Here is a 72089-nt window from a genome sequence, read left to right on the forward strand (position 1 = left end):
TGTGGGAGCATAAATGTTGAGGATTCCTATTTTGGATCCCTCCAATTCCAGGCCTACCCAAAGGGCCCGGCCTGGGATCTCAATGTGCCATGACCGAAACCTCCCTGGGCTAACTACTCGCACACGGAGGTACAGACACCCCCACTCCTCCCCTGTGCGCCGATCGAGGGCTCCCAATAAGTGTGGGAACGTCCAGGGAGAACCTTCCCGCAGCTACGGGAATGAGCCGCAGAAAGCTTGTGCTCCTGGAGCAGAAGTACATCCAAACAACCAATCACTGCTGGCTGAAGTTCCTGTCGCAAAATGAGCTTCCTGGGACCACGGGTGCCAGAAGAGTGAAACCCGTTCACATTCCAGGATACGAGGTGTAGGCTCATGGAGAGGGATGGGAGGCTGCGAACAACTGTCTGCTCGCGGTCGAAGTCGATGAAGAAGCAGACATATCGGAATGGAGGCGCTGCCGCTTATGAGAAGGTTTGGAGGGGGAGACGGGGTCGTCCTGCCCGTTCTTCAACACCTTCAGCAAAGGCGAGAGGCCTTTGGTGCCATGAGCAAATGCTTTCTCGAGCCAGCTCGAGATCTCTGAAGTAGTCATCCCGTAGAAGGCTCGGAGTTTCTGAGGGGACCAAGCTCTGACATCCTGGGGGAGGGGCCATGACAGGGGAGGCCTGAGGATCACAATCAGTCGGAAGCGTTTGGCGGCGCAACGCCACCGCAGGCGCATATCGCCCTCGGACCACTGAGACTCGAGAAGCTGCCCACCGGACGCGGGCTTAGCAAACCTGGGCGTGTGTCTGCTCTCTGAGAGCCTCCCAAACCGAGTCGTTTGTCCAGGTCTCGGTGCCGTCGCTGAGGAACGTGAAAGCGAAGCTAGGGCCATCCCTAGGGGCCAAGGCGGTAATCTTCCCATCCGCCCCTTTGCGGAGCAGGAAGATACTGATGTCGATACAAGCCGGGAAGGTCCCAAGGTCGGCCACATCCAAGTAGTCCCAGGGGCCAGATCTGTAAAAGTCTCGAGGAAGCTCTCTCTCCTGAAGCTGAGACCCATCAGAGTCTGCCACTGAGGGGCTAGCGGACAGGGAAGCCTGCTCCAGTGGTGGTGTAGACTCCGGGTGTCCTGCCAGCGGAGGGGGAGGGGGAGGAGGCTGGGGGGTAGGCGACTCAGACTCCACGGAGGCGACTAGCGGAGGAGGTGGAGGAGGAGGAGCGGGGGCTGCCCTCGGCTGGGAAGCCGACGGTGCAGCTAACTCTGTAGGAGAGTCGAGAGAGACCGGGGGGGGGATGGGGATGCATCTGGAACTGGGGCTGAGAGGGAGGAGGAGGAGACTGAGGAAGAAGAGGCGGGGGCTGAAGCTGCGGGTCGGGAGAAGGGGGATGAAACTGGGGAAGGGGCTGGGACTGAGTGGAAAGGGGCGGGGGAGCGGGAGAGAGGGGGATCTGAGGCTGTGAAGGGCGGGCTACCGTCGAAGAAGAAGCTCTCCCAGGTCCCTGGGGCGGCTGCCTGTCAGGTCTCTGGGGTGCTGCTGTAGAAAGGATAACCTCTGCCTCCTTGCCTTTATCCGAAATCTTCTTGTTCTTTCCTCTTTTCCTTCTAACCTCGGTCCAACCGCCCACTAACTCTGGACCGGACTCCGGCTGCCTCGGCTCCTCCTGACGTGGCTGTCCGGGGGGGGCGGGGGCGGGGACGGGGGGGGGCGGGGGCGGGGACGGGGGGGGCGAGAAGAGCTGGCGAAGCGTGGACAAGCAGCCGCCAAGTGCCCAAAGCCGTGGCACCTCAGGCACTGACCTGGCTGTCCGGTGACTATCATGCTCTGGGTGATACTGCCGGCATCTGTCACGATCTCGATCACTGCAGGGAGAGTCGCAGGATCTGCCACAGCCACACAGACTCGCGGGGCTCCTGCCGTAGTCATCGCGTCGGCGAAAGTGTCGTGCATAACCCAACCAAAGTGGGAGCCCAAGTCCCTGACAATCGGCCGCAGCTCAGCAGCAAGACCTGGAAAAACTAGCATCACTGGGTGGCGAGGTATACGGAACCGAACATCAAAATCCGCTGCGCTGAATCCACGGTACCACGGGACTATCATGATAATCTTTCCATCCACCGATGTGGGGGAACCGGCAATCAGGTTGCTCGCAGCTTTCTCATTGGAGAGTTTGAGCCAGAAGATGCCCCTTCCCATAAGGGCCACCTCCTCAATATGGCCATCCTCTAGCATGAGAGTGGACTGGAGCCAGTCCCTGATGGAGGGAGAGTGTCCAATGACTCTGCCGTAAACAGAGGTACGGGCAAAGTCATTGGCAACCTCCTGAACACGAGATGATTGTTGCTCTGTCAGGATAACGCGGTAGGCATCTGGAGAGGGAGGGTCCGATTGGGCCTCCGGATCCGAGCAGGGAGCCGCCATACCGCCAAGACTAACTGCAAGCTTCCGATGAGGAAAAGGCTGCCACCCAAAAAAGGGGGTCGAAGCGGGAGGGTGGAGCCTGAGTGTGGAGAGGACGGTTGCGGAGGCGGAAGGTGGAGAGAATGGAGGGCGGAGGACGGAGGGGCGAAGCGGAAGGCCGGGAGGCGGGGGTGACGCGGGGGGGTTGGGGGAGTGGGGACGGAGAGTTGGTGAAGTGAGGAGGCGGCGGGAGCGAGGTGAGGCGGGGCGGGGCGGAAGGGTGGGGGTGGTGGGGTGGAGGAGTGGAGCGGAAGGGCGGGGCGAGGCGGAGTGAGGGGGCGGGGGGTTGGGGGCAGGGGGGCGGGGTGAAGGGTGCGGGGTGCGGGGAAGACGGGGGACGGAAGGGCGGGGGGGGCGGGGGGGAGGGGGGGTTGGTGTGGCGAGAGGGCGGAGAGGTGAAGCGGGGGGCGGGAAGAGCGGAATGGAGGCAGGGGGGGCGGGTGAAGCGAGGGGGGACGGGAGGGTGAGGCTGAGCGGCGAGAGGGGGGGTGAGGTGAAGCGAGGGGGGGGTTGCGTGAGTCGAGGTGAGGCGGAGGGGGGCGGGGTGGAAGGGAGCGGAGAGGCGAGGGGGCGGCTGAGACGAGGGGGGGGGTGAGAGCGGAGGCGAGGGGCGGCGAGGGAGAGGGGAGCGGAGAGACGAGGTGGAGGGGAGCGGAGAGGCGAGAGGGCAGCGAGGGGGGGTGAGAGCGGAGGCGAGGGGCGCAGCGAGGTGGGCGGCGGGTGAGGGGGAGGGGGGGCGGGGGGCGAGGGCGGAGGGGCAGGGGGTGGGGGTGGTCGAGGCGAGGGGAGGAGCTAGGGGGGGGAGGTAGAGCTAGCGGTGGGGGGGGAGGGGAAGCTCGCAGGAGCGGTTGTCCTGGGATAGAGTACTTGGCCAAGCATTCTAAATTTTCCCAAAAATATTTTCTGTGAACAGTGTGTGGGAGCAACCCCTCACATGGGAGAACGAATTGGAGTTGCGCTTTCCCAAGAAGAAAGTCCTCTGCAATAGCGACGGATGGGATTGATCTTCTTCTTGGAAAGTGCGCTTAAATCCTGCTCGTCGTCGGATCGAAGACGGAGTTGCCACCTTTCCAGTTGTTTCTTGTCATGCACAAGCATCCGTCAATCGCATCCTTTGGAGTATGGCATCAGGCCCTCGATCGTCTGCAGCCACCGGGTATCCAGGAGCAATCCACTTTCTTTTCCTCCCTCCTGCGATCCTGTGGGACTGCTAAAGCTGCCTCGGATGGAAAGCGCGTCCATAATCTCATTGTACGGAGTGGACACGACCAAAACGTCTTTCTAGGGACCCTTCTAGTCGAGATGTATGCCAAGTGCGAAGCCTTGGAGGACGCCTTCGTATTGTTTGCCAATCTGCGCGAACGGAATGTCTTCGAATCGAATATTATCATCAGAGCATTTGCCCGACAAGGACACTCCCGGGATGCCCTTAAAATATTCTGGCGAATGCAGGAGGAAGGCATATTGCCTGACAGAGTTACGTTCGTATGCCTTCTTTCCGTATGTGCAAACGAACTTGTCCAACTTGAAGGCAAGCACATACATGCCCGGATCGTGATCAGCAGCTTTACGTCGGATATTGTGATAGCGACTGCTCTTGTCAACATGTATGGAAGGTCTGGCAGTCTGAAAGATGCCAAGAAGACATTCAACGAAATTCGTGTGCGGGATGTGATTTCATGGAATGTCATAATGGCACTGTATGTGCAGCATGGACAGGGTAGGGAAGCGCTAAAAAGTTTCGAGCAAATGCAACAGGAGGGGATACTACCAGATAAGGTAACGTTCATCACTATCTTTAAAGCATGTGCCTATGATAGAACGTTAGCTGAAGGTGAGCAGATGCATGCCCGCATTTTTGACAGCTCGTTTGTGTCAGATGTTGTAGGGAATGCTATAATCAACATGTACAGTGACTGTGGCAGATTGCAGGAGGCGCACAGGATGTTTAGGAAGATGGATGAGCGGACTGTGGTTTCTTGGAATCACATGATTATCGCGTATGCTAAACATGGGCAATGCAAGGAGGCACTTGACTTCTACAATAAAATGCAGATGGAAGGCGTGATGCCGGACAAGGTCACCTTCGTAAGCATTCTCTCTGCATTTACCAGAAATACAGAACTTCTTGAGGGAAAGAAGATTCACCTCCACATCTTAAGCAGCCGAGTACCATCAGATGTCGTTATGGGGACTGCCCTCGTGAACATGTATGGCAAGTGTGACAGTGTGAAGGACGCGCAAACATTGTTTCACAAATTGTTGGAATCGGATTTGATTTTGTGGACTACGATGATTGCAGTGTATGCTCAGCATGGACAGGGAAGTGAGGCCCTCCAACTTTTTGACCAGATGCAGCAGGAAGGAGCTATCCCAGGTATGGTTACCTTTGTCAATGCGCTTGCTGGATGTTCCAGCCCGGCAACATTAGCTGAAGTTAAGCGGATACATGTCCGCATTATGGACAGAGCATTCGACTCAGATCTTGTTGTGGGAGGTGCTCTTGTCAGTAGCTATGGAAAATGTGGAGACCCAAAGCAGGCATTAGATGTCTTTGACAAGATGCCTTCACGAGATGTGGTTGCATGGAATGCTATGATTACAGTGTGCGCTCATCATAGACTCGGTGAGAAAGCCCTTCAACTTCTGCATCAAATGCAGCAAAATAAAGTCATGCCAAACAAGGTAACCTTTGTGAGTATTTTTGACGTGTGTGCTAACCAGGCAATGCTCTTGGAAGGTGAGCAAATCCATGCCCACATGTTGAACACCAGAGTTGAGGCTGATGTGGTGGTTGGGAATGCCCTTGTCAACATGTATGGCAAATGTGGCAACCTGGGGAAATCACAAAAAGTATTCGTCGAAATGCCTGAAAGGAATTTAGTTTCATGGAATTCGATAATTGCAGTGTATGTCCGACACGGAGTGGTCAAAGAGTCCCTGCAACTCTTTGATCAAATGTTGCTAGAAGGAATTATCCCTGACAAAATCACATTGACTACTATTTTTTCTGCGTGTTCTACTCTGGCGACCTTAGCGGAAGGCAAGCGAATGTATAGCCGTATGCTGGGTTGTAAATTCCAGCCTGACATTGTAGTGGAAACTGCCCTGGTTAATTTGTATGGCAGACGAGGCAGTCTAAAGGAAGCACAGATGATTCTTGACCAAATGCCTGAAAAGAATGTTACTGCATGGACTGCCATGATTGCAGCTTGTGCCCAGGACAGTCAGGGCAAAGAGGCTCCCCAAATCTTTGGTCAAATGCAAAGGGAAGGAGTAATGCCAGATAGGATCACCTTTGTCACCCTTCTTTCTGTGTGTGCCAGTCAGGCACTGCTAGCTTTGGGCAAGCAGATACATGTATATGTCTCTGATCGAGGGTTTGATTCATCTGTTATCATTGGCACCGCCCTCATCACCATGTATGGAAAATGTGGCAATCTGAAGGATGCGAGGGTGATATTTGACAAAATGCCCATGCGAAGAGTGATTTCGTGGAATGCTATGCTCACAGCATATGCTCAGCATGGGCTTGGCAATGAGGCCCTTAATCTCTTTGGTCACATGCAACAGGAAGATGTAACGCCAGACAGTGTCACTTATGTTAGTATCCTGTCAGCATGTAGCCATACTGGTCTGGTTGATGAGGGCGTTTTTTTCTTTGTATCTATGGTTGATGCTCATAGGATCCCACCTGATACAGACCATTATGTGTGTGTAACTGACTTGCTTGCAAGAGCTGGGCAATTAGATGAGGCAGAGTACATGATCAGCAATAGGGTGTTTCAACCTACAATTGAATCATTACAGGCATTGCTGAGTGCATGCAGACGTGGGTTTGATCTGGAACGAGTAGAACGTATTATGAAGCATGCTATCCAATTGGAAACAGATCAAGTAGGATCATATGTACTTCTAGCCTACATCTATGCTGCATCAGCCAGCAGTGGCATGAGTAGATATCTGGAACAGTGAACACATGTCCAAAGCACTCATTTAGATGCCAATGGTAAAGTGTTAAGTATGTTCTCTAACAGAAATCAATTGCCCTTTGCAGAAGGGGAGATGTGCAGACTTCTGCAAGACCACTTGGTATTAACCTCCAAGCCAATTGGCAAGCCAAAAGTACTAACAAAGTGTTGATCAAGATTGTCACTAAGAAAACTGGTTCAGACACAGAGAGCTGGAAAAGAAATTGCCGGCAGCCTTGTAATCTTACAATCCAATGTACAAGAAAGGGGCTAAATACTCCCCTTGCAATGAATGTTAGTGTATTCTACCTACTGACTGTGGCAGCACACATTAGGAGAAATGACTTGGGTGGAGCAGTGGCTCCATTTCCTAGGAACTTGAGATAAGCATCCAGTGCAAGCTAATTCAAGATAGGCGGTTAAAGATATTAGAAAATGAAATACCACCATAGGGTATTCCGCAGCGGAAGACTGATAGATGAGCCCAGGAATTACACACGGAAGTGGAATCAAGCTTCATAAACAAATCTGTACTTCACAACCATTCATGTGTGTGCAAGCCTGCAACTAGACTGTGCATCAAGACAACCGTCCGTCCACAAACTGGACACAATACAATAACAAAATGTTCTACTACTAAATGCCTAGCACCTCTAGGTCTCTGAGCCTGCGTGCTCCACTGAGCTTATGTAGACTCTGTCTAAAGATCCCTTACACCTTGCCGTCCAGAAAGCCAGCCTAGCTAGGCTGCCACTCTAGCTCAGTCTGGAGCTTCTTCTGGGTCACCTTCTCCTCCTGAATATAGACCCAAGATAGGTCCTTCTGCTGCTCCTGTCTGCTGTCTGAGGGCTACTCCAAGTGATGGGGAATGGAGGCCCAAATGCCCTCTTTTGTAGGGTTCAAGGCCTTGCCAGAATGGCCGACTTATACAGATTGTACCAGAGACTCAGCCTGCCCCTACAGCTGACCGGACGGAGGGGGCTATAAATGCCCCCTTGGGTCTTCTCTCTCAAGCTTTTGCTGCCCTTCCTGGCCATGTGGCTTCCAGCCACTGGCCCAGGCAGTTTGCAGCCTTGTATACCTGTCCAAAGGCTGCCATAAGCCTTCCAAACCCTGCTGAATCTGTGCGCCTTCTTCATGCCTTTGTTTTGTATCATTGCAGCCTTGTTCTGGGCCCCGGATTGCCTCTAGACAGTTTGTATACATGCTGGCATCAGCGCTTTGTTCACCCAGTCATAACTTGCTGGGAACCCTGCCCAGATCTGTCCTTTCCACCTGTGGACAGCATCTGGAGATCTGCCCTCCATGGAGGCTCTCCTCTACTAGGGATCTGCCTTCTCTTTATGTTGCCCACATGGCAGCCCATGTGCTGCCCCCCCATGCCTACTCCTATCAATCTATGGTCCACCCCCTTGATGCACTTCTCATATGGGGGCTCACATGTGGGGAGGTGACAAACCCAATTCCAACACCCCCTCATTGACCCACATTGGCCATATCCAACTCCGTCCATGAAGATGCTCCAATAGCTCATGTGGTAGCCCTCTGAAGCAATCTGGCGTCACTCCTCCGCCAGGTCCGGTTTCGCTTTCGCACACCAATCTGGTACACAGGTTCATCCTTGGCAATACCTGATTACACCACCACCTTTAGTCACAAACCCGCCTCTGGACTAAAGCACACCAGGTATCAGCATCCTCCAATTGTCCCCCTCATGATGGGTGAACAGTTTGAAGTCTTTCAGGCACTGAGCTCTTAGGGTCTGTTTCAACCCGTCCTCCGACTGGCTAGTTTTGCAATCAAATAACATACCCAAGACATTATTTCCTAGGCATAAATCCAAATTACCTGGCAAATGACGGTTCGGAACCACTTAGTGTTAAGGGAGTCGTAGCCGATTGTGACGGAGACAGAGCTATTTCCTCATGACACCATGAGCACCCGAGCCACATCCACGATAGCAACGGTGGTGAGGCCAGCGGACCCTCTATTATTGAGGTGATTTGGGATGCGGAAGCCTTGGCAATCATTGTGGGTACGATAGTAGATATAGTGCTCCCTCACATACAGATGGCGAGCTCTTCTCTTGAGGCTTGGAAAACATTGAGAAATATGTATGAGCTCAACAAAGAGGCGAGAATCTTGGACCTCGAGATGGAGCTGTATAGCATGACGATGGATGAAGGGGCATCAATACAAGAACACATCACCAAGATGAAGGTGATGCGAGATCAGCAAGTGGCAATTTGTCAAAGGACGAGCTCGACCAGGATAGCAAGGCTGTTGCTCGGAATGCTCCCTCAGAGCTATAGTAGTTTTGTGACTATGATGACTACGGGATAGAGGGCGGCACTGGTGACTTTGGAGGAGCTAGTTCCATTGCTACTACTGCAAGAAGCTCGAGAAAAGAAGTACGGCAGTACAATTAAGCATGTCAAGTCCCTAATAGCTTAGGATAGGAGCAAAGGCAAGGGCAAGGGTAAGCCTGGCAAAGTCAAGCCCAAATCTAATGAAGGAGCAGAGTCTTCAAGTGAAGAGAAGAAGAAGAAGCCTATCTCCAAATTTGGAATATGATATTTGTTGGCCATGATAATGAACTGAAAGACGTAAAGAGTTTAGAGTTTCATACACTTGTTTGAACTTGAGCCTCCTACCTGGGTCCAATCCTTCAAACGCTTGCTTAAACCTGAGCCTCTCGCCTGGGTACAATCCTTTAGACACGGAAGCTAATTTCTTTGAGCAATGAGTCAAGGTCCTCCTTCACCAAGGTCCTTGCCTTTAAGCTCCACTTCCTAAGAACTTCTGTCAGGGCTCTGATACCATATTAAAAAACGAAATCCCACCAGATGGTATCCCACACGAAAGACTGATAAACGAGCCTAGGAATTACACGCGATAGTGTTTTACTATAGGAGCTTCATAAACAAGTGTATACTTCACAACCATTCATGTGTGTGCAAGGTAGCAAATAGATTGTGCATCAAGACAAATATAGAAGCAACACTTATATATTTTTGTCCATCCACCACAAACTGGACATAATAGAATACGAAAATGTTATCCTATTATATGCATGGCACCTCTAGATCTCTAAGCCCGCATGCTCACGAAGCTTATGTAGACTCTCAATCCAAATCTCCCTTCCACCTTGCTGTCCGGAAAGCCAGCCTAGGTGGGCTGCCACTCTAGCTTGGTCTGCAACTTCTTATGGGTCATCTTCTCCTCCTGAATATAGGCCCAAGGTAGGTCCTGCTGCTGCTCTTGCTTGCTATCTGAGGGCTGCTCCAAGTGATGGGGAATGGAGGACCAAATGCTCCCTTTTGTAGGGCTCAAGGCCTTGCTAAAATGGTCGACTTATACAAACCGTACCACTCGACTCAGTGTGCCCCTACAATCGACTAGAGGGTGGCGGTTATACATGTCCCCCTAGTCCCTCTCTCTGAGGCTTTTGCTGCCCCGCCTAGGTAGGTAGCTTCTAGCCACTACTAACCCAGGCAGTTGCAGCCTTGTGTAACAATCAAAAGGCTACCCATAAGCCCTTCCAAACCCATTGAACCTGTGCGCCTTGTTCTTGTTTTGTATCATTCTAGCCTTGTTCTAGGTCCCACTTCACCTCCAAACAGTCCGTAGACACTCTAGCATCAACGCCTATTCCACGCAGTCATATCTTGTTGGAAAGCCTGCCTTGATCTGCCTTTTCCACCTGTGGACAGCCTCTAGAAATGCATCTCCCAGATCTGCCCTCCATGGAGGCACTCCTCTTCCAAGGATCTCCCTTCTCTCTCTGTTGCCCATATGGATGCCCATGTATTAGCCCCCCAGGCTTAGTCGTATGAATCTATGGTCTACCCGCCGATGCACTCCTCATATGGGGGCTCATATGTGGGGAGGTGACAAATCCTATTCCAACACCCCCTCTCATCGATCCACATTGGCCGTATCCAACTTTGTCGATGAGATGCTCTAGTAGCTCCTGTGTCGTAGCCCTCTGGAACACTCGTGTCCTCATGGTCTTTTTCTAGATTTTCAACCAGTGGCTCTTGCTCCTCCATGTCCGGTTCCGCTTTCGCACACTAGTCTAGTACACAAGTCCATCCTTGGCAGCATCTAATGACACCACCACCTTCAATCATGAACTTGCGTCTGGACTCGAGCACTCTAGGTACAAACATCCTCTAATTGTCCCCCTCATGATGGATGAATAGCGTGAAGTCCTTCAGGCACCAAGCTCTGAGGGTCTGTTTCAACCCATCTTTTGTTTAGCTAGGTATGAACCAAACAACATACCCAAGCCATTATACCCCAAGCATAAATCCAAATTACCTGGATCGTTAATCTCTAACTGTGGTTTTGTGTTGTCCCCTTCCTCCGTTTGGCCCTGAGTCCTCAGGTCCTACGAAGAATCTCCCTCTACTTCGGTAACACTGGCCTAGCGCCCAGATAACTCCAAGCACTCATCACTATCCATCGCCTTTACAAACTTTTATGACTCCTATTCTGACCAATCCTCAATGTCGGACATTCTGATAGTAACGCTTGAAGGCCCTATTAGATAATTCGGGAAAATCCCAATTCCCAGCTTGGCAGTATTTTGATAAATTGTAGCCTTCCTCCATGAAAAACTAGAGAAATAGGAGAAAGCAACTACATTATCATTCACAAAATCATGAAATTTTAACTATGCTCTCCCTTGATAATTGCATCGTAACACAAACCATGCAATATTGTGCTAAAAAACTTGAACAAACATCATTAAATTCTCACTTTGTAGTATTTATGGGGAGAATCAAATTCCTCCATAATTGTTTGCACGGAGAATGGTTCTGAAGTCATAGTCTTTAAAATAGCTTGGAATCTATGGAGTGAGCATCATCTCATGAATCTTTGTGGTGTTCATAAACACCTTTAATCATAGCTCTTACATCCTAATCATGCAAAAAATAAACTATCCTAATAAAAAAAGCCTACATCCTAATCAAAAAATGAACTATCCTAATAAAGATGTACTATGTCAAGGTATATACTTAACAGGAAGAATCCAACCGCTGCCATTCCTCGATAATTCTATGCTAAGGAGAATGGTACTAGGTATATATTTGTTTAGTCTACAAACACAAGCCAAATGAATAGAAGGAGTTAGAATCATCTCATGAACGAGAGCGTTTAATATTCACAAAGTGTTAATATGAACTATCTCCTTTAGTGCTAGCCTTTGTGATGGCTGAGTTTGCCCTTCACCTCCAGAGTGCCAACAGAAACTCAGTACAAAGACTTTGTATAAATGGATGCTCAAGTATGTGTGGGTGTGTGGATTCGTATGTGTGAAAGCATACTTTCATACTATGGTCTACACCCACTGTTGGGCGCTGATGACGTCAGTGGGGATGTCATAGTAGCTAGTCCTTGCTATGCGTGATGGAGTTTATGGTTTTCAATCTTATGAGTGACTCTCGTGAGATTGAAATTGCACTATGTTGTGTTTTTAGAGGATGAGTTTGGGAATGTTCCTGGATTCATCTAGGTATATATGTATCATTGCCTTAACTATGTTGACACATTATGTAAACAAGAGGCACACATGCCTAGAGCATTGTCCCCAAGAGGCTGAGTATAATTGCTATTACTCCACTTTCAAAGGGCATAAAGAATAGAAAGTTTGTAGTAGCTAGAGCTCTTCCCCTAACAGGGTAGTGCTAACAAAAGCCATACAGAAAAGTTAAGACCCAAAGTCCACAACTTGTAACTTAAAGAAAAAAATGAATTGGCTAGTATTAAATGTTCAAATGAGTACATATCATGTATCAAAAATCATAGATCGCAAGTAGCTCCTCTCCTGCACATATATCGTCTATGGTTTCAACACAAATGTATCCATATTATTCAACATCTGTTCTCCTCCTAGAGATGGACCAAGGTGGTAAATAAGGGAAAAATACATAACAAACATTTGGCTTTGAATATTTCTTCAGCTGTTGATAAACTCGGCCACATTGCCATGCCGAACATCGCCAACAATGTACACCATATCCTCCATAGAAACATAAGGGTCCTCTTGGATAGAGTACTTCTTTAGCCTTGGTCTAACCTCACACAATTCTTTCCAATCTTGATACAATATTTGTCATCTGCGTAATGGAGAATAGTAGTCCCTCTCTTAATAGAATCATGCACAAATAAGTCGTGGCAAATGCCTGTAATAGTTGACTCATGCACCTCAAAATCCACATTTTTAATCCGAAATACTTCCTTAATGGGGATAGGAAACTTTGGCATTCCAAGTGGATCATGTTTTGGTACGTATGTACTTAGACAATATTTTAAATTATACATGTTTGCATGGCAAACGACAACCCAATTAGCCCAAAAAACATTATAGTAACTTGAGACAAAATCAGTCGAAAATTTGGCATATGTACCTTCATGGAAAATATGCATTTAGAAGTCTCTTTAGAAAGGCCTTAGCAATGTGCTTCTTGATATAGCGACCTTTGTACCCTAGTTTTATAGCCATATTAGAAGCTTGCATAGCACTCATACTATTGATGGGTGGAGCAGTCCTTAGCATATTTATTTGTGACATGTTAAGTTGAGGAAAGAATCCACCACCACCATGACTTGGCATATGGAATGCGCCCTCTAATTCTCTCTTATTACATCTAACCCTTGCCCTTAGTTGGTCTGCAGGAGGAAGCTTTCCTGTATTATATTCTATTATTGACCATTAATGATTTTGATCACTCCATTCTTCAAGAACTTCTTGGATGAGATTGAAATCTTTATGGCCCTCCACCACCAGTAATTGCCCATACTGATTACTCTCAATCACGACACACACATCATTGGCCGCTTCAAGTTGTAGCAAGTAAGGCATCAACTCACCTAGTAGAATGTTATCTTCATTGTCTTGCACATTAAACGTAAGGGAAAATATGCAATTTGATGGAGGATTGATACAAGCCTTGTATGGAGAGTCATCAATAAGTATTGTCCTCCTAGCATCACATCCAAATGCCTTCGATATTTTTGCTAAGGGTTTGAACATAGCCTCAACGCCAACCTTGTTGCGCCTATTTATCCTCCTCTTAGTATAAGAGTAGCATCCCTGTTAAGCCCATATCACGAAGAAAGGGAGGTTTTCCTTTGCATATATTTGAAGATTCTCTACCATTTCAATGACATTATGCTCCATTGTTGTTGACCAAATACCTACATTAAATTTTTGTAACAAGATCCTTAGAAATTCAATGCACTCGGGTCGAAAAACCATATAACTATTATGGCCATAGATAATAGACGTGTGTATTAGTGACTTGAACAAGCAACGTGTTAATAGTAAGCCATTCAAGTCCAATATCACAGTCATCCTTGGCTTACAGGACGATAGAATTGGATGGATGACATCTGGACTGTCTGCAAAGTTGCTACACCTTGAGTCCTCCAAGCTCCCTTGTGCACTATGTTCAGTTATGTTTGGCACATCATGAAGATGGGATTTTACCTCATATTCGCTAGCTCTTGACACCACTTCCAAAATTGCATTACCATTGAGGTTGCTTGTAGTTGTCCACAATTCTAATACCATGTTTTTTTGTCTAGTAGTTGTCTCCGTTTTCTTCAAAGCATCACTGATTCCAACATCACTAAGATCTAAGGTGACCTTACACTTGCTAGCTCTTGACACATTTTCCAAAAATATATTGCCAATGAGGTTGCTTGTAGTTGTCCCCATTTCCAGTGGCATGTTCTCTTGCATATTAATTATCTCTCTCTCCTTCCTTGCATCATTCATTCCAACATCCTTGTTGACCTCAAAGTTTCTCTCTCTTGATACCACTTCCAACAATGTGCACATTTTTGGTGTCATGTTTTCATTTGTAGTATTTGTCCCTCTCTCCTTCCATGCATCAATAAATCTTGTGGAGTATAATTCCAAATAATGCATTCATTATATACTATGTAATTGTCATGGCATTCTCCCTCTAAGAATATGGAGAATGGCACTAGCATCATTCTCCCAATGAAGTAAAAAAGAATGTCACTTTAGACAACTGTACAAAGTACTATACCCTATCACCACATCAATAAGGTTCTCAATGAAGCACTTAAAATACAACAAAAAATGTGTTACAAATAACCTTTCTCTTCTTCTCCACAATATCATAAAAAGTGGCAGAGAAAATGCACTAGTATCATTTTACTTTCAATGGATGATAATAACATCATCCTTTAATGAGGTTATGGTGAATTTCTTTAAAAAATCATCAGAGAATGGCACTAGTGCCACTCTCCAAATTTTGACAAATCTGTGCAAATAAATTCTATTCAAACACTTTGGAAAATAAACATTACAATGCATTGGGTTCATATCACATGAAACCAATATCAATTAAAAAGTGGCAGTGTTATATTATTGAAATGGTTGCTACTACTATTTTTGAACTAGGATTGGCATGCCATAAATCCCTTTACAATTCATCCAGAGACATAACAAGAGGAATATTAGCAATATCTTCGGCAGTTATAGGAGGCAAGGGTCCCATTGGCTGAGCATCATCTTTTGATTCACTTGGTGGTGGCGAAGCAACATGTGTTTGCAGTGGCTTTTCAATTCCAAACCAAAATCTAATGTTTGGATCATTTGTTAAAAGATCAAAACAAATGGACTCGACTTCTACGGCTTGTGCTTTTGTCATCACCAAGGACACCACTCTTCTATTAGAGGATAATGCATGCCTTGTCACAACTCCTTTGGTGAAGAAGTCAACTACAAACTAATCATCCCTGCAAAAACATATGATGCTTTCTTTCATAATGCGTTCCTTGATGGCCTCCTATAGATCCTTTGTTTCCTCCTCATCATCACTATCAACCATGATATTATTCTAAAGTATGTTGTAGGGCTTGGCAACTTGCAAGAGGTGATCAAACCTAGCATATCCACCATCTGAGTTCAAGAATGTCAAAATGCCAAATGTTTCATTCAGACCCATTAGTGCCTCATCTTCTATGTGAATAACACACATGAATCTTTGACTCCAAAATGGCATTCTTAAGATTGGCCATCTCTGTCATATTCAAAAGTGACAAAAGAACAAACTGTGATAGAGACAATGTGGACCGCATTACACCTTTAATTAACTTCCCAAATGTAGCTTTACTCCAATCAATGTTTTTTGCAAACCCTTGTGTAGTGTCAAGCACACACAAGCTGATAGCAAGTCCATCTGGAAAGTGTCGTGACAAAAACTCATCACCTTCCATTTCCATATTGACAAGAGAGACCATCCATGGAAAACACTTTTTTAAATTGACATTGTCATCATTTCTTGCTTCTATTAACCATTCAGCATAGCTAATTGCAGCTAATGGGAATTCAGGCATTGATCGGCCAACCTGTAGTTTATCCTTTAGCCATGTCTCGCAAATTTCACGAAATCTTTGAAAAGCAACGGAAGTAATACCAAAACACCCTACAAAGTTATCCCATGTTCCAAAGGTGGGATTTGGATGTCGTGAGGTGAATACTTTCATAAGCTCCTCTCTAAGTGCTTTGTCTTGCATCATTCCCAATGCCCTTTGAGCCATGTCGGTAACATCCTTGTTGTCTAGCTTGAACTTGATGAGTACAATGTCGCCCGACTCTATCTCCTCTTGGATCTCACACTGTCATCATCCAATCCCAACAAGTGTCTCATATATGTTATGGTCAGTTGATGACCTTTCTCCTGCATTGATCTCAAAATTTGTATCCATTTTTCATATATGTCGTCCTCATAGGTCACCATATGGGTGTCTTTGGTGGTGAACTTGGCACCCATTGACACATTTGCAATTGACACAAAATTTTGAAAAGAAAATCATAAACAATACATATAATAGATGAGATCGAGTCAAACATCCATAGCACTCTTTCAAAATTGATGAAATCTAATTATTCTCACTTAAGAGAGAGTGGCACTAGTACCATTCTAATGCTTCTCTCCATGAAAAATGGCACTTCAGCTATTCCTCCAAGAGAATAGATTAAGAATGGCACCAATACAACTCTATCTTTTGTGCTTACATCCCAATTTTGGCAATCTGCATGACCTTTCACAAATCTTGGGGTCAGCTTATTTGGTCATCCAAATGTAGTCCATTCGGACCTTAAATGTTGCAAGATGTCAATGTATGGCTGGTTCTTTAGAACTGTTTGAGCCTCCATGTTAGCCATTGATGATATCTTGCATCTCACACCAACCAGAGCATTGATAATAATGCATGACTTCCTTCTTGTATAGAAGCTCTTCCTTGCAGCAAACACTTCTCCTTGTGGTGCACTTTCCACGAAAAATGTGAGGACACAACAAAAGCTGAGAGGATGAGAGGAAGCTAGAGAGACACAAGTTTTGGTGGGTGCAGAACACCCTAATCTTCTATATCATCCATATATATATGTGTTTGAGTATTGTACATAATCAGGGGTAAGGTATAGTGGCCTTTAACCCCCACAACCTCCCACTTAAAGGCCAATGTGTCTTTAAGGGAGAACAACCAATGAGCATACTATCCAATGCCCATCAATACATGACAATACTCAAACCACTGACTAGGTAGACTCTTTGTCAGCATATCTGGAAGGTTATCATCTATATGAACCTTGACAAGCTCTATGCACTTGTCCTCAAGTACCTTAATGTGTTTGGTCTTTGCATGAAAGACCGGATTCCGTGCTAGCTAAATAGCACTCGTGGAATCACTATGCAATGTCGGTACACCTGTATGAATCCCCAAATCTCTCACTAGCCAATCAAGCCATATAGCCTCCTTGCAACCTTTGTGGCTGCAACATACTCGGCCTCTGTGGTAGACAAAGCAATGCACTTCTATGCATGAGACATCCACGACACTGCACCACCTACAAAGGTGAACACATAACCAGAAGTGGATCTCTTGCTATCCACATGCGTAGACAAAGCAATGCACTTCTATGCATGAGACATCCACGACACTGCACCACCTACAAAGGTGAACACATAACCAGAAGTGGATCTCTTGCTATCCACATGCCCTGCATAGTCTAAATTTGTGTACCCAAATACACGCATCTCTCCTCTGCCAAAGCAGATACACACCTCCTTGGTACCCTTCATGTACCTCATGATGCACTTAACTACCTCCCAATGCCTCTTTCCTAGATTAGCCATATATCGGCTAACAACTCCCACTGCAAATGCAATGTCCGGTCTAGTAGCTATCATAGCATACATAAGACTACGAACCACTGACGCATAAGGAACCTTGGCCATCATGGCCCTCTCCTCATCTGATTTGGGACTATCTGCCTGACCTAGTTTCACATATGAAGGCAATGGAGTACTTACTGCCTTCCCCCCCTCCATATTGAAATGCTGCAACACTTTTGTAACATACTCCTTCCGTCAAAGCCAAAGGAGTTTCCTACTCCGGTCACGCGTGATGCGCATACCAAGAATATGACCTGCAGATCCCAAATCCTTCATGTCAAAGGCCTCATGCAACTTGGCCTTCAATGCATCAAGCTCATAAGTGTTCTTGCTAGCCAATAACATATCATCCACATAAAGTGTTAGGAGTATCAAGCTATTATCCTAAGCCCTTTTAGTGTAGAGGCAGTGATCAATCTCACTTCTTCTGAAACCCTGTGACCGAATGAAAGCATCAAACTTGTGATACCATTCTCTAGGCACTTGCTTAAGGCCATAGAGACTCTTTTTCAGCTTGCAAACCAAATGCTCTTTGCCCTTTTCTTCAAAGCCTTCTGGCTATATCATGTAAATTTCCTCATGCAAATCCCCATGCAAGAAAGCTGTCTTGACATCCATCTGCATAAGCTCCATATCCTCTATTGCCACAAGTCCAAGTACACATCTAAGTGTGGTCATCTTCACAACCGGAGATAATATCTCATCAAAGTCCACACCCTTCTCTTTCTTGAACCCTTTAGCAACCAAACGGGCCTTGTACTTAGGCACATCATCACCTATGACCTTCATCTTGTAGACCCATTTACATGGCAATGCTTTCTTTCCATTTGGCAAAGAAACCAAGTCCCAATTCTTATTCTTTATGAGTGAACTCATTTCTGATTGCATAGCATACTCCCACTTGCGTTGATCCTCGTGCATCATGGCCTCTCTATAGTAAGAAGGCTCATCGCAATCAGTAAGCATCACATAGTCTACCCCTAGAACAAATCTCTTAGGCGGTCTAGACACTCTAGATGTTCTTCTCAAGGGCATTTCAGCTTGTTGTCCCCGCTTGCATATCAACCACATTTGGCTCATCATTGCCACCAATAGATTATCTATCATCTGGCCTTGATTGTGTACCTATGGGAGTACCTGGTGGCACCATTTCCTGCACATTCGGTGCATGGACAACTTGTTGTCTGTTAACATATGCGGGTGGATTCACATCTAGGAAAGTTGATTCTCCTCATTTCCACATCCCTCATGGGTGTCTTATGCATGACCACATCATGGCTTCGTATGATTTTCTTTGCTTGTGGATCGCAGAGACGATAGCCCATCTCTCCACTTTCACCATAACCTAGAAAGATGCATTTCCTAGACTTAGGATCTAGCTTCTTCTGAAGCTCTTTTAGCACATGTGCATATGCCTCACACCCAAATATATGCAAATGAGAGTAAGAGGGCTTCTTGCCACTCCATGCCTCTTCAGGAATGCCACCATCCAAACTCTTGCTAGGTGATCTATTGGATCACATGCACTGCAATCTTCATTGCCTCGGCCCAAAAACCACCAAAAAGACTTACATTGGAAAGCATACATTGCAACCTTTCCTAAATGGTGCGGTTCATCTGTTCTGCAACTTGATTTTTCTCTGGAGTACGAGGAGACGTGAGCTCCCTCTTAATCACACGTGTATCACAGAAATGCTGAAAGTCATGAGAGATATACTCTCCACCATTATCAGTCCGTAGGCATTTAAGCGTTCTATCTGACTGATTTTTAGCCAAAGCCAACCATTTTTGAAATACCTGGAACACATCATTCTTTCGAGCTAGAGCATAATCCGACACTTTCCTAGTTGCATCATCAATGAATGTCACATAGTATTCAGCCCCGCCTAATGACCATGTAGGCATGGTACCACATACATCTAAATGCACCAAATCAAGCCTTTCAAGCTCTTTCTTTCCCCTTCTTTTATGGGCTGATTTAGTCTGCTTCCCATAGAGATAGTGCTCACAAAATTCAAAATTAGAAAATATAAATGCGGTACATAACCCAAACGGCATAAGAGTTTCATTCCATTCTGGCTCATGTGCCCCAACCTGAAATGCCACAAAGAAGTACTTGGTTGCTTGGTTATTGCAACAACATGATCAGACACCCCTGATACATGTAAGGGATATAAAGTCCCACACTTGGCAAACCTGGCCAAAACCTCCTGGTCAACTTAGGCACATGTCTCACATTTTTCAAAACAAATGCAGACCCATTTGCAAAAGAAAACTTTATGTCACCTACTCCCACTATGTCACATGCATAGTTATTTCCAAGATGCACACAACCTGTCTTTCCATTATCATAAGTGGAGAACCATTCCCTATGGGAAGTAACATGGAATGAAGCACCAGAATCCAAAATCCAATCTTGGGAATATGTATCATCTGAAGTGGTGAGCAAGTCTGCAAATAGACTAGACATGAAGAGAATGTCATTGTCACTATCATCAGTAACTGCATTAATCTCCTCGATCTTCATTTTTCCTTTGTCCTCCCTTGGACTCTCTTCCTTCTTATTTGCACCCCAATTTGCATTTTTTTCTTATCCTTTTGTTCTCTTTTCAGCTTGTAGCAATCCTTTTCCATATGTCCCTTCTTGCCATAGTGGTAACACTCAATGTTTCATGCCCTGGATTTGCTACGAGACTTCCCTCTTTCTTGGGACTTCCCCCTGAACTATGATCTACCCCTTTGCACATTTAAGGCTACATCCTGCTTGTTGCCATCCATAGACTTCCATCTAATCTCCTCGGCCAACAAGCTACACACAACATCATCAAACTTTAGTACTCCGCTAGGTACAGAGTTACTAATGACAATTGTACGGAAGGTATCCCATGAGGATGGCAATGAACATAAGAGAAATATTGCCTTAGTCTCCGCATCAAAATTCATCTTCTGAGCCTGAAGCTTGTTGAAAATAATATTGAATTCATTCAAGTGAGAAGCAATGGAGACCCCTTCCTTCATTTGCAGCTCAAACAACCTCTTCATGAAGTAAACTTTATTAGAGGCGGTTTCCTTCTCATAAGTGGCACACAATTTCTTCCACAAATCTTCTGTAGTCTACTCATTTACTACTGTGCGATAAATTGACTCTACAAGATGAAGTCTAATAGTAGACTTTGCCAATGCATCCAACTCATTCCAATCATCCTCAAACATATCTGTAGGCTTAGCTTCAATCCCTACCAATGGTTTAATATGCTTCTTTTGTGAATAATCACATCCCTTATCTGTTCTTTTCACAAAGAAAAGTTTGTCCCATCAAACTTCTTAATGCTGAAAAACTTCTTTTTAGACATGGAAGAGGACGACATGATGCAAATGAAACAAAATCCCAAATGCTAGTACCTGCAAAAGAGAAATCACACCAAATACTAGGTGCACCCAATATGTCTGCTTTAATGAAGGATACTGTCACCAAAACTCAAGGCTTAAAGCATCAAAATGCATCTGACTCATGTGCATATACTATGCATCCATATGAGCAAATCTAGCCCAAAAGAAAATATCAACCACAATGACAAAACAATGGCAAATATAATGCCAATAAGAGCCAGATGCCTCAAGCATAAACACTGCCCATTGGCAAGAAATGAATTTTGTTACTTTTTGCAGGAGTTGTAATTTTTGACTGAAAACTCGGATGACAGAGATGTTAAGAGTAAAAATGTAGCTCTCAATTTGATATACAACTTCCTTGAAGACTTCAGTCAAAATTCTATCTCTAACTCCATATAGTTGCACCACTACATATGTGGGTCTAAGAAGATTTTCTTATATCCTACGCCTTCAACTTTGCAACTCAATAAAACAAATGCCCAAGAGGATTTTGCCCCTTTCTCTCCAACTGCTATAGCAGCTCCAAAATCTATAGCTCCTCCTACTAAACAAGGATCTTTGGGATACACCACTCTCCAAGCTAGAGGCTACACCGAGCTGCTCATGCTACGGCCAAGCTCTACTGCCAAGCTCTGATACCAGTTGTGAGGACACAACGGATGCTAAGAGGGTGAGAGGAAGCTTGAGAGACACAAGTTTTGGTGGGTGCAGGACACCCTAATCTTCTATTTCATCCAGATATATGTGTGTGTGTGTGTGTGTGTGTTTGAGTATTGTACATAGCCGAGGTTAAGGTACAGTGGCCTTTAACCCCCACAAAAAATTTGCTACAAGTATTGAGTGATGGCCTGCAAGAATCCAATAATTATATCCTCACAATCTTTCTTTCTGTACCTCATCCTTGTGCATTGGAGTGTTTGAGTGCATGTGGAATGGCATGAGATATGCACATGTTGCCAAGTTTTTTGACATAGCAGCAAATTTGTGTACCAATTCATTGACATAGGAAAGAGTCAAGGTTCTATACACATATTGACTTGTTGTTTATGTCAATTCACAACTAGAACTAACACCTCGTACTCAAGCCCAAATAGGAAATACTCTGCATAATCCATAAATCCTGACAAGCAAGTATCCTTCTTCTTAATCTTTTCAATTTTCTTTTGAATTGCTTTATAATCAATATTTTTCATTGCTTTCTCGTGTGGCACTATTCTATCTTCTATTGCAAACACATTTGGCTTGTCCCTGAGAGTGCTTGTATCCCCAGTCATCTCTTTGTCAATTCAAGTGAGTGTCGAACACCTTCTCTTTAGCTGTTCTAGTGCTAGATAGTGGACTTCACTTTTTCTCCTTCTCTTTGCTTTTTTCTTCAATTCTCTTGAGTTTCTTTGATCTCTTATTACTCATGGCATTATCTTCCTTTAAAATCTTTAACACTGTAGAAAAGGCATCCAAGATTTGAGTGCTGTTAAATTCTCATGGTCAATGGTCCAGCCCTTGGATTCCATCGAGTCATCCATATTGGATATCATCTTGGCATTGTCATAGCAAGTGGGATCCAAAAGGTACACTGTAGAACCACCAGGACAAACCTCAAGACAATTAGTTTCTTGGACCTTAGCTTCCACTATCTCCTTAACCTCCCTCACATCTTCAAATGAAGTTTCTAGGAGATTAACAAAACAATGGATCTTCTTGAGCCGCTACAATTCACTACTGAATATGTCCAAATACCATCCCTTTCCGGCAGAGATTCCATCAAAAGTTGTCACCTCTGAAACCTTTCTCTTTCTTTTAGCCATTCCTGCATGAGCAATTAGAGAGAATTATATTTAAGGATTTATACTAGTAATAATTAGAGATTAGAGAGAAAATCTCATCATTTTGGGAGAGATTTGAACTACTAATAGTCTCTAGAATATGATTCTAAAATGGCTAAGACATTTGGTTGATCTATTTTCATCTTGTTTTTTGGTAGGTCATTCTTGCCAATCTACTTAACGTTGACTTAGAATGAGATGGCATAGGTGCCATAAAAATCTATGTGCAGTTGTGTAGAATGGCACTGCTGCCACTATATAAAAAATATAATGCATAAATCTTTAAATTTAGCATAGCACTACCTGCTAATCTACTCCTAACACATCTTAATGTGAATATGTTGTTACAGGATTTCTCCTTGCAACCTCCATTTCAATATATACCATAGCAAATCTAATCCATGAGAGTTTATGGGGGATAGTGGCACTATGCCATTCTAATCCAGGAGAGTTTGTGGATATTGGCACTGTGCCAATGTCTCAAAAATGTTATGCATAAATGTTCCACATTTGTTTCCATCTTCCCTATTAGCATGGCACTACTGCCAATCTACTTAACACTGACATAGACATAGAATGAGAGTGGCCGTTATGTTATAAATCCTAAAACAAAGGACTCAACTAGTGACAAAATAACAAGGAGGTACATAAATTGCATGAGATTGCCACAAGTGCCATTCTGTACAAACTCACATGCATGATTCTCTTTGTGATTAACACAAATGAGATTGGCACTAGTGCCATTCTGATAGACATTTTAATCCATGAGAGTTTGTGGATAGTGGCACTGTGCCAATGTCTTCAAAAATGTTACGTATAAATGTCCCACATCTGTTTCCATCTTCCCTATCAGCATGGCACTGCTACCAGTCTACTTAACACTGACATAGACATAGAATGAGAGTGGCACCCACTGCCATTTTGATAGAGAATGGCATTAGTGCCATTCTAATAGAGAATGGCACGAGTGCCGGAATGCCACCAATGCCATTGTGATAGAGAGTGCCATCCTGATAGAGAGTGCCAATGTCTCAAAATTTTAATGCATAAATGTTCCCACATTTGTTTATATCTTCCCTATTAGCATGGCACTGCTGCCAATCTCCTTGACACTGACATAGACATAGAATGGCAAACTAATTGAGATTGTGGAGATTGGCACCAGTGCCATGCTCCACAAACTCTCATGGATTAGGATGACTCCCAGGGTCCAAGGTAAAATAATTCCTATGCATCCCATTACCAAAGCTCAAGGTCATTCTGATAGAGAATGGCACCAATGCCATGCTTATAGAGAGTGCTATCCTAATAGAGAGTGCCAATGTCTCAAAAATTAAATGCATAAATGTTCCCACATCTATTTCCATCTTCCCTTTTAGCATGGCACTGCTACCAATCTTCTTGACACTGACATAGACATAGAATGAGAGTGGCAAACTGATTGAGATTGTGGAGATTAGCACTAGTGCCATTCTCCACAAACTCACATGGATTAGGATGGCTCCTAGGGTCCAAGGTAAAATAATTCCTATGCATCCCTCAAGGTCTAGTAGTTATGTTATAAATCCTAAAACAAAGGACTGGACTAGTGACTAAATAACAAGGAGGTACATGAATTGCATGAGATTGGAACAAGTGCCATTCTATACAAACTCACATGGAGAATTCTCTAAAATCTAACTTCAATGGGCACTAATCTGATTCTCTTTATGACTGATGCAATTGAGATTGGCATCAGTGCCATTCTCTTTATTTTCCATCTTCCCTTTTAGCATGGCACTGCTACCAATCTATTGACAATGACATTGACATAGAATGAAAGTGGCCAACTAATTGAGATTGTGGAGATTGGCACCAGTGCCCTTCTTCACAAACTCCCATGGATTAGGATCAAAGATGGTGGGTGTGAAGAAACACTAAAAGGGTAGAAAGTAGCTAAATATAAGCAAAAATGTGTAGGGCTGAGGCGGCTTTAGGAAGAAAGGTTTGAGCAAAATTAGGGTTTTGGATTAGGGTTAGGTCTAGGATGATGTGGCATATATGTAGGGTGAAGTGTCTGCTCTGATACCATGTTGGAAACATGGTGTACTTGAGAGAGAGAGAGAGAGAGAGAGAGAGAGAGAGAGAGAGAGAGAGGCTAGGGAGTGAAGAAGTGGTACATAAATGTAGAATCCATGAAGGTTTTCATTCATTCATCAAGTATGTCAAGACAAGTGAAGTACAAGCCTTATATAGGCTACTCACTCACACACTAGCACCTAGTGCATATGGAATTAGTCTCATGATGACACGTGGCACTCACACACATAGACTAGTACTAAATCGCCTAGTACTACACACCAACACTTCACACCAACACACTCTTTGACTATGATATCTCCAACAGAACCATACTCCAATCCCATACTCGTATGACGTATGCGTATGGTAACGTATGGAAAAAACTATGCATACATCACTATGAACCAAAGGGGAAAGGCAAAAATGGGTCCTGGCTATAAGCATGAGTTTCCTTCAGCAAATGCGGTCCAAATGTAGCAGATGGCAGTGCATTTTGCTGGACTAGCACAAGTAATTATAAATTGGAGATGATGAATCTGTTGGTTAGTTGTGGGGTTGTGTCGAAGCTATTGGAGCTGAAAAATAGCGACACAAGAAGTAGCTCCCAGGGTCCAAGGTAAAATAATTCCTAAGCATCCCTTTTGATAGAGAATGGCACCAATGCCATTCTGATAGAGAGTCCCATTCTGATAGAGAGTGCCATCCTGATAGAGAGTGCCAATGTCTCAAAATTTTAATGCATAGAGATTGACCCCAATCTACGTACATGGACAATTCTCTTCAATCTAACTTCAATGGGCATTGATTTGATTCTCTTTGTGATTGACACAAATGAGATTGGCACCAGTGCCATTCTGATAGGGAATGCCACCAGTGGCATTCTGATAGAGAGTGCCATCCTGATAGAGAGTGCCATTCTGATTCTCTTTATGATTGACACAAATGAGATTGGCACCAGTGCCATTCTGATAGGGAATGCCACTAGTGGCATTTTGATAGAGAGTGCCATCCTGATAGAGAGTGCCATTGTCTCAAAATTTTAATGCATAAATGTTCCCACATCTATTTTCATCTTCCCTGTTAGCATGGCACTGCTGCCAATCTATTTGACACTGACACTGACATAGAATGAGAGTGGCAAAGTAATTGAGATTATGAAGATTGGCACCAGTGCCATTCTCCATAGACTCTCATGGATTAGGATGCCATTCCTATGCATCCCATTACCAACTCAAAAATGTTATGCATAAATGTTCCCACATATTTTTCCATGTTCCCCGTTAGCATGGTACTGCTACCAATTTACTTGACACCGACAGACATACAATGAGAGTGGCAAACTAATTTTGAGATTTTGGATAATGGCACTGGCCGACAGACATAGAATGAGAGTGGCAACTAATTTTGAGATTGTGGAGATTGGCACCAATGCCATTCTCCACAAACTCCTATGCATCCCCCCATTAACAAAGCTCAAGGTCTAATAGTTATGTTATAAATTCTAAAACAAAGGACTGCACTAGTGACAAAATAATAGGGAGGTACATGAATTGCATGAGATTGGCACAGGTGCCATTCTGTACAAACTCACATGGAGAATTCTCTACAATCTAACTTAAGTGGGCACTGATACGATTCTCTTTGTGACTGACACAAATGAGATTAGCACTAGTGCCATTCTCTCTATTTTCCATCTTTCCCTTTAGCATGGCACTGTTGCGAATCTACTTGACACTGACATAGACATACAATGAGAGTGGCAAACTAATTGAGATTGTGGAGATTGGCACTAGTGCCATTCTCCACAAACTCTCATGGATTAGGATGGCTCCCAAGGTCCAAGGTAAAATAATTCCTATGCATTACCAAAGCTCAAGGTCATCTGATAGAGAATGGCACCAGTGCCATTCTGATAGAGAGTGCCATTCTGATAGAGTGCCAATGTCTCATAGAATGAGAGTGGCAAACTAATTGAGATTCCAAAGATTGGCACCAGTGCCATTCTCCGCAAACTCTCATGGATTAAGATGGTTCCCAAGGTCCAAGGTAAAATAATTCCATCCTAATAGAGAGTGCAAATTCTAACTAACACAAATGAGATTGGCACCACTACCATTCAGATAGGGAATGCCACCACTGCCATTAATTTAATGCATAAATGTTCTCACATCTGTTTGCATCTTTCCTATTAGCATGGCACTGTTGCCAATCTACTTGACACTGACATAGACATAGAATGAGAGTGGCAAACTAATTGATATTGTGGAGATTGGCACCAGTGCCATTCTCCACAAACTTTCATGGATTAGGATGGCTCCCAGGGTCCAAGGTAAAATAATTCCTATGCATCCCATTTCCAAAGCTCAAGGTCATTCTAATAGAGAATGGCACCAGTGCCATTCTAATAGAGAGTGCCATTTAGATAGAGAGTGCCATCCTGATAGAGAGTGCCAATGTCTCAAAATTTAAATGCATAAATGTTCCCACATATGTTTCCATCTTCCCTGTTAGGATGGCACTATTGCTGCCAATCTACTTGACACTGACATAGACATAGAGTGAGACTGGAAAACTAATTGAGATTGTGGAGATTGGCACCAGTGCCATTCTCCACAAACTCTCATGGATTAGGGTGGCTCCTAGGATCCAAGGTAAAATAATTCCTATGCATCCATTACCAAAGCTCAAGGTCTAGTAGTTATGTTATAAATCCTAAAGCAAAGGACTGGACTAGTGACAAAATAAGAAGGAGGTACATGAATTGCATGAGATTGGCACAAGTGCCATTCTATACAAACTCACATGGAGAATTCTCTATAATCTAACTTCAGTGGGCACTGATCTGATTCTCTGTGTGACTGACACAAATGAGATTGGCACCAGTGCCATTCTCTCTATTTTCCATCTTCCCTTACAGCATGACACTGCTACTGCCAATCTACTTAACTGTGACATAGACATAGAATGAGAGTGGCAAACTAATTGAGATTGTGGAGATTGGCACCAGTGCCATTATCCACAAACTCTCATGGATTGGGATGGCTCCCAAGGTCCAAGGTAAAATAATTCCTATGCATCCCATTACCAAAGCTCAAGGTCTGGTAGTTATGTTATAAATCCTAAAACAAAGGACTGGACTAGTAACAAAATAACAAGGAGGTACATTATCAAGTATATCAATTACCACTACTAATCTCCATTTTAATATATATCATAGCCAATCTCACTAGTGCCATTCTTTCAGTTTAGCATGGCACTGCTACCAATCTACTCCTACAATGTTTTAATCCAAAATATTTTATTACATGATTTTTTTTTGAAATAAGTGACAACCTGTCACGCGATTTCTCCTTGCAATCTCCATTTTAATATATATCATAACCAACTTGTCACATGAGAGGGAAAAGAAAATGAGAGGTGAGGAGTTCTCTCATGCGTTCATGACATGTTTCTTTAACAATCTATTAGTTATTCTAATATGTGTTTAACTATGCATTCTAATTGTTCCATATCGGAACACTAGGGAACAAATTTAAATCAACATACCTTGATAAGAAAAATGCACCATGGTAATGAGTGCTTCTATGTGCAGTCGCTAAAGTAGATGAATGCAATTTCAAAGACATCCCTATAGTTTCATTTAACTACTTATTTTTATATTTTTATATATTTTTATATTTTCATATATATATATATATATTCTTTTGTCTATAATCATTAAATTTAAACAACATCAATTAAATTTAAAACACACACACACACACGTATATATATTTTCTCATATATATATTTATATTTTTAAACATATATTTATATTTTAACATACATATATTTCTATTTATTTATATATTTATACATACATATATTTATATTTTTAAACATACATACATACATACATATATATATATATATATATATATACTTTAAATTTTTGAAATTTAAACATTTTCAATTTTGAAATTTGAAGCAAAGTACAAAAAGAAATTCTAAGTTCAAATTTGAAAGCCATTAAGAAAGAGAGGGGGGGGGAGAGAGAGAGAGAGAGAGAGAGAGAGAGAGAGAGAGGGGGGGGGGCACCTCGTTAGTAGGGGGAGAGAGAGAGAGAGAGAGGGACCTGGTTCTCAGGTTCATGCAACAATTCATGGCACAAGTTGCACAACGGATGGGGACTTGTGGTTTGTAGAGAGGGCACGCTGCACGGTCACAATCGTAGGGCACGACAGCAGAGGGTGCAGGGAGTCAAGGAGGCACAGCAGTAGAGGCTCAGGGAGTCAAGGAGGCATGGTAGCAGAGGCTGTAGGGCACAACAGCAAAGGCGATGGCAATTTGAAAGGGCATGGTCCCTGTGCAAGATTCGTGTAGAGGTCCAATAGGAGGTCTTTTGCCCCAAAGTTCCACTGTTCCATAGATTGTGAGGTGGAATCGGATTGCGAGGTGGCACGGTGGACAAAGCAAATAAGGGAATCAGATTGTGAGGCCCTAGAAGATTGTGAGGTGGAACTGGATTGCGAGGTGGCACGGTGGAGCATGCAAGGACGAGGAGCGTAGGTCTGCTAGCTGCGATGCTGTGTGAGGGCTTCTAAGAAAGAGCATGCAAGAAGAGGGCTCCAAGTAGGGTTTCTTTTTTGCTATTAGTGTATTAGTTTCTTGTTTAGGATTAGTCTATTAGTTCCTAGTTTAGGATTAGTCTATTAGATCCTAGTTTAGGATTAATCTACTAGTTTAGGATTAATCTATTAGATCCGATTAGTCTATTACTTTAGTATTAATCTATTAGATCCGTTTAGGATTAGTCTATTAGTTTAGGATTAAGTCTATTATTTTAGGAGTAGTCTATTAGATCCCAGTTTAGGATTTATCTATTAGGATTAGTTTATTAGATCCTAGTTTAGGATTAGTCTATTGGTTTAGGATTAGTCGATTAGTTTAGGATGAGTCTACTAGTTCAGGATTAGTCTACAAGTTAGGATTGGTCTATTAGTTTAAGATTAGTCTATTAGATCATAGTATAGGATTAGTCTACTAGTTTAGGATTAGTCTTTTAGTTTAGAATTAGTCTATTAGATCCTAGTTTAGGATAAGTCTATTAGTTTAGGATTAGCCTATTAGATCCTAGTTTGGGATTGGTCTATTAGTCTGTTAAATCCTAGTTTATGACTAGAATAGAACATTAGTCTATTAAGTCCTAGTTTAACATTAGTCTATTAAATCCTAGTTTAATATTAGTCTTTATCTATTAAATCCTAGTCTAGGTAGGGTTAGATCTAGCCTAGTATTGTCATTGTTACATGGCACTAGTCATTCAAAATATTTGACTAACATGTGGGATCTATATATCGAAAAACACTAGCTAGATCTAGCCCAATATTGCCATTGATACATGGCGGTAGTCATCCAAAATATTTGACTAATGTGTGTGAGCATTGACACATGGTGGTAGTCATCCAAAACATTTGACTAATGTGTGGGATCTATAGATCTAAACCCTAGAATTGGGACTTTGAAATGAGTGCATGTAGGACTTAGAATGAAAAAATGCCCCTAAGGTAGGATTATTTGAATCTAGGCCCTTGGGCAAAGAATTTGAATCTAGTATCTAGATTAAATAAATCTAAAATAGTCCAAAAAAGCATAACTTGGAGATGGATCCTTGAACTAAGGATGTCACTCTAGTATTTGCATTAAATTAATCTACAACTGTTAAAAATAAGATCAAGATTTGTATTGAAAACTTATAGATCTCAAATTCTAGATAAGTAAAGCTTGGAAAATGATACATGATGCTTTCATGCTTTTGATCCCCATACAATTGACTGGCATATGAGATCTATAGATCTAGCACCTCAAGCGTGACTCTAAAAAGAACTGCTCTAGAGCCTAGAGTGGATACCACTCAAAACTTGGATTTAAAAAACCCTCATCGAAGGACTAATTAGACTAGAAGCACATATATCTGGGATATGTACTAGTTGGATCAGGGTCTAGCATCTAGAATAGGCCAACCAAAAACCTAGTCAATCATACATCCATAATCTAGAACCCAAAGCAAATAGCTAAAACTACTACAAACATTCACAATTCCAAATAAATACACTAGAAACCTAAAGCACATAGTTAAGACTACCGTAAACATTGATAACTCAAAATAAATACACTAGAAACCTAAAGCACATAGCTGAAACTACCGTAAACATTGATAACTCAAAATAAATACACTAGAAACCCAAAACCATCTAGAATAGGGTACCTTGCATTATGTGCTAGTACTATTGGTATGATCTCCCCACTATAATTTGTGGGTACCATGTCTCTCTCTCTCTCTCTCTCTCTCTCTCTCTCTCTCTCTCTCTCTCTCTCTCTCTCTCTCTTCTATAATAGAAGATAATCCACTGACCATAATCTTTTATTTTTAATTTTTTTCCAAATTACCCAAAAATAATTTCATGGAAATTTTATCTAGCCTATTCTCCATGAGGATTCTGGAGATTGGGTAGTGCCATGCTCCAAAAACCCATATGGGGATTGTCACCATTGCCAATCTATGTGTGATATTGTGGAGCATGGCAATGGAACCAATCTCCACATGGCTTTTTAAAGCATGGCACTAGTGCCAATCTCCAGAATTTCTCTTATTGCATGGGAGGTTTCCATGGAAATCATTATAAAATTTTAGAAAAATAATTTCATGTAAATTTTGTGTAGATCCATTCCCCACAAGGTTTTTGGAGATTCCATGTGGATTTATGGAGAATGACACCAGTGCTATTCTTCACAACCCCACATGGAGAATGGCACTGGTGCCCATCTCCATGTGGGTCTAGCAAATCTAAAGCTAACCTGACAATTGGATCGCTCTCAATTTGTTTTCCAAATTACCTAGCCTATTCTCCATGAGGATTTTGGAGATTGGCACCAGTGCCATTCTCCACAATCCCATTTGGAGATTGTCACCATTGCCAATCCACTTGTGAGATTGTGGAGCATGGCAATGGTGCCAATCTCCAAGATGTCTTTTTTGCATGGGAGGTTTCCATGGAGATCATTATGAAATTTTAATTTTATGTAAATTTTGTCTAGATCTGTTCCCCACAAGGTTTTTGGAGATTCCACATGGATTTATGGAGAATGGCACCAGCGCCATTCTTCACAACCCCACATGGAGAATGGCACTGGTGCAATCTCCATGTGGGTCTAGCAAATTTTAAATTTACCTATGCATAATAGCTTTGGTGCCACTCTCCAATGTTGGTTCATGGATATTGGCACCAATGCCATGCTCCACAAACCCAAAGCCATTCCGCATGGGGAAATTTAAAATTTGCTAGACTCACATGGAGATTGGTAACAGTGCCATTCTCCATGTGGGATTGTGGAGAATGGTAGTGGTGCCAATCTCTATGTTTAGAATTTAGAGAAAGTTTTATCAAATTGCTAAAATTTATAGGGCAATAATTCATGCTTTCATGGAAATTTTGATTAGACCCATTCATGGATTCTAGAGATTGGCACCAGTGCCATTCTTCGTAAGAAATCTAGGCTCACAAGGAGAATGGCACTAGCTCCATTCTCCACAATCCTACATGTAGAATGGCACTGGTGCCATTCTTCCCATTGCAAGGACAAACTGGCATAATTCTCTATTGGTCTTATGAGATTCTTTGGTTGTAATTTTTTCAAAATATCATTTCTTGTGGCAAGGGATGGTTGCCAGATGTGGGGACAAGGTCATGATGGTGGTGGGGAATGAAGTGGTTGCAATTGGTGTAGTGTGAGTAATAGATCTAGAGGGCTACTGTAGTGGTGTGAAGATTGGGGCAAAAAATGTATTGGTGATAGTGGAGAAGTCTATCAATAGTGACATGCTCTTGCCATTTCCCACTATGGATGTAGTGCTTATTGGTGAGGCACTTTGGAGCATTGTCAAGTGGCCTAAGGTAGCATGTTGGTGATTCTTTAGATGATCTGGTAACTTAAGAAGCCACACCAAGTGAGCTTGAGCAACCTTATGTTCAGGCAATACTAGTCTCTTCTTGGAAACTGACAATTGTATTCGTGAATCTTGGAAAGAGAAAAATGTTGTCTTGTGGGATGACAGCAAAACAAAGACCATGGTGGAAGGTGTGATCTTGTATGTTTTCCCAAGTGACTCTATAAACTTTGATTGATTGGCTAATGATTGCATTGGTGTGGATATTGAAAAGAAAGATCAAATTATAGGAAGTGACTTAGGGTCTTCTAGGCAAGATGTCAGATCTCTCAGCCTAGTTAAGTGGCCCATCAAGCAGATTACCTTACTTGATGGAAACCCATTCCAACAATATGTGCCCATGAGCCAGGTTGATGGCACAGATGAGGTGGTCAATGATTGAATGTTGAAAAAGGATGCTCCACCTTCAAAGAAAAGAAGGTACACTTTCATTAGTAGGGTGCCTAAGCACAGGGAGCCTCCAATGCCAACATACAATGAAGGCACACTTTCATTAGCAGGGTGCCTAAGCAAAGGGAGCCTCCAACGCCAATGTACAAAATGTCACTAGAGTCCGTACAACAAGTTTCGTCAATCGATTTTTTGTGGCGATAGGTGCTGTTACCATGCTGAGCAAGACCTCCTGAGCGAGACCTCTTAATGCACGTAAGGAAGAATTTTTGGGGTAGCTCCTTGGAGCCTCATACAAACTTTGTATACGATGTATTGTCAATAGCTTGGCATCATGATTGAGCTGGGAAGATATGCTACAACTTCAAGGTAAGTCGGGATATGTGTTGTAGAGCATGGTACAAGATGCATGGAGTCCCAAGGACATAAGGAGCAAGGTGCACACAGGTATGGGGAGGGCTCTCATTCAACACTTTGTGGATAATAGCACAGAGCATATGCCTCACAAGAGTAGAACCATGCAAGATGGTTCTAGAGAGACACAAGTGATACCTGAAGTGTATTAGAAGATAGATGTCATGCGTGAGGTCAACACTTTGCTTAATCAATGTGGTTATCAGATCCTATCCAACATGTGGCAAGACTTGGAAATTAGACTTAAAAAATGTAGCCCTTGCTAAGACAAGTGAATTCTCTAAATGTAGCTTGTGCAGTTGGATCAAGGCTCAATTGGCAACCACAAAAAGTCAAGATGAGCACAATTCATTGATGGAGGAGAGAAAGATGCATATGATATAGCAATAGAGTTGTAGGAACTTGTACTATGCATGGTGTAGGTACTCCAAGATGGATCCAAAAAAGTATATATGCATAATCCATGATAAGATGGACCAAAAAAAGACGGCAATTCCAAGACTTTGGATGAGGTCCAAGGACATCGATTCCACATGGCAAATATAGGTTTCACTCATCGGAATGATTACCCATGACATGGACAAGGTCATTATGGAGACTTTACCCTCAATGGTTTGTGGCCATCTGATCCCAACTTGACAATTGGATCGCTTTCAATTTATTTGCATAGCCTAGATAGGATGGATATACATGACCTCGAAGACCTTGCTACTGATGGGAGAAGCCATGCTCTATGCTCAAGAAACACTTTGGATTCCCATCACAGTTCTGAAGGTGCACATATTTCCATAGGGGGACCTAGCTTGTCTGAAATTGTAGATGCCACGATCACAAATGCAAATCTAGAGACTATACCGGAGAGCGACTCGAAGTCTTCCACGAATGCCATGACAACTTCCATTGCGAGGGATGCAGATGCATGTAGGAATTTGTTGCCGTCAGCTACTCGTAAAAATCCACCCTCTTCAGATGGATGTGTTGCTGTTGAGCCAACATACCAAAAGTTGCCAGAGAACTTGCTACTCCAGCTAGATAATTGTGGGTCTGAGAACAAAAACAAATACTTGTTTGCAAACCTTTCTCTTCTTGTATAGCAAGGGAAATTTTCAAGACTGTTCAATAGGGCTTCTTGATGGTAGGGCACACACATGAGGACATTGATGCAATGCTCATTAGATTCTCTGAGAGTTTGTGAGTAGGACAAATGTTCACTTTCCCTCATCTGATGGATACATTCAAAAAATGTACATCAGCTTCTCCAACACCATTTCTTCTTACACGGGTTCCTAACTTCAAGGATTATGTGGATGGCTACCTATGTGATGGGCAAGAAATGTTGGTTGGTCATGCAAAGCCATTACGATTTTGATTTTTCATGCAAGGTGAGAGACCTATGATGCAGTACAAGGTGCATCCAAAATCACTAAACTGGATGCCCATTGAAGGAGGAATTGAGTTGTGGAAGAAAGATAATGAGGGTTGACCATTGTTGCCTATAGGTTGGCCTGGATATACTACCAATGGCTGCATTTGTGAGAGATCACTTGCAAGTAATATCAGGGATAAAGGATTACATTAAGTTTTGGGAGAGAGGTGCAATTGGAAAGAATGCATCATATGAGTCCTACATTAGGCCATTGATAGACTACTAGAAAACCATGATCGGTGAGCTTGAACATGAAAACATCTCAGAGATAGGAGTGTATAGAGATTTTTGGCCAAGAACACAATTGCATGATGAGGAGGAGGATATAGATGCTTGCATTAATGAGTTCCAAGGCTATGAGGAATGGAATGATCACTATTGCAGGCCTCTAAAAGGTAAGCCAAGGGAAGAGTTTAGACCAATGTTGGATGTTAAGGAAGGTGACTTCGAGGCCATCAGACCCAATATACCCCATATGGCTTGGGGTTGCCATATCAAGTCCCAAGATGGATGCTGCATCTCCTAACTTCAAGAAATTATTAATTCAGTATTGGGCACCATCAGTTAAGAGAAAGGGGTTCAGTGATAATGCCTATGTTTATTGCTAGAACAAGTATTGGGCAGAGAATAGGTTGGATCTATAGGTGTGGGAGTATATTGATCGGTGGTCTAGTCATGGACATCAAAAGCCATAAATAGACCCAAGAAGATTAAGATTCCATAGAATGTATGTATCAAAGCATAGAAGAGCTTGCTTGGTATCAGAGCATAGAAAAATGGTGATCATTTTCTCCTTCTTGATCTCCTAAACTTCCATTTTAATATGTGTTCTCATGTGATATTTCTCAATCGTTGTTATCCTATCAATTCATATTTGCATATTATTAATATGACAATTTTTTTCACAAGCTGTCTTTCACCAACAACTACTTTGTTTCTAGTGGTTCACTTTCCACAGTGTTTGTTAACACCACCAATTGCTGTTTATTAACACCTCAAGTAAAATATACATGTTGTCCCCAAACAGTGTTTCTTAACACCACCAAATACATGATTTTCAAACTTTGCCACGAATGCTTTGTTCTAGTTGTTGTACCAATGAAACATTTCGCAACCAATGAAGTTTTTCATAATCATTGGAATTTCCAAATAACAATATATTTCAATATTGGCAAAATTCCCACAATCAATGAAACTTTTCCCAAATTTAATGAAATCCACTCAATTTCAAAATTCCCAAAGTGCAACTTTTGCCCCATTTCATCTAATACGGTGTTCTTGGGAGCATATACCTAATCTTGGCACCACTTGGAGATCCCACCAAGACAAGTTCCTCTATGTCCCCACCAATTGAGCTGAATCCTTTGACCTTGAGCTGGCACCCTTGTTCTTTTGATTAGCCTTCTTCTTTTTACAATCCTTCACAAAATGGCCTAGCTCATCACAATAGAAGCACTTCTTTTCTTTCATTCTCTTCTTGTTCTCTTCATCAGAAGAGTCTGCTCCTTCATCAGATTTGGCTTGCCTTTACTCCTAACCTAAGCTATTAGGGCCTTTTCATCCTTATTTGTACCATCATACCTCTTCTCGATCTTCTTGTTGTAGCAAGCAGCAATGGAACCAGCTCCTTCGAAATTCAAAGGGGCTCGCCTCCGCCTTGGAGTCATCATAGTCACAAAACTAATAGCTTAGGGGGAGCATTCCTAGCAACAGGCTTGCCATCCTAGTTGAGCTCATCCTTTGACCAATTGATGCCAACCGATCACCCACCACATTCATCTTTGTGATATGTGTGTGTAATGATGCCCCTTCATCATCCCAGTCTCGAGGTCCAAGATTCTTGCCTCATTGATCTCATACATATCCCTCAATGTTGTCCAAGCCTCAAGAGAAGAGTTCGCCATCTATATGTGAGGAAGCACCATATCCGCCATCATATCCACAATGATACCCAAGGCTTGCGCATCTCAATGACCTCACAAATAGAGGGCTCATTGCTAGAGCCACCACTGCTGCTGTCGGTAATGTGGCTCGGGTAGTCGCAATGGTTTGAGCCAATAGCTCTGTCTCATCCGCAATCCTCCACACTTCCTCAACATTAATTGGCTCCGAACCTTCATTTTCCATAGCGTGCAATTGGTCTTGTCGAGCTTGCCTATCTCAGCAAGATTTGGGATCTGATATCTATTGGCCATGATAATGAACTAAAAGTCATAAAGAGTTTAGAGTGTCCTACACCAGCCTCCCACTTGGGTACAATCCTTAAGATGCCTTTGTGAACTTGAGACTTTTGCATGGGAACAATCCTTTAGACACCAAAGCTAATTCCTTCGAGCAATGAATCAAGGTACAATCCTTTAGACACCAAAGCAAATTCCTTCAGCAAGGTCCTTGCCTTCAAGCTCCACTTCCTAAGAAACTTCCGTCAGGGCTCTGATACCATGTTAAAAAATGAAATCCCACCAAAAGGTATCCCGTAGTGGAAGACTGATAAAAGAGACAGGAATTACATGTGAAAGTGTTTCACTATTTAATCAAGCTTCAAAAAGAAGTGTGCACTTCACAACCATTCATGTCTACAAGCCAGCAAATAGATTGTGCGTTAAAACAAATATAGAAGCAACACTTATATATTTCTGTCTGTCCACAAATTGGACATGAAACAATACCAAAATTTCTCCTACTATATGCCTGGCACCAGATCTCTGCGCCCACATGCTCCATTGTGCTTATGTAGACTCTTTGTCCAAATATCCCTTCCACCTTACTATCTTGAAAGCCAACCTAGGTGGGTTATCACTCTAGCTCAGTCTGTAGCATCTTTTGGGTCACCTTCTCTTCTTGAATATAGGCCCAAGGTAGGTCCTTTTGCTACTCCTATTTGCTTTCTGAGGGCTGCTCCAAGTGATGGGGAATGGATGCCCAAATGCCCCTATTCTAGGGCTCTAGGACTTGCCAAAATTGCCGACTTTTATAGATCGTACCAGTCAACTTACCTTGCCCTTTCAGCACTCAATGGCAAACCTTGACTAATTAGCAACCCATAAACATATGCCCAATGAAACGGGTTCCTTAGTGCCCAGATACAATCAAGCGTATCCAATATATGTTGGCACTAATCACCCCATCAGTAAATGGATAAACACAAAGTCATAAGACAAGGGTAGTGCATGTGCTAAATGCAGTGAGCAACCTTTCATAGTGAGTGCAAAACCATGGTAGCCCCTTACATGTAGTATTGGGAGCCTCATGGGTTCTGTAACTTATGGGGATATCAAGTATAAAAACATCCTAACCCTTTAATTGGGTCCTTAACCCTCATTTACATCTGGGAAGTCCACTCAATTGCAACCCTCACCAAATGCTTAGGACATTCACCTCCTAGTTACACACTCAATTGAGAAAATCATTAGCGATCCCTAAGAAAAACCCCATAAACATGGACAAACATCCATGCCTAAATATAAGGGAAACACTATTACTCAATCAAATAACTCAGCTCTATTAAAATCCAACCTAGAGATAGGATGATTTATTGGTACCATTGCCCCAGTCACATAATCCATGGTTAACACTGACAAATAAGAACCACAACATTGGTAATAAACTTTGACCTTCAACTAGTAATGGATCTCATCTCTATATATAACATATTGCTTATCCTAGGCAACCATATTCCCATGTTCATCATACTCTCTATGGTCACATTCTGACTCTAACAAGGGAATAGGTCTACCCATGGAAAATTATTGAACAAATCTCCTAATAGAATCACACTTACCTCCTTACCTTGTAGGATACCGAAGATGGAAAAATACACCACCACCTTCCAAGCACAACTCACCGTACAAGTAAATTATCACCTAAAACACATAAGATGAAAAAAATAGAAAACAAGGGGTAGTTGAGCAAACACTAGAATCTATTGTTCTCTCGCATTGCCTTTCCATATTTGGATGTTTTGTCTCTTACTTACTTTCTTGATTGGGTAGAATAACTTTTGGGTTTTCTACAACCTCCTATGGAGACTCCATCTAAAGGGCCTCATGAAAGAACACAAAAGAGGTATGTGGCTTGCAAGAAAGATGAGGAGAGCTTGTGGTTGAGATTCTATAAAATCTCCACCACTGCAAATTCAAGCAATGAGAAATAGTTTTCTGATGCTCTCTTTCCGATCAACTAGATAAGCTACCATCTCCCTCTTACCTTAGAGGAACTAGGCTTCATAGGCCTGCTAAGATTAATCATACAAGGTATGTTTTGACTCTTTTCCATGTGGAACAAACATTTTATTTTGGTTTATTTGCTTCTAAAGCTGAGTAATTGCCCGTGCATGAAATCCACTACCTTAACCATTTTAGCAGAGTGGCCCACAATCAATAAGGCCTTCAAAATATGGGTGGCTAAAGAGGTATATTGGGGAAGTTGTGTGAGGCGATGAAGGGCATAGTAGTGAGATTACATAGTGGCCACCAAGACTCACCATCTTTGCTTGAGATAATTAGTAATGGCTAGCTAACCAAATGAAGAAATTACATAATGCAAGTGCCTACTACCAAGGCTTTTGGGGAAAGGTGAAGAGGTGAAATCCACAAGAGAAGCAACTAGGACTCATTCATAATGTAAATCCAATCATTTACTAATAGGTTCAATGAGCTCATTGTATGTTTTGTGGCATTATATCCACTTGAGAATTTTTGTTTCAAAGCATATTGACCTTGATTTTGGCTCGTAGAGGATGCATGGACCTCATGATGTAAGGAGCTATGCAAGGAGTGCTCACATGGACTCTCCTAGGGGAAGGGGTTGTATATATGATAAGCAAAGGGGGTTGTATGCACAATAAGGACACTGATTAGGTACCCTTAGAGCCCAAAATACATGGGGCAGTACCACCATAGACAGAATATGGGCCCATGGCTTGGTAAGGAGCTCTATTGAGTAGATGGTTTCTGTAGCATTGGGTGCTAATTGTGGTAGCATAATCTTGCTATGGTTTGTGATATTTGTGTTCATGCTAACTATGGAAGCATATTTTTGAGCTGCAGATGATGGGCAAGTTTGCAAAAAAAAAGACACAATATCCCCTTGGTGGATAGAGCTAGTCAAAGAGGGAGACATAAGCTAATCCTAGACTTTTTGTGTAAGAGACCAGCCATGCAGTCCTCTCAATGGGGCTCCATCTCATCATGTTTTTATACCTCATGTTAAGCCTCTCATTTAGCTTCATCACATTTTGCTCCCTTATGTTAGCCTTCAAGGCCTCTCTTCCTTATCTGTGAAGCTGTTTGTAGGCTACATGACTATTTTTGACACAAAAGGAGGACATAGAGTCAATTACTGTGATAGGAGCATGCATCGTGGAATGTTTTGTGATGTGATTATGTGCCAGGTTTTGCCATTGACATCTTTATATTGAATTGACTAGTTAGACATGAATCATATGCAATCAGTTTAAAATGAGGCCAATTGGAGCTCATTGTAGCCACAACCCTTGGTAGTTGCATTGAGGGAGATACCTCATTATGCAAAGATTATGCACTAGGTTTAGAGGGTGTTTCACCATCTCCTTAGGTCCAACATTGTCTCCTTTCCTGCGCCAGTTTTTATAAAGAAACTTTGCCAATGGTAGTGAATATTTTAACTTGTGTTATTGGAATGTTTTTTGACTGTGGCTTCATGAAGTTGGCACCATTCCACTTATTTCCAAATTTCTATGAAGCTTTTCAAGATGATGAATTCCTTGCAAACGTCCAAACTCAACCCTACATATTTTGGGGCTAGCTTGAGCTATGGGTGCACCTTGATGTGGGTGTTATTTTACCACAAACCTTGTGGGAGGGAAGTCAAAGGGCATATCCTGCATGGAACACATGGGATTTTGCCATCGAACGTGTTGTAACATGGATCGAGGCTTGCATTACCTTAATATCACATGTTGATAATGTTTTAGTAATAGGACAAAATGAGGGTTTTTGAGCCTATGTTGAATGAATAGCATTTGCTAGTTCCTTGTGGAGATGTTTCACTTTGTATGGGGACGTTATCATGAACCTTCTTATTAGTTTCGGGTGCATGAGCAAGCATGCATGGAGCTCTTTTGACATTGTGTTAGTTTGGAGTTGCACATCGATTGCATTATTTCAAGGTACTTGGAGTGCATTAAATGCTGGAGGGGCAACAATCTCGTGCATGGCAATGTGCTAGCAATATATATACCATGACCCTTTTGGAAAAGGGGCTTCTGCATCACATTATCAGTGTGGATAGTGTAGCGCTAAGGACCACAAGAGAGACACATAGTTTAGATGGAGGCTCTGTAAGATGATTTGATATAAGATTATATGTTCAAACTTTAGTGGAAATCAAATTTGATATACGTAGTGTGTGCAAGATGATTCAATTTAAGATTATATGTTCAAGCTTTAGTGGAAATCAAATTTGATATAAATGGTACTGTATCTACTCTTTTGTGCCTTTACATGTTTTTCCTTTAGAATTGTCTTTGGATTTGAGTGTGTGAGTGTGTGTGTGTGTGTGTGTGTGTGTGTGTGTGTGTGTGTGTGTGTGTGAGAGAGAGAGAGAGAGAGAGAGAGAGAGGGGGGGGGGAGGGACGGAGGGACAGAGGGAGGGAGGGGTGGGGGAGGGACGGAGGGACAGAGAGAGAGAGAGAGAGAGGGGGGGGGGGGGGAGGGACGGAGGGACAGAGGGAGGGAGGGGGGGGGAGAGAGAGAGAGAGAGAGAGAGAGAGAGAGAGAGAGAGAGAGAGAGAAATCTCAATGAAAATCCATTCATATCTAACTTCAGAACGTCTGGGCCTTGGAATATATAGACCATTGTAGTAGGTCTAATAGATGAGTGGGGTGACTTGAACGTACCAAGAGGGCAAGGCTGATCGTACCTAAGTGCACACCCATTGAAGAGGAAGGCCTTGCAATTCATTATTGAATAGTTCTTCTTAATATTTCTCTTTTGCACTGCAAATTAATTATTGCACGTGTATTATCCATGAAGTAGCTAGATAGTACTTACCCATTTGTACATGGATGATAAATAACATGGTACACGCCATCTACCTCCTCAAGTTAAATCGATAATAGATATAACAATGTTCAAACATGGGTTTAAGGCAAAGTGCAACCCTCTTCTTTAAGACTACATAAGAAACTACACTAATTTTGGCTACACTAACATTGTGTGACACTTGTTGATAATGGCGTTGCACATAATCATTGACATAAAAACCAAGTATACCCTCCTAGGTATATAGCTTATGATGATGGAGGCTATTGGACATCATGAGGGTTTCGAAAGGAGCTCTAACATCGGAGCTAAGGAAAGGCTTTATAAACTCATTGACATTAATTATACTCATCGATGCTACTCTAACAACCACATGCGTGACTAAGCACAAACGTGAGAGAATACATGTAGTAGTAACAAAGGCATGCAAGCGGAACAATGTAGTCAAATTAAGCATAGAAGTTTAGGCATGGCTGGAGAGAGGACCTTACAATGTGAAGGACACCCCTTAACAGCATTAGATGGAATTTGATCGTAAGCAACATTGATTGACCTTTGCGATGACCAGGGGCACACTCAAACTCAATTGTGGGAGTAAGCATCAAGGGGAACATTAATCTGCAACATATTGATGAGGCAAGAGGGCCATCCCTATCCCCATCCCCATCCCCACAATCACAAACACGAAAAACCACATCAGCAAGATTTAGGAAAGGAAAGTTAACATTAACACCTTGGAAGTATGGAGAACATTAGCTATGAGGGTTACTATACCACAGATTATGCAACTCACGCACTAGAAAATGTAGGATGCACACCGTAAATGTAATGTAGTATTTTAAATGGCTATGCAATTGCATGCCCATCTTCATGCATATAATGCATCATATTCAAATCAACTTTTGGAAATGCGTCCACATGCCACCTTAGACTCTTGGATTATCACTACCTCTTGGATTACCACATGTCAACTCAATGAACTTCTGACTACCGCCCTTGGATCCTTAGGCTACCACATGCTCTTGGACTACCACCCTTGAATTGCCATAAGCTCTTCGACTGCACCCTTGGACTCTTATCTTACCATGTGCCATTCTTTGAATCTTGGATTATCACTGTCTCTTGGATTACCACCCTTTGCTCTTAGATTGCACACACATACACATATGCATACGTGTATGCAACACACATACATACATGTTTACATGCACACACAAACTGCGATAAGAGTTTGGAGCCTTGAAGAAGGCATGCAAACTCATTTTGATCTAAGGTTGTTTATAGATTGAATGGCACCTGTCGCTAGTAACTAATGGGATAGTAGGGTTTCCATGGCAAGCGGCCAACCCATTACACATCGATTGCCCAGGCTACAAACTTCCTTCCTACATGGATAGCACTTTATGCATGGGGAGAGCCCTTCAGTGGGTAGCCAAGCTTGGCTGCCCACAACGATGGGCATAGGGTAAACTAGTCAATCCTAGGATGCTCCAAGGTCCTTCCAGTCCAATGGTGAGTCATATGTGAAATACATCAATGCATGAACACCATTTCCCAACCACAGATGTGAATCTTGCCTAAGTTTTTTTTTATGGGTGATGCAAAAGGCTATGGATTTGTGGCCTAAGCTATGAGCTGTGGGCATCTCTCCAGCACAACAGTTTGCTCCTGTGTTGGAGAGCATTAGGAGGAAACTCATTTTTTGGAGTTCTGCTAGACTTGACCTTGCATCCAGAGTAGTGGTTGTGAACTAGGTATTATTGGCTACTGCCTAGTTTGTTTGCTTTTGTTGGTGCAGATCTAGAGGTTGTATATCTGAGCTCATGAGACCAGTCAAGAACTTTCTTTGGAGTGTGTTAGATGGCACCTCAGATGTTGTAGCCAGTGTGGCTTGGGAGACCCTCATTCTCCCCACATGGGAAGGAGGTCTCAATATTATTGATCCAAATTTGCAGTGTAAGGTCTTGCTCTGCAAATTTGTAGTGAGAGGATTGATGCCTGGACAAGAGCCTTGGAAAGATTTTTTCCTTCACAGCATTCAATCTTGTACACCTTCTCATGGGGGAGGTTGGATGGACATCTCGAGATGGATTTTTACTTCAGCCCATCTTAGATCTCCCTCTTCCCCTCTCATGGCTTCCATTATGAAATATTGGGGTAGCTTCAGAGACACTCTTCGGAGAGTTACACCCTCCTCTTGCAAAGAAATAGACAGACAGCCAATTATGTGGAATGAATCCATATTGGATGAGCATGGTAGATCGCTAGAAGTGTCACATTATATGCAGTGGTCTAGATGGGAGAGGGGACCAACGTCCACTGTAGGTGCGTAGAAGGCTTTTAGACAGCTTCCAAAGGATCAGAGACTCTTATCAATTGGCCATCTCAGAGGGAGTGCAGTCAGGATGTAGTAGATAGAGGCAGCCATACAGCAGAGTAGATAGATACATATGACTTGCCGATCACAGAGTCCACTTGGTTGGGAGCTTTTATGGGGATGGGTGAACGTTCCCTTACATGTCATTGCCTTACGGGATGCACATGAGGAGACCCTTGTCTTTGATGTTCAGTTGGAAGGTAGACTTCTCAGATCTTCAGATGATATTCTTTTGGAGGTTGCCTTCGAGCCTGTTAGGATTGTAGGTTACATGGAGTGGGGCAATGACTCAAAGTGGTATCTTGATCCTGACCCTGTTCTCCTGGCAATTGGGTCTTGGAGACTTTGGTTATATGGTGGTTCTTCCATCAGGTTCTTGTAGTGGGACCCAGGGGAGTGGGAATGGATTGATGAAGGGCACCGAGAGAAGAGTATCCCGTTCTTTCATTACACCATTAGAAATGCCAGGAGACTTCAACTTAGTAGTAGAGGTTGAAGGCCCTCTAGAGCTCGTCATTGGGATAGTTTTCATATTTTTGCAGAGGTGCATAAAAACTTTTGGAGGAGACACTGGAAATCCCTCAGAAATAGAAAGATCACTCTCTTCTTTTGGCTTTCTATTCATCGAGGGATTGCAGTGAACCTGTAGAGATTCAGGTTCAGGGTTGACCCTACTTGTCCTCATGCCACACAGCAGTTGAGTTAGTTTAGCATTGCCTTTGGGAGTGCAAACATGCGAAGACGATTTGGAAGGGTGTTGCCACCACGATTCTTTGCATATTTCATAAAACACCCTTCTTCATGACCTGGGGATCAGTGGCATGGTTATCTCTTACTAGCCCTCAGGTGTTTTTCGAGGGACATTACTCAGATTCATCTTTCATTATACGACGACACTCTGTGGAATCATGTTCTCTCCAGGATTTTCCTTTCACTCCTTTCAGAGCTGTTCATGCATCAATAGACACAGCTTGGGAGATTTTGACTAGCATTGCAACTTGGTATATTTGGAGGGCCAAATCTACGGAGGCGATGGAGAGTTCACAGGTTCACCCTTCCTTGTCTATGGTCAATATATGGATGGATACTATACACACGCTGAAGGCCATCTGGGCGAGCATGCAGTGATCCTCCAGAGCAGCTACAACCAAGAGAGAGATTTTTTCATAGTTTGAAGAGGATCTCCGTTCTTCTCTGAGTCTTCTTCAAGGTTGAGGTGGCATTTTCAGCCTTCACCTTGGATTTTTGTTAAGCTGTTTATTTCTTTCATGCATGTCATGATGTACTTCCGCATTTTGAGCTTGCTCATGCGGCTTTCATTCATACTTAATGAAGTAATCTTTGTTTGGGGGGAAAAAAAGCAGCAGCTATGGTATGGGTTAGGTTTAAACTTTTTCCTTGGATTTGAAGGTCGGTCTTTTTTTGCAAGAGCAGCATCATGAATAAGTTCAATCTTCCTCAGCGCAACCTGCTCAAGGATCGTCGTACCAAGCGGGCTCACCTACGTCGTCTGCGATCCGGCAACCCTTCCCTCAAAGTCCCCTCCTCCCTTCCCCTTCAGCCCGTTTCCGGCAAGAGGAACCGCAAGTTGCTCAAAAAATGGCGCCGGGTACTTTTGAACGTTTCTCTTAGCCCAGAGCCTTTACTCGACTTATTTTAGATTTATTGCATTGTCTCTTCCTTGAGATGTATCACTTCGGAAAACTCTAAAGTTTCCGGATGACTGTGGAGGCTGTGCAACCGCAGTTGCACCTTGCTTTTGCAAATCTAACCTAGTTCTTTAGACACATTTTTGCAAGGAGTCCAATTTCAGTTCCCGTCCCGAGTTTGTGACCTGAAAATTGAAATTTTAATCTGAAAGGAGCGGCACCAAACGAGTGACTGAGCAGTTCACCAATTTCATCCTAACGGATCAATTCACAAATTCAGGTTTATGGTTATAATAGCCGGCAGCGTGGATGCGTCTAGCTTCGTATGACCTAGGCGTTGTTTCAATGTAGGATTATGCGATGAACAATAGGAACAATAACGATGTTCCGCCAATTGTGTTCTCTAACATTCAAAGCCGTTTGTGAAGGAATCTCCACGGAAAGGTCTGAATTTGAAATTTCAAGCTTGAGACCTGTTAAGTTCTTAAAGAGGCACTTTTTTTTAGCGTTAGAAATTTCTACTTGATGAGACTGACAAAAACGGTGGGTTATGACATTTGGAGTTAGAATCCTTTGACGAATCAAACTATAGGTTCTTAAGAGCAAGCGACCCAAAGCAACCAACTCCGTAAGGGTTGAGTTGACGAGCAGCCACAGGTTCACATTGCCGAGCTTGAGGTCTAGATTACTGTGGAAGCTACTCTGCTTGAAGGTTAGGCCTACCCCTTCCCCTAGGCTACAACTCCCAGGCCAACGGGTCCATGTCTTGAGCTATCTTTAGGCTGGAGCCCCAACTTTTATATATGCCTAGCCAAGCTTTTCCCAGAATAGCTTGCTTTTCTTTGCCTTTCTTGGATTAGCTCTATTCACCTCATCCATGCTAGCCTTTAGTCTCAACCTTAAGTTATTCCAAACCCTCGTTTGATTGTGCTTGAACATCGATATTGGATTAGTCTAGTCGTAAGCCTAGCTTCGGCCAACTCTGGTTGGACTGCCATTAACCCTAGATCCAATCTAGATCTTAGGTTGGTTGATCTGTGGTTAGGCCCTTGGTTATCCCTACTAGGGATGTAAGAGGGCTGCTGGTGAGGCTTGAGGGTTGAGTCTTTTCTAAGCAGCCTGTGCAGGAAAAGAAGACAAAGGAGGATGCAACAACATTGGACTGTTTTCGGCTTCTGTTGGAACGATCCAAACATTGTATCGACTTGGAGATGCTTTTATAGCATCAGCAGTTTCTCATGGCCTGCTCACGGTTCCTCTCCTCATCAGCAGCTACTAGTGAGAGTCCATCATCCGCTCAGGGCTTTTCCACCCTAGAGCATAGTATAGTGGACTATTCTTCTGCAATACCCACATACAACTAGTTCTTCATCAGCAGGCGGTCCTGTATTTGCTTAGGAGTTTTCCATCTCTGAGCACAGTACAGTGGACTATTCTATAGCAGCTCAGATAGTGGCTTCCCTTGGATCTACCGGCCCAGTGGACCAGACCATTTGGTTTCCACGGTACCTACATGCAGCTCCTTAGGGTCTTCCCCCCATGGGGTTATTGTAGCCATTTTCACATCTTCCATCCTTGGGGCCAACTCAGTGCAGTGAGCACGCCCAGATCATGAGCCTCTTGGGTCTACCACCCTTGGGGATCATCCAGTTACATCAGCTTATTCTCTTGGGGTTCCCACCCAAGGGGATCATTCAGTCAGTACAATTATGTGGGATGGGTCTTTTGCTCGTCTAGCAGCTTGATCATATCCAGGTAGTTCCAGGGTCTTCCACCCAGGGAGCTCAGCCCGCTGGATCAGCTTTATCAGGGGAGCATAAAATTTTCATATTTATCAATGGTGGGTCTTGCATCCTTGGAGACATCTCAGGCCCATCAGTAGTTAGAGTAGATGAGCCACTTGGATCCACCATCCGAGGGGGTTATCTAGCTTTCACAATTAGCTTCCACCTAGAGGACACCCCAGATGCAGCAGATAGGTGTAATGGGTCTCTCATCCATTAGGCCTCTTCATCAGCTACGGTCAGTTGGGGCTTCCACCCTTGGATCTCCATTGGCTACATCAGCTTTAGTTGGGCGGACTCACATTTCACCTTCTCTTCAAGAGTGTTGAGGACTAGTGAGCTGAGTTTCTAGTCCCACTGGCCTTGAGGCTCAGTAGGAGGGACATCTCAGGAGTCTGCCAGACCAGTCTCAGGCCTAGCAAGAGGGAGTACCCTCATAGCTGGAATATCAGGTGTAGCTATCAGCAGTATGGAGGTTGAGGATTCCTCGGTACCCTGTGAGGATAGTTCCCCTCCCTCAGTTCTTTAGGGAGGCACCAGTTGCAATACCAGTCAGCAGAGAGGCTGACGCCTTCACTCCGGGAGGTTAGTCATGCGGTTTCCTCTTCATAAGATCTCGAGCCACCACCAGTAGCAGTGACCATTGTCTACATGGCAATTCCCTTTGGTGATGACATCAGTTCGGTTGATTCATCAGAGGTGTGCTCTTCAGTCTTAGTACTTCCTCAATACCTGTATCAGTCCCAGCATACCAGTCACTCATTGTAGTCGAGGTGTTGTCTACAGTTTTAGACATCTCACAGCCCTTTCAGGCACCATCCCATTCAATAGATTTATTAGACGGGTCCCCACCAGCAGCTCCTTTGTTCCTTCGGAGAGCATCTAGTATAGTCTAGGGGTGCTATGCAGTGTCAGTCGCCTCTCAGCTCCTTGGGGAGACATACAGAGTTCCACCTCTCTCAGAGTATCTTTGAAAGACAGCTATAGTTTCTGTCCTCTTCGGGAGACATTTACATCCACAGTTCGAGATTCTAGGAGGTTTGTACCCTCAATAGTTATCATGCCAACAGAGGAAGCAGGTCTATTCCATGCAGGCATCCGTACCCCAATTCCAGGAGAGCATGTGAGTATTGTAGAGTTTTCAGCCTTTCAATTTTGGTTGCCTAGCCTTAGTGGCTTTATCATCACCCCAGCAGTTCATGGAGTAGCACCAACATTTGTATGTGGGTAGATCTTCTGCAGTGGGGAGGGTGCATGCCAGCAGTTGCTAGCCAATTTCATGCCATTAGCCTTCTAGAGTGCAGAGCCTCTGCATAAGCAACCCAGTCAGCCTTCAGCAGGTCACGAGGACAGCATGCTGTTCATATTTCCAGGAGCCTATCAGAGTCCCATACCACCCGAGGATCAGGATTTCTTAGTAGTAGCGTGGTGGGATGACTGGCCTCAACAATTCGGCTTCTAGTCTTCACGGCAGTATTGGTTCTCAGGAGTTTTTATTGAGCCACTGTGTGATTATAGCAGAGCATTCGCTCCTCAGCCGCTTGGAGTTGGTGGCCATCATGATCACATTCGTTAGGCAGATTCACTTAGTTCCTCAGCAGTTACCATCATCCAAAAGTTAAGCAGGAGGGAATGTCACATGCACCCCTGCACTAGGGAGCATTGTGACACCCCATTTGTCGTATGCCGTGACTCCGTTGTGAGCCCTAGTCCAAGGACAAGTCAGTCACGAGCTACAGGGTCCATTCCCAGTTCACAAAGTCACAAGCCATGGTGGAGCAGTTCGTGTTGCCAGGGAAAAGCGTTGCAAGGTATCCACCTTAAGGTTACAGTGACAAATGGTGGCCTTATCAGCGGATCCAGTTCCACATGCAGCATATATGTCAGGTTTTGGGGCCTCCAAAGGGCAGCAACAGGCAGTCTAAGAAGCTGGGGGAGGCGCCTTTTATAGGCAGCCTCAACCCCCTCTAGGTCGGCCCTAGGGCTTAGTAAACAGGCCGACCAGCGCAGCCAACCAGCCAGTCCTGGTCAGCCAGTTAGGGTTGGTTGGGTCAGCCAAAACAAGCCCTTCGAGCCCCTATATAAAGGGGTCCTTTGTTACGTCAGCCGTAATCCCGGTATTGTCTAGTGTGGTTACGGTGAAGCGGGAAACTAGGGGGCTCGACAGTGCTTGCATCAATATGGAGTGCAATATTAAGGTCTAAAGGGCACTAAGGTTCTAAGGTCCTTTATGGACATGTGGCACTCAATTGGGGTCCAAGTGGCAAGCACTGGGTTCAGGGGAGATTCTAGAGAGAGGCTCCACAAACGGAAAAAAAGAGAAGGAACTCAGAGAGAGTAGAGGTACGTAGAAAGTAGGGAGCACTCTAGAATTGTGGTTGGGTGGAAGAATCTTTGATGAGCCCTTTTTGTGGGGATGTTTACATTGGTATCAGAGCCAAGTTTAGAGGATTCGTAATCGGTTGAGGAGTTCTTTCAAGGGATTTTCGTGCACAGTGATAGGAGGAGGAAAATGATTTCAGAATTGTAGAGTCGTGCAAGTGAGTTTCAGATGAATTGCAATGGCGCAGTAGCAGTGTTAGATATGCTCAATGCCCCACCCTCCTGGTAAACCACCAGTTGTTCAAAGTGCTCAAGTTGTAAGGCCCCCATATGAGGAGAAGCCATGTGTGAGCCCGAGACACTGGATGGATCCTGACTTGCATGTCAGATGAGGTCTATCAATGAGACCGTTGATGGTAGAAAGGTGATTGTGTGGGAGCCCCTTACTCTTGTTGGGGTCTGGGGGCTAGTTGGCCCCCAGCTTGGGGGGTCCAGGGGGGCCAGCGACCCCCCTGGTGGGGGTTTGGGGGTGAGAGTCCCCGAGGCGACGGTATAGGAAATACTCCCTGAATATTCCATGGACGACTAGTCGGTTCCACGGACTAGGTTGATTGGTCGGCTTCATCAACTAAGTTGATTGGTTGGTTCCACCGACTACGTTGATCCGACTACCGTCCTCATAGCTATAAAGAGGCGACCTCCCTAGTTCATTGTACCAGATCATATTTTTAGCAGAGATCTTCTAGCTAGTAGCTCTTTACCTAGTATCTGTCTAGATCGCCATCTAAGCTCCAATGTGGGAGCGCACGGGTGGACGGAGACATCATTTGTGCTACATCACTATTGAAGGAAAATTTTGTTCATCTCCAGTTTGCTGTGTACTCTCTATTCTTTGTTCAGTTTCTGTTCCGTTGTGCCGTGTAATTTAACATGGTATCAGAGCCCAGGCGGCTCTAAGGATCGAAGAATAGAAGAGAGGCGAGGGCTTCAACAGCATACGGAGTGATGGCAATAGGAAGCGGCTTAACAAGAAGCGGCTCGAGTTCAGCAGCTGCTGTTGCACCAACAATCTAGGCGTTGAGGATTCGCCTACCAGCCTTCACTGAAGGCAAGCTAGATGGTACGAACTACACTCTGTGGAAGTTTAAAATTACAGCTATTCTGGATTCATATGAGCTTCTGGAGATAGTATTAGGGATTGATCCAAAACCACAAGGAACACCCGATCCAGCAAATCCGGGGAGTACGATACCTCCTAATGCCGACCTTCTACGAGCTTGGAAACGCAGGAACGCAAATGCTCTGTGTGCCCTGGTTATAAGTACTACTGATAGTGTTTTGACCTTGATTCAGCATACATCTAAGGCAACTGTGGATTGGAATATATTGAAGAGTCAGTATGAGATGCGGAATCAAACAAGGATCCAGAACCTGGAGAATCAGCTCGCAGCTGAGAAGTTTAATGAAGGAGAGACAGTGGAGGCGTTCATAACCCGAATCAAAAATCTGCGTGATCAGATGGTTGGTGTTGGGATACAAAATACTAGCGAAGAGCTAGCTCGGCCGTGTCTTTGGATATGTCCACCAAGGTTTGATGGACCGGTAACAGCGCTTAATACTCAGGTGAGACTCCAACCATTGTCATTTGAGGAGTTCTGTGCTTTACTTATGGAGGAGGAATTGAGGCTTAAAGCTCGAGATGGAGGCAGCAATGGGGATGCTGCGTTCTCTGCTACTGCGAAAGGCAAAGGTGGTTCCTCCACCAAAGGTGAGTCCTCTACTAGTGGTGACAAAGAAGAAGGGCGGCAAGAAGAAGTCTCAGGGAGAATGCTTCTACTGTAAGAAGAAGAAGAAGGGCCATGTGATTGCAGATTGTCGGGTTAAGAAAGCAGATGAAAAGAATGGTACCCTAAAGAAGACAAGATAAGGGGAAAGGCAGCCACTACAGCGGAAGCAGAGTTGGATCTATTTTTGGCCATTGAGGAAGAGTGTTTCTTAGTTCAAGAAGCGTCAATCACCGATTCATGGGTGTTGGATAGTGGTGCCTCCCGTCACATGACTTGCAGGAAGGGTCTATATTGATCCATGCAGCCTCTACAGGAACCCATCACCGTGACGGTTGGAAATAACACAAAATGCCCTGTTGAGGGTACATGCACGGTTTCATTTGTTTTTGTAAATGGAGATGTTAAGAAACTATCTAATGTGTTGTATGTTCCACAAATGAAGAGAAATTTGCTATCAATTGCTTTCATAATTGACCTTGACCATGAGGTGAGGTTTAACAAGACAGGAGTATAAATTTTGGATAGTGGTGGCAATCTTGTTGGCACAGGAGTAAGGAGGAACAACCTATATGAGCTAAGTGCTCTTACAGCTACCGCTGGAGTGGGCACAAGCAGACTTTGGCACGAAAGATTCGGCCACATTGGATTTGCAGTGCTGAGGAGATGCAGAAGCAAGGTATGGTTGCTCACTTACCTGCAGTAGCAGAAATTAAAGAACCGTGTGAAGCTTACATGATGGGCAAGCAACAGAGAAATGTATTCCCACAAGAAAGCAAGAATAGAATAAACGCTCCTCTAGAGTTGGTGCATGTTGACTTGTGCGGTAAGATGCCTACACAGGCCTTGGGGGATCTTCCTATTTTTTATTGATTGTTGACGACTATAGTAAGAAGATGTGGGTGTACTTTCTTTGCGAAAAGGCTCAAGCTTTTGGTAAATTGAAAGAATGGCTACAGCTTGTTGAAAATGAAACAGGGAGAAAAGTGAAGAAAATCAGATCGGATGGTGGTAGTGAGTTTGTTTCTATAGAGTTTGGAGATTTTTGCAAGAGCAAAGGGATTAAGCGACAAACGACGACACCACATACGCCTCAACAAAATTCGGTTGTTGAACGTCGAATGCGGACCACCGTGGAGATGGGGAGGTGTATGTTGAAAGGTGCTGGATTGCCAAATCACTTTTGGGCTGAGGCTGTCAAGATTGCGGTTTACATCCTTAATCGCAGATATACTAAGGCACTCAAAGGTAAAACACCACATGAGGCTTACAACGGTAAGAAGCCATATGTCTCCTACTTCAGAACGTTTAGCTGTGAATGCTATGCGCATGTACCAGACAAAGAGAGAAACAAGCTACAACCAAAAAGCACCAAATGTATCTTCTTAGGCTATTGTGATGAGAAGAAAGCCTATAAGTTGTATGATCGAGAGGCAAAGAAGATCATAGCGAGCCACGATGTGGTGTTCAGGGAGCAGTCACATGCAGTGGAGGCAGAGGAGCTCTTCCACTTTATCATCAAGCGAAGAGTTAATTCACTATGGACCTGTCCCAGGAGCTATAAAGGAGGAGGAAATATCAGATGATGAAGGTATAAGTCACCAATCTGTTACACCACCGGAAAAGCCATTGTCGTGATGGGTAAGGCAGCTCTACGACCATGATAACGAGATGCATATGTCTGTTGAGTAGCATGCAGATGGACCAAGGCGGTCTCAGAGAATCGAGGAGCAAAGGAGAGCTTCTGCTCACATAGTCAATATGGCCTTGATGGTTAAGATTATTGCAGAAGTAAAGGAGCCTGCGAGTTTGGAGGAAGCACTTGTAGACCGAGATTGGAAAAACACTATGCAAGTAGAATATGACAGCATCATGAAGAATGAAACTTGGGAGCTGGTAGATCGATCACCTAATAGAAAGATTTTTGGCACCAAGTGGGTTTGGAAGGTAAAGTACAAGGCTGATGGGACTTTGAAAAAGTACAAAGCCAGATTGATTGCACAAGGATTTTTGCAGGTTGAAGGGTTTGATTTTCAAGAATCTTTCGCTCCGATTGTCAGAATGATCACTATTTGCACAGTACTATTGGTGGTTGCTCATAAAAAGTGGCCAGTTTATCAAATGGATGTTAAATTAGTATTCTTGAATGGTGACCTCAAGGAGGAGGTGTACGTGGCTCAGCCACTTGGGTTTGAGGCTCTCCATTTTGAGAACAAGGTATGTAAGCTGAAGAAGGCTCTGTACGGGTTGAAACAGGTCCCAAGAGCATGGTACTAGACAAAATAGGTCCCAAGAGCATGGTACTAGACAAATTCTTTCATAAATTAAACATCAAAAGATGTGCCTTAGATGCTAACTTGTATATGTACATGAAAGGTGGAAAATTTGCTATTATTGTTCTATATGTGAATGATCTCCTTATTATAGGTGACTATGAAGACATGATCCAGTAGAGCACAGAGTTTGAGATGACAGACTTAGACTTGATGCACTACTGTTTTACAAGATTTTTATCTCTCAGCAGAAATATGCAAGGGAGATCTTAAAGGCATTTGGTATGTCCGAGTGCAAGGAGATAGCTACACCTATGGAGGTGAATGCGAGGCTATCTATGGAGGATGCCTCACCACGAGCAGACATCGGGAGGTACAGGAAGTTGGTCGGCAGTCTCATCTATCTGTGTAATACCAGATCGGACATTAGTTTTGCTGTTGGCGTTTTGAGCAGGTTCTCCAATAAGCCTCGGGAGAATCATTGGAATGCAGAGATGGGGGTGCTCAGGTATGTGAAGGGCACTCTTGATTATGGCATCACCTATGGTACGGGCACTTCCTTGGTTGGTTATTGTGACTCAGACTGGGTTGGAGATGTTGATTTCAGGAAATCAATTTCTGGATATTGTTTCTCTTTAGGTTCATGTATTTTCTCTTGGATTAGTAAGAAACAACCAACAGTGGCATTGTCTTCTACCAAGGCTGAGTACAAGGCAGCATGTTTTGCTGCATGTGAAGCAGTGTGGCTGAGGAGGATCTTATGGCACATGGGAGTGCAAGAGGATGAGGCAACTGTGCTGAGGTGCGACAATCAAAGTTGTATGGCCATTGTTAAAAAACCAGTATTTCATGCGCGTACAAAACATATACAGATTCAGTATCACTATGTGCGTGATTTGATCGAGGACGGGATAGTTGGTCTATTGTCCAACAGAGCAAAATGGAGCAGATATCTTCACCAAGGCACTCGGGAAGAATCAGCTTAAGGGTCATCTTCAGAGATTCGGCATTGGGCCGAGAAGGTAGTTCACCTACGGGTGGACATTGAGGGGAGTGTTAGATATGCTCAATGCCCTACCCTCTTGGTAACCACTAGTGGTCCAAGGTGCTCAAGTTGTAAGGTCCCCATATAAGGAGAAGCCATGTGTGAGTCCGGGACACTGGATGGATCCTGACTTGCATGTCAGATGAGGTCTATCAATGAGACCATTGATGGTAGAAAGGTGATTGTGTGAGAGTCCCCGAGGTGATGGTATAGGAAATATTCCTTGAATATTCCATGGACGACTAGTCGGTTCCACCGACTAGGTTGACTGGTCGGCTTCACCGACTAAGTTGATTGGTCGGTTCCACCGACTACGTTGATTCGACTACCATCCTCATAGCTATAAAGAGGCGACCTCCCCAGTCCATTGTACCAGATCAGATCTTCCAGCAGAGATCTTCTAGCTAGTAGCTCTTCACCTAGTATCCGTCTAGATCGCCATCTAAGCTCCACTGTGGGAGCGCACGGGTGGACGGAGCCATCATCTCTACTGCATCACTATTGAAGGAAAATTTTGTTCATATCCAGTTTGTTGTGTGCTCTCTATTCTTTGTTCAGTTTTTGTTCCGTTGCGCCGTGTAATTTAACAAGGAGCTTGGAGAACCGTGCGCGCTCCTACCTAGTACTAGTAGACTACCGTTGCAATGGGAGCGGCTAAGCTCTACATAGTTAATCTGTTGTAATTCAAAAGGCGTTGCAAGTTGAAGGGTCCGCAAGTGAGACGACCTTTGGCAATACAATTCTGAGCGATGGCGCAGCGACGAGCCTGAGCCCATAGGACTTAAAAGCGCAGCTAGGGGCTTAAGAAATTTTGAGTTCAGAATGGGGTGAAGCAATTTACAGTTCTAAGCTCTTAATCGTCGCCCGGGACCCGGGTGTCCACTCCATTGTAATAGATTTGCTGCCCTCCCAGTTGGCGACGCTATGACGCGACTTCGAATACAAATTGTAGAATTTGTTTCGCATTAAGGCTCTGGCGCAGCAAGCGACGCCTTGATCAGAGATCACACACAGATTAGGAATGAAGAGCAGAACTGGACAAGAGACAAACAGATGAATAACAAAACAAGAAGAAAGCTACGCGTGATATTTCCGCAAGTCATGAAGGGAAAGCTTCCCCGATTCTCGTTTCGTATTGCGTAAGTTTTGAAAAAAAAAGCCACGTCATTCAAAGGTTCAACAACCTTTGAAAAAAAAGCCACCTCACTTTTCTTCTTTTTACCCCTCTCATCTCTAAGATTATCTTTTTCACCACCAAGGACTAAAGAGCCATTTTACCTTTCCTAAAGGCCCCCTACTCCCCCAATCTCCTTAGCCTTGCCAAACTCAAAGAAGAAGATCGAAGTACGGACTTTGAGATCGAAGAAAGCGGAAGAGGCTGGAGTTAAAAGAAGATTTTGGGGATCGAGTTCGAGGAAAGCGAAGGCAAGTCCGTGAATCAAAGAAAGCGAGACGACTTTCAAGACGAATCCAACACCTCAAACAAATACCAGGGAAGTGGGCATCACATTTTTCTCTCTGACATAAAGCACTTTTGTAAACTACTCGGTGCTTTCTATCAATTTAGACAACGGATTTTGCAAAGGCGTTGGAAATAAAATGATTGCGAGTTACCAAACACATATACTTAAACTTAAGAGATTGCAATTAAGCTGGAATTAAGACTTATACAGCTTAAACACAAAGTGACATCATTGGAAATTGCAATATGATTGAGGGACCAAGACGCGCCCCCCCTCCTAATCCAAGCTCACTTTATTTTTGAAAATGGAGATACAAGACCAAGGTGCAATGCACCTTCCAAATTGATGAACTCAATGAAAGCCTAGGACCTAGATACAAGACTCAAGAGCATATGTACAAGGTAGACAACAGAAAGGAGGACTCCAAGCTTAGGTTTCAACTCTTGGCTTGCCCAATTCACAAGGAAGAAGCCTGCAACAATCACCACTTACATCCAACATTAGAGGCAAGCACTAGTTTCTAGAAAGATAGTAGAAACAACATGAAATAGTGCTGTAAATGAGATAAACTTGACAATATAGACTCCCTTCGTGACTTGATCCTTTTGTAGATGAAGGCCTTGATGCCTCTGAAGCTCCCTTGGGTGAGGAGAGTGTGGAAATGGGGCTGGAATGAGAACAACTCAGAAAAACAGCTTGTAGGCTAGAGAGAGAAAGTCTTTATGGAGTGATAGTTGTAGAGAGAGAGTGCCAATGTTGACCCCAAGGGAGGGGATGTAAGAGAGGAGCTGCTACTGTTCTAGAGGTGCAGAGAAAGGCAAATTTCTGCAAAGGGAAGGGGCTGGAACAATAGAGAGAGAAATTTTACAGTAGAGAGAGACCGTGGCTGCTCCAGGCTAGGAGAAGGAGAGAGGATGCTGCTGCTGTTCCAGAAGAGCTGAGAGGGGACAGATTTTAGGAGAGGAGGGGCTGGAACTGTAGAGAGAGAAAGTGCTGCTGAGGTGAGAGAATGGCCTGGGGAGAAGCTGGCTGCACCCAAGGAGCTGGAGAGGTTCTCTTGCATCAACCAAAAGGAGGGAGAAGAAAAGTGACGAATTTTTTAATGTAGGGAATGAAGGGGAGAGGCCTTCTTTTATAGGCTCAGCCCCCCCCAGGACCAGAGTGGAAGGTGCACACTTGCCCCAGATTTTTGGTGGGCTGCAGTTCCAAAAAGGACAGCCCACAACCTGTCCCAAATCTACCAGATTTGGGGCTAGATACTTGGCGTGCATGCCCTGCCACCTGCCATGCATGCTGCCACATGTGTGGGACAGGTGGACTGACCTGCCAGCTCAGATTCCACGTGGTAGTCTGCCACGTTGACGCTGCCATGTGTCACTTCCAAAAACTCTAAAATTTTAAAGTTGTCAGAATTCAATTCTAATTGCACCCACGGGTTCCTAACAGCTTGGACTATCTACTGACGTACTCTAAGGTCATAATTGAGCCATATTGAGCTCATTTGCTTGTCATCTTATCTTGTATCTCCATTACTCTTGGCATGCTGCCAGGCCCACACCCAAAGCTTAGGGAACATTCTCTTGATTGGTCCTAGGTCAGTATGCAATTTGTGCATTTGATTGGTCCCATGTTTGAGTACTCAGGTGGGGTGTGGTTTCCAGATGTCCCTCTCAAAGAGAGGCCATCACTCTTGTGGGTCACTAATGCCCATAACTCCAAGCAAGGGGTCCACCCTCAAATGCTAGACCTAGTTCCCATTGACCGTAACTGAACAGTAGGAAAACATTTCATTTCTTAATAAGCATACTATTGAAAAACAAAAAATATTGTTGAAGCAGGATGATAGCTTTGCTTTATAATTTTTGGAAAAAATACCTCTTTAAAATGACAACTCCAGAAAGGGATGGTACTAGGAAGGGAAAAGCAATACTTGGAGAGGAAACACATGAGGAAGTACAAATTGAAAATCAAGAGGATAACGTCGAAATGGAGGATATAGACTACGATGATTATGGAATTCCATATACGGAATTCACTAAACTTGAAACTCGAACGCAAAATATAGAAACACAGTTAGGGGTTATCAGTGAAACACTAAAATCATAGGTTGCTATATCCCTCAGGGACGAATATGTGCAACCATGATGTAGTTTCCAGGTATTCCTGAGCTATTAAGCTATAACTAAGATAGCCGATTCTCAATCGGTATCTATTACTGAAAAATCACCGATTCCTCCTAATCAAGTTGAGAGGTCTATCTCTTGACTTGGAGAAACCTCGAACATCCTTAAGGACTTAAAACCGTAAATCTTCAATGGGGAAGAAAAGGAGCGTAATAAAGATGCGATTAATACGTTCTTGCAAAAATGGCAAGACTTCCACCGACTCAAGAATACACCTTCTGAAAATCAAGTCATGGAAGCAAGTCTTTGCCTTGGAAATAAAGCCTATAAATGGTGGATGAGCCTCAGGGAGAGTGATAGAATTCCAAGGTATTGGATTGAGTTTGAACAAGCCTTCCTCAAAGAGTTTTTACCGGAAAATGAATTAGAAAGAGCGTGGGAGGCTTGGGACAATTGCACTATGGGTAAAAACACTCTAGTTCAGTATAGCGAACTATAGGGAGGCAGTCCTTTAGTTGAAGGGAATTGATGAATTCCAAAAGGTAAGGGGTTTCGTGAGAGGTCTCAAAGACACTTATAAGGTTGAGGTGAAAAGAAATTCTCCTAAAACCTTTGAGGAAGTCATTAAGTATGCCCAAATATACGACGATATGATGGGAAAATTCAAAGTTGGAACTTCAGAGCAAACAGGTTTTATTCCAAAGTTCAATAAATTTCCCAATTTGAAAAGGAAGGGGCACTTTACGAAGGAGGTTCCTGAGGCTCCACCTAAGAAAGCTCAAACACAAAATTATCCTCTCTTGAAGAAAGAGGATTATGAAAGGGCTAGGCAAGAAAATCTTTGCTTCAAATGTTTGGGTAAAGACCATGCTGCTTGGCTACTCTCTGGGCCTATCTACAGGAGGTGAGAGAGTGCAACAGGTGCTGCAGACTTAGCTCTAGGGAGAGGCTGGACCTTGGCTGTCTTCTAGGGCAGCAAGGTGCTGAGATCATCATACCTTCTGGAGCAGCCACTCACAAGCAGGTTGGAGCAGTGGAACAGGGACCTGTGTGCTGCAGACAAAGCTTGGCAGGGGCTGCCCACCTAGGCTGATTCACAGGCAGTAAGGTGGAGAAGAACACACTGGACAAAAAGTCTACAGAAGCTCAAGGTGGAGCACACGGGCTCGAGTCTAGAGATAGCTAGCAGATAGGAGGAAGACCTTGTAGTTAGATCAGAGGACCACACCATTGGTGGGACTCTGGATCTATCTCTTTTGTATTGTGTCCATACGGAAATATATTATTTTGGTGGTTTCTCTATCTGGCTGGTTCATTGTCTATTGATGAGTCTGCACATCTATTTTATGCACATAAGTTAAGAAGTTTGTGATTCCACATCCCACACGCACATTGTGTGAGCTCTTGGACATTAATATCAGTCTTCCGCTGTGCGTACCCTCTGTTGGGTCATTTCTAACAGCCATATGTAGGGAAATTTGTTGTAGTATTTCTAGACGATATCCTTATTTATAGTAAAACAAAAAAAAGCATTTGGAACATTTGCAAAACGTGTTTCAACTGCTTAGAGATAATTCACTCTTTGCTAAAGAATTTAAATGTGAATTCTTTGCAAAAGAAGTGAAATACTTGGGACATATAATATCCCAAGAAGGGGTTCGTATGGACCTTGACAAAGTAAGGGTCATATTGGAATGGCCATATTCTACAAATCTAGAAGAATTACAGATATTCTTAGGTTTGTCAGGATTCTATAGGAGATTCATCCAGGATTATGCTAGAATTGTTGTTCCGATGACGGACCAGCTTAAGGGGAAGGGAAGCACCTTCATATGGGATGAACCTCAAAAGAGAAGTATTGAAAAATTAAAGGTAGCTATAGCGGCAGCTCTTGTCTTAAAAGTAGTGGATCCCAATGAACCATTTGTGGTTGAGATAGATGCCAATGATTTTGCTGTTGGGGCGGTACTTATACAAAAAGGTCGACCAGTGGCTTTTAAAAGCAAAAAGTTAGGTTGTGTCCAACATAATTACTAGACATATGAGAAGGAACTATATGCTATAGTCTATGCTTTAAAAAAGTGGAGGCACTATTTATATGGTGCAAAATTTGAGATAATCTTTGATCAGGAGAGCATTAAGTGAATTTGTAATCAGCCAGAGCTTAAAGGTAGAAAAGCTAGATGGGTTGAGTTAATGCAAGAGTTTGATATATAATTAACATATAGGAAATGAAAGTTCAATGTGGTAGCAGACTCTTTTAGCTAAATGCCAATTGTTAATGAATTGAGTTTTACTCAATTTCATAATGATTTCCCGAGTCTTTAAAGGAAAAATGTAAGTTTGATTCTCACTTCTCTGAAATATGGAAAGCAATTAAAAATAGGGATCCAACTAATCGAGAGGCTTTCACTGAGGAGTCGCATGGAAATGGCGATACACCACATGTTGGTGATAAAGGACTCAAGTGGAAAAAATATACTATTGAAGATGGCTACCTGCTCTACAAGGATAGAGTATGTGTCCCGGATGATAATGACATTAGGCGTCAAATCTTTTTTGAATGTCATGATAGTCCGAGTGCTGGACATCCAGGAATTCAGAAGACATATGTGCTTCTGAAAAGGCAATTCTTTTGGCATGGAATAGGTAAGGACGTCCAAGATTATGTATTGAAGTGCCAAAAATGCCAGGTCAATAAGGCTGAACGCCTTAAGGTAGGAGGTCTCCTACACCCATTGGAGATTCCATCTGCCAAATGGAAAAGCATCTCCATGGATTTCATTGTGGGGTTACCTAGGACACAGAGGGGATACAACTCATAAGTGGCAGAGTCAGTTTATTTCACAGTAGTAAATGAGCAGACTACGGAAGATTTGTGGAAGAAACTGTGTGCCACTTATGAGAAGGAAACTGCCTCTAATAAAGTTTACCTCATGAAGAGGTTGTTTGCGCTGCAGATGAAGGAAGGGGTCTCCATTGCTTCTCACTTGAATGAATTCAATATTATTTTCAGCCAGCTTCAGGCTCAGAAAATGAATTTTGATGCGGAGACTAAGGCAATATTTCTCTTATGTTCATTGCCATCCTCATGGGATACCTTCCGTACAGTTGTCAGTAACTCTGCACCTGGTGGAGTTTTGAAATTTGATGATGTTGTGGGTAGCTTGTTGGCCGAGGAGATTAGACGGAAGTCTATGGACGGCAACAAGCAGGATGCAGCCTTAAATGTGCAAAGGGGCAGATCACAGTTCAGGGGGAAGTCCCAAGAAAGAGAGAAGTCATGTAGCAAATCCAGGGCACGGAACATTGAGTGTTATCATTGTGGCAAGAAGAGCCATATGAAAAAGGATTGCTATAAGCTGAAAAGAGAGCAAAAGGATAAGAAAAAGAATGCAAATCGGGGTGCAAATCAAAAGAAAGAGAGAGTCCAAGGGAGGACAAAGGAAAAGTGAAGATCGAGGAGATCAATGTAGTCACACATGATAGTGACAATGATGTTCTGTTCATGTCTAGTTTATCTGCAGAGTTGCTTACCACTTCAGATGATGCATATTCGCAGGATTGGATTTTGGATTCTGATGCTTTATTCCATGTTACTCCCCATAGGGAATGGTTCTCCACTTATGACAGTGGAAAGACAGGTTGTGTGCATCTTGGAAATGACTATGCATGTGACATAGTGGGAGCAAGTGGGAGCAGGTGACATAAAGTTTTCTTTTGCAAATGGGTCTGCATTTATTTTGAAACATGTGAGACATGTGCTTAAGTTGACCAAGAGTCTTATTTCAGTGGGTCAACTAGATGATGCTGGTTTTCATACCACTTTTGGTTTTCAGAGTTGGGAAATTCAGAAGGGCTCTATGCTTTTGGCCAGGGGTGCCAAGTGTGGGACTTTGTATCCCTTACATGTATCAGGGGTATTTGATCATGTTGTTGCAATAACCGAGCAGCCAAGCACTTCTTTGTGGCATTGCAGGTTGGGGCACATGAGCCAGAATGGAATGAAACTCTTATGCCGTTTGGGTTATGTACCGCATTTGAGTTTCTCTGATTTTGAATTTTGTGAGCACTGTCTCTATGGGAAGCAGACTAAATCAGCCCATAAAAGAAGGGGAAAGAAAGAGTTTGAAAAGCTTGATTTGGTGCATTCAGACGTATGGGGTCCCATGCCTACACGATCATTAGGCGGGGCTGAATACTATGTGACATTCATTGATGATGCAACTAGGAAAGTGTGGGCTTATGCTATAGCTCGGAAGAGTGATGTGTTCCACGTATTTCAGAAATGGCTGGCCTTGGTTGAGAATCAGTCAGGTAGAACGCTTAAATGCCTATAGACTGACAATGGTGGAGAGTATCTCTCTCATGACTTTCAGCATTTCTGTGATACACGTGGGATTAAGAGGGAGCTCACATCCCCTCGTACTCCAGAGCAAAATCCAGCTGCAGAAAAGATGAACCGTACCATTCAAGAAAGGTTGCAATACATGCTTTCCAATGCAAGTCTTTCTCGTGGTTTTTGGGCTGAGGCAATGAAGACTGCAGTGCATGTGATCAATAGATCACCTAGTAAGAGTTTGGATGGTGGTATTCCTGAAGAGGCATGGAGTGGCAAGAAGCCCTCTTACTCTCATTTGCATATATTTGGGTGTGAGGCATATGCACATGTGCCAAAAGAGCTTCGAAAGAAGCTAGATCCTAAGTCTAGGAAATGCATCTTTCTGGGTTATGGTGAAAGTGGAGAGATGGGCTATCGTCTCTGGGATCCAGAAGCAAAGAAGATCATACGCAGCCATGATGTGGTCTTCAATGAGAAGAAGATGCATAAGGCACCCATGAGGGATGTGGAAATGAGGAGAATCACTTTCCAGGATGTGAATCCACCTGCATATGTTCATAGACAGCAAGCTGTCCATGCACCAAATGTGTAAGAAATGGTACCACCAAGTACTCCCACAGGTATACAATCAAGGGTAGATGATGAATCATCTATTGGTGGAAATGATGAGCCAAATGTGGCTGATATGCAAGTGGGACAGCAAGCTGAAATGCCCTTGAGAAGATCATCTAGAGTGTCTAGACCGCCTGATAGGTTTGTTCCAGGGGTAGACTATGTGATGCTTACTGATTGCGGGGAGCTCTCTTCCTACAGAGAGGCTATGATGCGTGAGGATCAACGCAAGTGGGAGTATGCTATGGAATCAGAGATGAGTTCACTTATGAAGAATAAGACTTGGGACTTGGTTTCTTTGCCACATGGAAAGAAAGCATTGCCATGTAAATGGGTCTACAAAATGAAGGTCACAGGTGATGATGTGCGTAGGTACAAGGCCCGTTTGTTTGCTAAAGGGTTCAAGCAAGAGAAAGGTGTGATTTTTGATGAGATATTCTCTCCGGTTGTGAAGATGACCACACTTAGATGCATGCTTGGACTAGTGGCATCAGAGGATATGGAGCTTATGCAGATGGATGTCAAGACAGCTTTCTTGCATGGGGATTTGCATGAGGAAATTTACATGGTGCAGCCGGAAGGCTTTGAAGAAAAGGGCAAAGAGCATTTAGTTTGCAAGCTGAAGAAGAGTCTCTATGGTCTTAAGCAAGCGCCTAGAGAATGGTATCAGAAGTTTGATGCTTTCATTCGGTCCCAGGGTTTTAGAAGGAGTGAAATTGATCATTGCCTCTACACTAAAAGGACTAAGGATAGTAGCCTGATAATCCTGGCACTATGGATGATATGCTATTGGCTAGCAAGAATACTTATGAGCTAGATGCATTAAAGGCCAAGTTGCATGAGGCCTTTGATATGAAGGATTTGGGATTTGCAGGTCATATTCTTGGTATGCGCATCACGCGTGATCGGAGTAGGAAACTCCTTTGGCTTTCACAAAAAGAGTATGTTACAAAAGTATTGCAGCGTTTCATTATGGAGGGGGGGAAGGCAGTGAGTACTCCATTGCCTCCATATGTGAAACTGAGTCATATAGATAGTCCCAAATCAGATAAGGAAAGGGCTATGATGGCCAAGGTTCCTTATGCATCAGCAGTTGGGAGTCTTATGTATGCTATGATAGCTACTAGACCAGACATTGCATTTGCAGTGGGAGTTGTTAGCCGGTATATGGCTAATCCAGGAAAGAGGCATTGGGAGGCAGTTAAGTGCATCATGAGGTACATGAAGGATACCAAGGAGATGTGCATCTGCTTTGGTAAATGAGACATGCGTGTACTTGGGTACACAGATTCAGACTATGCAGGGCATGTGGATAGTAGGAGATCCACTTCTGGTTATGTGTTCACCTTTGCAGGTGGTGCAGTGTCGTGGATGTCTCGTGCACAGAAGTGCGTTGCTTTGTCTACCACAGAGGCTCATTATGTTGCAGCCATAAAGGGTTGCAAGGAGGCTATATGGCTTGATCGGCTAGTGGGAGATTTGGGGATTCATACAGGTGTACCGACATTGCATAGTGATTCCATGAGTGCTATTCAGCTAGCACGGAATCCGGTCTTTCATGCAAAGACCAAACACATTGAGGTCAAGTACCATTTCATCAGGGAGGTACTTGAGGACAAGCGCATAGAGCTTGTCAAGGTTCATACAGATGATAACCCTGCAGATATGCTGACGAAGAGTCTACCTAGTCAGCGGTTTGAGTATTGTCGTGTATTGATGGGCATTGGATAGTATGCTCACTGGTTGTTCTCCCTTAAAGGCACATTGTCCTTTAAGTGGGAGGTTGTGGGGGTTAAAGGTCACTGTGCCTTTACCCCGGTTATGTACAATACTCAAACACATATATAAATGAATGAAAAAGAAGATTAGGGTGGTTCTGCACCCACCAAAACTTGTGGGTGGCTCTCTGTCTCTCTCTCTCCTTCTTTCGTTCTTGCTTCCGTTGAGAGCACTCTTATGTGTGGGTAATTGTGGATCGGTTGACCAAGTTGGCTCATTTTATTCCTATCAGGGAAGATGTTAAAACTCCAGAATTAGCTAGGCTATTTGTAGAGCATATCTATAGGCTGTATGGGCTACCAGTCGGTATTGTTAGTGACTGGGATAGCAAATTTAACAGCCGTTTTTGGAGGGCTGTGTTCAAGAGGTTAGAAACTTCATTGAATATGAGTACCGCGGATCATCCACAGAGTGATGGTCAAACTAAAATAGGAGACAACTTCAGACATTTGCTTGTCTTTAAAGATTCTGAAGATTCAGATACCTTAAGGTAGACTTTCTCATTTACTTCAAACTCCAACTTTCTACGGTGGGAGTTTGCATAACTTTGTGCTCTATCTTGAGCTCTTCTTATGCTATCTTTAGCTAACTTAAGCATTTGATTCATATCCTTAAGAAAGTCTTTGGCCGCTTGAACCTTCTCTTTTTCGAGTCTCACTATCATTGGGGCTCTTGGTTGAAATCCATACATCATCATGGGCTAAAACCTGTAGCTGAATGTTTGACACTATTATATGCAAATTCTAATATAATTAGCCTTACCTGAGGGATGTAGAGTACATCTAGTTTTTCATGTTAGTAGGCTAAAAAGAAGATTTCGAGATGATGATAATCTCATTGGAAATGAAGTCCTAGTTGAACTCATTGAATCCGCATCTTTACCACATGAACCAGAAAGAATTTTAGATAGACAAGAAAAAAGAACACGACACACAATATGGCAAGAATGTCTGGTTAAGTGGAAAGATAGACTTGAAGAGAGTTCAACACGGGAAAGGGTAAGTAATATTCAGAGGAGGTTTCCCAATTTTGTTTTCGAGGACGTAAACCATTCTTAAGGGGAAGGGAGTGTTACGTCAGCCATAATCCCGGTATTGTTTGGTGTGGTTACGGTGAAGCGGGAAACCAGGGGGATTGACAGTGCTTGCATCAATATGGAGTGCAATATTAAGGCCTAAAGGGCACTAAGGTGTTGGAATATGGAAGCAAGAACTAGAAACTAGAAAACTAGAAGTGAAATAATAATAAGATTGAAAGACAAGAAGTACCTTGAGAAGAGTGTAGACAAGACACAAGCTAGATAGATAGATTGCAATGATGTGACCCATGAATATATGGGCCAAAGTACAAGACATAAAGCAAGAGTGCTTATGGGATAATTGCAGAGGTGCCACATGGCACACACTCAAGACACAAAGACTAGACTTAGACAAATGTAGACTAGGGAAATAGTACACTTAGTGTGCACTTATCTCCAACACCCTCCTTAAGTGGACACTAGGAGTAAGACAGAAAAACAAGACCAGAAGACAGACATAAAGACTGATAGACTGAGAGACAAGATAGAAGACATGACAGACAAAAGATCCTGAGACACCTCTCCTCAAGTGATATCCTCATATGGGTCCACAAGGGTAGGGACAAGATGGATCTAAAACAAAACACAGTCAGATTGATGACAAATAGACAGACAGACAAGACTAGATAGACAGAAGAATGACTGTAGACAAACAGAAAGACCAAGACACTAGAACCCCTTGACCTACATCATCGGTGGTCAAAGTGGTAGACAAGAAATAGAAGTAATCAGAAAGCCCACTTCTCATCATGTGAGGAAGGAACAGTAGGATCAGCTGATGGAGATGTTGCAGCAACATGGGCTGAGGTAGATGCAGGGGCTGATGTAGAGGGTTTGGAGTAGCAGTCCCTCTCCCGGTGATTATCACAGCCACAAATGGTGCATGGATGAGCCTTGAAACAGTCCTTCTCCATATGATTAGTTTTGCCACAATGGGTGCAAGGCTTTCTTACCTTAGAACTTCCTTTCTTTGCTAAAAATGCAGTGTCAGTTACCTTTCGTTGTTGAGTTCTTTCTTCGTCTTGGAGAGCATTGATGATACCTTCAAGAGAAGGATTATTGTGATACTTGAAGGTAGTGACAAGAGTAGCATAGGTGTCAGGTAAGCTTTTGAGAGGTAAGCTTTTGAGAAGCACAGCAATAGCAATATCTTCGGAGATGGAAGACTTTACTGATGCAAGCTGAACCATAAGACTGCGAAGATAATTGACATGAGAGGCTATAGTAGCCTCTTCCTGCATATGTAGATCAAAGAATGAGATCATAAGTGCAATCTTAGAGTTTTTAGATCGGGGTCCAAAAAGGGTATCCAAAGTGATCCATGCTTGAGGAGCAGACTGTATGTCAGAGATGTGATGAATGTAATCATCTCCAAGACCGAGCAAGATGATAGCATAGGCTTTGTCGTTCTTGGCAGTGACAGCTTGCTCAATGTCGGGATCTTCGGGAGCAGCACGGTGAACAATGTCCCAAAGACCTTCTTGCATAAGATGGCACTTAATTTTGATTTGCCAAGTATGAAAGTTGGACCCATTGAATTTGTCGATAGACATGAGAGAATGAGAGGAAGATGCCATGTGGGAAGGTCTTACCTCTTGCTAAGATGCAAGGGCAGTGTCTATTCCCTTACAATTATTGCAAAAATAAATGAAAGGAGAGATCCAAGAAGCCGGTTCTCTCACCACTTTGTCAAGGCCATAGCATGTGACAGCCCATCGAAGCAGGAGGAACCAGCAAAAAAGGAACTGCTCAGCAAACTGAAAGAGGCAATGCACAGTACCTTAATCCCAGGCAGAGGCAGAGACGGAAAAAGGAGCGCGAGCTCCAAGGCAATGCCGTAGGAAAGACGTGGGCAGCTCTCGTGCAGTCACGAACAGATGGCGCAGATCTCTGTGAAGATGGCGCAGATCGCGAACAGCAGTTGCGGAGGTGCGGCCTGTGCAGGTACGGATTCCGTACAGTCGTACGGACTGTACGGACAGTCTTGACTGTACTTTGAAAGTTCGTTCGTTGATGCAGGTGCAGGAGCGACAGCAGGAGCGGGAGCTACAGCAGCGCCAGCAGGAGCAGGAGCTACAGCAGCGCCAGATCTGCGCAGATCTGACGCGCAGATCTGGCAGAGAGCGGAACTGCGCAGCAGATCTGGCAGCGCAATGGCATGCATATCTAGTGCGCAGATCTGGCAGAGAGATGGCGGGCAGATCTGCAGCGGCAGCAGGAACGGCAGCAGCGTGGAGAAGACGGGCAAAAGATGAAGATGGCGACCAGCTGAGCGGGGGAGAAATCTGAGAAGAGGCAGCTATGGCTACAGCAGACTGAGGGAAGAGAAGAGGGATCAACCTTGCTTTGATACCATGTTGGAATATGGAAGCAAGAACTAGAAACTAGAAAACTAGAAGTGAAATAATAATAAGATTGAAAGACAAGAAGTACCTTGAGAAGAGTGTAGACAAGACACAAGCTAGATAGATAGATTGCAATGATGTGACCCATGAATATATGGGCCAAAGTACAAGACATAAAGCAAGAGTGCTTATGGGATAATTGTAGAGGTGCCACATGGCACACACTCAAGACACAAAGATTAGACTTAGACAAATGTAGACTAGGGAAATAGTACACTTAGTGTGCACTTATCTCCAACATAAGGTTTCAAGGTCCTTTATGGACATGTGGCACTCGATTGGGGTCCAAGTGGCAAGCACTCGGTTTAGGGGAGATTCTAGAGAGAGGCTCCTCAAAAGGAAAAAAAGAGAAGGAACTCAGAGAGAGTAGAGGTACGTAGAAAGTAGGGAGCACTCTGGAATCGTGGTTGGGTGGAAGAATCTTTGATGAGCCCTTTTTGTGGGGATGTTACATCCTTGCTCCTCATTCCAGCACTCAGGTCCCAGCCTCCAGCACTGTCTTTCAGAGAAGGAACTCAGAGAAGAAAAGAGAAGCAACTCAGAGAGAGTAGAGGTACGTAGAAAGTAGGGAGCACTCTGGAATCGTGGCTGGGTGGAAGAATCTTTGATGAGCCCTTTTTGTGGGGATGTTACCTCCTTGCTCCTCATTCCAGCACTCAGGTCCCAGCCTCCAGCACTGTCTTTCAGCCAGCATATGGGCAAGGTTGGGTGTCCTGTTTCACGAGTGTAACTCCATCTGCTGTTTTGTATGCCGATTTGGCAATCATGTACAACAGTAGTCAAGGCATTCATGCCTTCAGTATATTCAGCAGCGTCTTTCAGCCAGCATATGAGCGAGGTTGGGTGTCCTGTTTCAGCAGTGTATTTCCATCCGCTGTTTTGTATGCCGATTTGGCAATCATGTACAGTAGTCAAGGCATTCATGCCTTCAGTATAGATAAAGCAATGTACCATAGTCAGGTAGATCTCTGATGTCTTTCATGCTTGAGTTCTTCCCTTTATGTTTATCTATTCTCCGCACAGCTAGTCCCCACATGCTCCATCTGTTTAATCTGGTGGCAATGTATGAAAATACGACGACTCTTGATGTAGAATGTACATCCAGCAATGTACAGATCTCTCACTCATCTAAAGGTCATCACTCATCCAAAGGCAGATCAGTTGTATATGTGCATTGAGCACATGTTGTGACAAGTGCTGCCCAACAATGAAAGGAAAGGAAAGAGATAGAAACTTACAAGGTTAAATAGGAGATAAGTCAAAAAGGGAAAGAAAAAGAGGTTGAAAGGAGGCAGGCTGCCAAAGTAGACATCAGCTGGAGTGGGAGCGGAACAGGAGTGAGCAAAGAAGGTTTAGCAGTGTAGAGCGTGTTCTCCTTGCATGTGTGGCCTCCGTACACCGGCAAGAAAGGAACCTTGCAACATGAGCTGCACAAGGCAAGAGATACCCTGGGTTTGATATGGCCTGCAGGGGTGGCTAGGGGGCTACCAATTGGATCTGCTTGAGGGGCTAGGGCAAGAAGGCTGCACATGCAGGATGAGGGTGCAACAGCATGGGGTGAAATTTTTTGGTTTTGTTTTACAAGGTGGATTGGGTCCTTCAAAAAAAGTTTTAGCTCTTCATGGTCACGTGGGGACTTTTTCCAGCTGCATTGCATATCTAAAGGTACAAATTATGCTCAATATTGTTGCCTAGTCTTGCTTGTGTTTATTTGATGGTTAGCATTTCTTGTTTTTAACTAAAGAAGTTGTCACAAAGGTGAAATTATTGTAGTAGTTTCTAGCATAGGCAGCCTTTAAATGGCTTCTAAATAAATAGTACTTTACGTTACCTCTTTCTACTCATCTATCACACATTTCATTCTTGAATGCAAGATAATAAAGTCTCATTGACAGCTGAGCCTTGTTTGCTCCAAGCTGAACGCGGATATCAACTCCTAGACTAGGAGTCATCACGCTACCCTGTTGTTTGTGCAGCCCCTCACAAGTCAAGGTGGATTCCAGGTCCTTTTGGTGATATGTACATCATTACTTGCTGTCCTGTCATTCTACTCCTTGCTACTATCATTTCTGCCAGCTATACCTAGTATTAGGGGCAGATTTATCTAGGCTGTAGGCTAGCTTAGTTACAGAAGTTTTATCTTCACATCCTGTCTGGGAATGTCTGAATCCAGAAGGACAGGTCTGTAATACTCACGAGGTTTCTCTTGCATTTTTGTTGTATGTTATAGCTTCTCATGCCAGTATGAATTTGTATAGGCAACGTAAAAATTATAAACAACAATCTTGTCAAAAGAAGGGATTACTTTGTAGTGACTCATGTTGGAATTAAGCTAGAAGATTTGAAATGTGCCTATATTAATATTTGAGACTCTGGAAAAACAGGCACAAAAGGATGCTTTGGAAAGTGGATTGGTGAGCATGCAGGATATTGAAATGATAGCAGCTGATAACTCTGGTATCGTGACTAAGTTACCAAATTTGATTACGTTATTGGGTTATTTGTATGATTGGACTTATTCTAGTCTTACAAAGGTATATGTTATTGGGTTTTTGGTGAAGCACTCAATTCCACATAAAAAATGCTTTTATGTGGATCAGGCAGTGAACAAGCAGTTCAGACCGTTCACAAGGAGAAAGTAGGGTTTAATGTCAAAAAACAGGCAAAGTTGAGGCTCAAGAAGTCCAAAAAAGGTATGTATGTATGTATTTGCTTTCACGAGGAACATGAGTTTGTGAAATGTTCATTTCATCTTAACACAATCATGTCAGATTGTTATCTCATGGATTGTCCATGTGTTGTGAGAGTCTGAAATAGGAACTGAATGAGATGTTGTATACAGGCAAGCAAGTTGTAGTAGACACTACACAAGCTTTAGATGAAGATGTGATGA

At 43.5% G+C, this 72089-nt stretch overlaps 2 protein-coding genes across 3 annotated transcripts in view; both read left to right on the forward strand.

Annotated features, from left to right (window-relative positions):
• The first annotated feature begins 3389 nt into the window (after positions 1 to 3389).
• Positions 3390 to 6721, forward strand: LOC147890928 (pentatricopeptide repeat-containing protein At4g13650-like). Its single transcript, XM_087389640.1, has 2 exons — positions 3390 to 4226; positions 4373 to 6721. Exon 2 carries the CDS (start codon positions 4392 to 4394, stop codon positions 6420 to 6422), a length of 2031 nt encoding a protein of 676 aa, XP_087245766.1. The 5' UTR covers positions 3390 to 4226; positions 4373 to 4391; the 3' UTR covers positions 6423 to 6721.
• A 39171-nt stretch (positions 6722 to 45892) lies between these two features.
• Positions 45893 to 72089, forward strand: part of LOC147890929 (uncharacterized) — a 26425-nt gene continuing 228 nt past the window's right edge. Inside the window, exons 1-4 of one of the 2 annotated variants that reach the window (XM_087389875.1) lie at positions 45893 to 46146; positions 71581 to 71653; positions 71797 to 71889; positions 72048 to 72089. The exon at positions 72048 to 72089 is cut by the window's right edge and continues 228 nt beyond it. In XM_087389875.1, coding sequence (XP_087246001.1) covers positions 45976 to 46146; positions 71581 to 71653; positions 71797 to 71889; positions 72048 to 72089 — 379 coding nt within the window. In that variant the 5' untranslated portion in view covers positions 45893 to 45975. Of the gene's footprint in view, positions 46147 to 71580; positions 71654 to 71796; positions 71890 to 72038 lie in introns of both variants that reach the window. The other variant, XM_087389874.1, reaches the window with a different exon arrangement.

Source organism: Dipteris shenzhenensis, chromosome 18 (genome assembly GCF_047967505.1).
Source record: "Dipteris shenzhenensis isolate YYH24624 ecotype China chromosome 18, Dip_SZ_1.0, whole genome shotgun sequence".
NCBI lineage: Eukaryota > Viridiplantae > Streptophyta > Polypodiopsida > Gleicheniales > Dipteridaceae > Dipteris > Dipteris shenzhenensis.

Coding starts and splice junctions, on each gene's coding strand:
- LOC147890928 (XM_087389640.1), top strand. CDS start 4,392: ATGTTTAGGAAGATGGATGAGCGGACTGTGGTTTCTTGGAATCACATG.